Here is a 72,089-nt window from a genome sequence, read left to right as displayed (position 1 = left end):
GTCTCTTGCTAAGACCGAGGTAAAACAAGTTGACGAGCTCGCACTACTACAAAACTGGGCTTTCCCGACACCCAACCACGACAATCAACTCTGTTGACTGTCGTAATTGCTTAGCGAGACTCTATGCCGATAGTTAAAAATTGTAGGCATAGAGACCAACACTGGCAGCTAATAACTGTCACCGTTGCTTTTGACTGTCGCTATTGACCCCAACGCTGACAGTTAATTCGAGACCAATCCCGACAGTTAAAATGTGTCGCCATTGACTCCAACGCCGATAGTTAAAATGTGTCACTATTGACCCCAAAGTCGATAGTTAATTCGAGATCAATGCCAACAGTTCAAAGATGTCGCTATTGACCCTAACGTCGATAGTTAATTAAAGACCAATGCTGATAGTTAAACGTTGTCGCTATTGACTCCAACGCCGACAGTTAATAAAAGTCAAATGCTGACAGTCATAAAATGTCGCCAAAATTCAAATAAAAAATTATAATTAATGAATAGTATAATTTTAAAAATAAACAAAATTATGTAAATATATTTATAAAAATTATGTATTTATTAAAAACTTTTAAAACTAGATTTTTGTTTTTTTATAAATTTTTCATATTATTAACTTTTGTATTTATAATAATTTTTATATCAAAATTTAAATTTATTATTCTTTAACATATTTATAAAATTAACTACATTATATTTTAACATATTTATAAAAAATTTATTAGTTAAAAAAAGAGTTGTTTATTAATTGGAAAAATATTGTAAAAAATTTAATGAATAGTATAATTTTAAAAATTGTTATACCCAGATTTCGAACCATGATAAATGTGACCTCGAAAGCTGGATTCGCAGCGAATGAACTCGTAAAGTCTGAAGTATGTTCCAAGACTAGACATCGAGCCTGCAAAGCTGAGACGACTTCGAATATGGTGGCCTCGAAATCCACACGATCTCGAAGGGTAGCTCCCGAGATGCATCTGTCCTCAGGGATGACCTCGGATCATGGGTTCCGAGCCTGACGCATGTACGATCTCGAAAGCTATGTGACCTCGGGAGATGTTATTAGCTCGAAAGTTGATGTGAGACCTGGGAGAATAAGGTCTTGGTGATATATGATAATAACCTTGAATATCTTAAAGTGTTGCCTATAAGAGACGTGGTCTACATTTATTACTGTAAATCCCCTAAAATCATGGGATATTATTTGATTAGCTTTGCGCCCCCTGGTCTTCAAGGGACATTTCCTTTTATATCAGATTACAGGCATTTAAGGCCATTTGATTTATTTGCACAAAAAGAGTAACTACCCAAAATATGTGGGATAGTATTCTACAATCTTCTCTATAAATAGAGAGGACATGCACCATTGTAATGGACCGAATCTCTGAATCTTGAGAGAAAACTCTGAAGAATTCATACTTGAAGAATTTTCAGAGATCATCTTGAGTTTAATAACAAAGACTCGTGGACTAGGCAGATTTAACTGCTGAACCACGTAAAAATTGTGTTTTGTATTATCATATTTATATTGGCCATCACTGTTTGTTGTTTACGTGCTCTTCTTTTACGATTGACGAAAAACGGCGTCAACAGTTTGGTGCTTTCATTGAGAGCCTTAAGCATTCATCCCTGAGTAAGTCATGGCCACTAATAATCAGAACGTTACTGAAGAAAATTACCCAAGATGTCCTGGGAAACAACCAATGGAAAACCCGGATGTTGAAGAAAGAAGTGGATCTTCCGATTCCCGGGAACCACCTGCTCCACTAAGGGATGAGGATATGTATTACAATTCTGAGCGGTATGTTCCCATTGTGAAACTTGAAAACTGGCAATTGAAGCAGCAGTTGGCAGAGGCCAACAAACGGAATGAGGAGTTGGCAAGGATAGCCGTAGAGGCGCAGGTGGCTCAGCCCCCGCCTCCGCGCGAAAACCAAGTCCCTCCTCCAAGGGACGTACACGTTCCTCCCCGTAGACCCCGTGGGCGCCCACGAAAAGATGCTGCCACAAGGAGGCTGGCTCAACCTCCGGCACCAGCAGAGCCATCCGCTCCCCCTAGGCCTCAGAGAAATACTCGGGCAAGGGCCCCGGCTAACCCGCCTGTGGAAGTACCTGCAGGAACTGAGAACAACCGAACCCCTGCAGAGGCTCGGACTCAAATACCTGGGAGCGCACCAAATGCGACCGACCCATCTCGGGAAAATTCTGGACCGTCTAGGCCGCGACATGGATGGCAGCCACCGTCACCTATACGGTTCCCTCCATCACCTATAAGATATCCTTCACCCCCCCGCAGGAATGCTCAACCAGTTCGAGATCAGGGCGAAAGGCGTGCGGGAGGAAGACAAGGAAACGGGGAGGCTTTCCAGGAGCGGAGAGGCGCCCCATCTGAAAAAAGTCAAACATCTCAGTCTCGCACGGCGGAGACGAGGCGACATGGAAAGAATCCATCACGAAATAACCATGCGACGAGTTTTACCAGTGATGATTCTGGAGATACCAGGTCGGTCGGCAAGCATGACCGAGGTCGTAAGAATACTGGAAACAACAGAAATCGTCCCGACCTGCGAGAGCATCTGAATCAAAGTCGGGGTAATGAAGACCTGAGGGATCGCTTGAATAGGTGTAGAGATCCCTTGCGGAGACGCAAGCCTGGAATTATGATCGATGACAACCGATTCCAGACAGTACCCCTTGCGGACCCAGTCTAAGAAAGAATCGATCAACTTGAAAAGGCCTTTAGGCTTTTGAAAAACGAGCAAGAAAATGATCGATATGAAGACTCTGACGAGGAGCTCAAACCGTTTGCTCCCCATATTTCCAACACTCCATTTCCTCAAGGGTTTTGGATCCCTCACGTCCCAACGTTCGAAGGAAAGACCGACTCGTACAGTCATCTGAGCACGTTCAACACCATAATGAGAGCCAGTAACGTGGTTTACGAGCTCAGATGCATGTTATTTCCAGCATCATTGACAGGACCAACTAAAAGCTGGTTTGAAAAATATAAGAGACATTCAATAACCTCTTGGGAGCAGCTGTCTAAAGACTTTAAAAAGCAGTTCAAAGCCATGATGGGGGTTCGACCTGAGGCGTCAACCCTCACTAATGTTCGGCAACAACCAGTTGAAACATTAAAAAGTTACCTTACAAGGTTTAACTTGGAAGTCGCCCGAGCTCGGAATGTGGATGACAGTGGACACTTAATGGCTGTCCAGGCCGGAGTAATGCCAGGAAGCGCCCTCTGGGACGATATGCAAAGAAAACCGGTGAGGTCCCTAACCAAGTTTAATAGACGAGCGCAGAGGTTTGTCAATGTAGAGGAAGCGAGGTCGACACTTAATGTGACTTCCCTGCCCGAAACTACAACGATAAACGTAAACTCTGCCTCAATCTCGGCGGACCCAATGGCTTCAAAGCCTGTTGTGGAAAACCCTTCCAAGAGAAAAAAGAATGAAGGAAGTAATCCCGAGGCCGAAGGAGGAAAGAAAATGAATGGGGAGAGATATTTCTCCGTGTATAGAGTATACACCGAGCTCAATGAGTCTCGGGAGAACATATACGTGGCTAATGAAAACCTGGTCCCCTTTAGGCGTCCGGACCCGATGAGAAATCAAAAATCCAAGAGGGACTCCAGTAAGTATTGCCGATTTCACAGAGACACCGGGCATACAACCGATGAATGTCAACAACTGAAGGACGAGATCGAAGGATTGATCTCGAGAGGTTACTTCCAGCAATATGTCAAAAACCAGAGTACTAGTCAGGCGGCCGCGAGCCAGAGAGTAGCCGCGCCTCCGATGGCACAAAACAATAATTTTCGAGCTCGGGAAGAAGATAGGCCCCCGCCGATAGATGGAGAGGATGTAATAACCATCTCGGGAGGGCCTCATCCCGCAGGAGTAGGCAGGAATGCCCAAAAGAGATACGTTAACGAGCTTAAAACTGGGGATGGGTCTCCTTATGAACCCGAACCTAGGGCCCCAAAAAGCCAGAGGATTGAAACACAACCAATAACCTTCACTGAGGAAGACGCGTCCCATGTCCAGTTTCCTCACCGTGATCCACTGGTCATCACTCTCCAGCTGGCCAATAAAAGGGTCCACCGAGTTCTCATAGACAATGGGAGCTTAGTCAACATTCTCTATAAAGCGACCCTCGAAAAGATGGGACTCTCCCTTCGCGACCTGAAAGCGTGTGCAACTACTTTATACGGCTTTTCAGGAGAAGGGACCGCCTGCATGGGATCCATTGAGCTCCCTGTGACCTTGGGAGACTACCCAGTCTCGGCAACCAAGATGATGGAGTTCGTGCTAGTAGACTTACCATCAGCCTACAATGTGCTGCTCGGGAGACCCGCCCTGGTCGGGCTGGGGGCAGTTTCATCAGTAAGGCATCTGGCCCTAAAGTTCCCGACCCCCAGCGAAGTCAGAACATTGAAGGGAGATCAATTAGCGGGGAGGGAATGCTACAGCATCTCCTTGAGAGGAAAGAAACAGACGAGCGCACAAGCACTCGCCATCATTCGAAACAAAGACGGAACGGTCTTAGAGATTGACGAAGAGATTGATCCAAGGATTGAGGAGAAAGTTGACCTCGAACCTTTAGAGGAGCTCGAAGAAGCCGATTCCTCGAAAAAGGTGAAGGTTAGAAAACACCTCCAAGATGAGACAAAATAGCAATTAATTTGCTTTTTGAAGAAAAACCAGGATGTCTTCGCGTGGTCGCACTCGGACATGGTGGGAATAAGTCTGAGTATAGCAAGCCACGCACTGAATATAGACAAAAGCTTCCCCCCGAAGCAACAAAAGCGAAGACAGCTGGACGAAGATAGAAAGAAAGCACTAAAGGAGGAGGTTGACAGGTTAAAGGCAAACCAATTCATTAGGGATGCCTTTTACCCTGACTGGGTAGCCAATCCGGTGTTGGTCCCAAAGCCCAATGGGACGTGGAGAACCTGTATTGACTCAAACCACACTCATCTCAAACTCAAATTTACGACCAAGACTCAAACCACACTCATCTCGAAGAAACCCTAGACTTGATTGAAGAAAAGAGAAACGAGGCTCAGCTAAGGAACGCTGCCTACCAGCAACGAGCTACTAGATATTTCAACAAAAGGGTTCGAGATCGAAGATTCGGTGTGGGAGATCTGGTGTTAAGACGCGTATTTTTGGCAACATGAGATCCAACAGCTGGTGTGCTCGGACCGAATTGGGAAGGACCATACCAGATAGAGTCAGTCATCGAACCGGTGTTTACAAGCTGGCGAGATTGGATGGGAGCCTGGTACCGCGAGCATGGAATGGCGAACACCTTAGACCTTACTATCAGTAGTGTAGGAAGTGTGTTGCTTGTAACCATGATTGATTATCTGTAGTAGTTTGTCTGCTTTTGAATTCCATCAAATAAAGATCTATTTCGTTCAATATGTTACCTCTTTTTATTTTTGCAATCTCTCTTAATTTAATAACCTATGGTCACACTCATAGGATATTAAGGGGGCATTATTGGTATATATACCATTGAAATAAAAAAAAAAATAAAAAAAAAAAAAAACATAACAGTATTTGGATATAACCAGATACGCGAGCTTAGATAGTTTGGACAACCGAATTATCAAAAACATAAAAGTATTTGGACATAACCAGATACGCGAGCTTAGATAGTTTGGACAACCGAATTATCAAAAACATAAAAGTATTTGGATGTAACCAGTTACGCGAGCTTAGATAGTTTGGACAACCAAATTATCGAAAGATAATAACGTTTGGATTTAACCAGATGTGCAAACTTAATAGGTTTGGAACAAACCAACTAAAACTAATCGACGAGTTGGAATTTAAACCTACTCCGAAATAAGTCGAGATCGAGGCTGGAATATCTTAAAGAAAAATAGTTTCGAACTCATAACCTCGGGGAGATAACCGAGGATGAGGAAAAGTAACTAAGCAATAAGATATAACTAAACCATTCACATTACATACCGTACAAGTACTTTTGAGTTCATGGTTAAAGTAATATCCGACCTTGATGAATAACGAGATCGGAAGCGGATAATTCGAACAAACAATGCGTGGATGCATCGAGTTTCGAGCCTAAATCCCAACTATGTTTGTATGAAGAAATAAACATAAAAAACTCATTCATATAAAATATGCAAAATATTTCGAGCCAAGAAATGTAAAGCATATGTAAGTTTATAAAAAAAAAAAAATTATTGTATCAGCCCTACGGGCATAAATAAAAATAGTTACAAACAATAGAGGGACGCAGCCCCGAGGTAAGAATCAAGAAGGAGCAGTTCCCTTGGCTTTTCCGGCGTCAACGACACTAGACCCCCCAGGACGAATAGCATGACTATCCTTCTGAGCAGCCTCTCGAGCGGCTTCACTCGCCTCAAGACGGGCACTCCACCGCTCTACATACTTGGCCTCGAGAGGGCCCAAGAAGCTGGTATCGAGGTCGGCATTGTCAACCCAAATTTTGTACATGGCCTGGTCTACCGCCTTCTCCTTCTGCTCTTTGAACTCGTTCAGGAGGCGGGCCTTCTCGCCTTCCATGATGTCAAAAGTAGCAGCTTTCTCCTCTTCGAGCTTAGCGTTAGCCTTCTCCAGCTCGGCAAGACGAGTCTTCACCTGTTCAAGCTCGGCTTTCGTCTTCTCCAGCTCCGCGAGACGGTTCTTCACTTTCTCAAGTTCGGTCTTCAAGTCCTTGAGTTCATCAGCCATCTTAAGATGGAGATCCCTCGACTCTTGGGCCAGAGACATACTCGTGTGCACTTCGTTGGTCAGCTTATAATTAAGTTGTGCTGAAACGACAAGGGCCTGAAATACAAAGAACGAATTAGATCGCGAGCTGAGGCACAAACAGTTAAAGGAGAGTTGCGAAGGCTACCGCGGCAGTGAGTTCAATACTCTTATCATAAAGAGTATTACAGTCCAAGGCCTTGTGCACGAGGTCCCAATGGTCGGCACCGAAGCCAGAAAAACTCTGACCCACTCGAGAGAGGACGTCCGAGCTAAGCACAGCCCCTTGGGTCCCAGTGGCGCCGTCAAGCACGAACTCCTCAATATGAGGCCGGGCCATCGGCAGTTGAACCTTGGAGACGGAAGGTTTCTTCGGGGGCCAGCCGACTGTTATTTGAGTGTCGGTCGGAGGAAGCGAGACGGGTGCGGTTGAACCAGACGCATCAACCTGGACAATCGGCTTCTCGGTTATGCTCGCAGTAGCCTGAGCCGTTGGGGTCTTCTTGAGGCGTCTGGGGACCTTGGATGGTCGGTCGGACCTCTGCGAGGCTCTCAGGCGTTTACTCTTCTGAGGTCCAGCTCCCTCATCACTAAAAAGCACAGCGTCGAGATCGGGATCCATGGCACCTGCACAGTTCCAATCGAAGTTAGACATAATGATAATAAGTTTGGAAAATAAAAAAGAAAAAAAAACCAAGTAAAGAAAGACCTAATTAGAACTCTCCCCCGAACTAGAGCTCGGGGACCATGAAATTCCCCCATCTTCAGAAGAGACGGGGGGAGTACCTTCCCTATAGGTGGATGTCAACCTCGAAAGGTCCCTATAATCGTTGGTCCCATATTGGACAGCTATCCCGTTCCACACCTCGTCTGAAGTATACATGGTGTCATACTTCCCGAGCCAACTATCAAACCTATGAACTCGATCGTCTACCCAAGTCCATATGTAGAAGTGGTATCTATCATACAGGCATGAAACTAACCTATCGGGTTTATGCTTTAGTAAGGTGGGGGACCACATTCTCAAGGTAAGGATGGCTTTACCTTCATCCGAGTCTGAACTCAAGGCTTCGTCATTAGCCTCATTCCCCGATGGCGGACTCCTTCTGCGAACTGGAAGTGGGGGCCTCACCTCACTCCTCGGAGGGAGGATGCCTGTGGGCAAAGGCACCTGCTCCCAATGTTCATACTTTTTATTGGACCAGTCAAAGGTGGACTGGCCCTCTCCCAAAAGTCCGCAATCTCGGAGCTTATCCTCATGTAAAAGGTACAGGAGAGACCTCCTGCCATGAGGGAGTTGGAGCAGGGTCTCTCTATGCCCCTTCATTTCCTCCTAAGGAGTAGGACGCTGAAAATTGGCTGGAAAGCAAGACACATTTCAACTAAGTACGGATCTTACAGCTAAAATCCCAAGCACAGAGATAAAAAAAGGTTGGAATACTTACGAATCTGCCTGAATGAGTAGCATCGAGACGGAGACAAGCCATCTATCCAGAAGAAGGCTTTCTTAAAATCAGGTGGGTGATTGGGAAGGTCCTCAAATACCTTTTTTTCTTTGGGATAGCTCGAAAGGTAATAAAAGCCATCTCCTCCCCGAGCTCGGGAGGGATTGCTTTTCAGACAAAAGAGATATAAAATCTCCTGAGGTGAAGGTCCTTCCCACTTCAGCTCGTGGTATAACGACCTTAGGGCTGACAGGACCCTGTAAGAATTGGTTTTAAGCTGGAACGGAGCCAACCCAACAAAATTCGTGAAGTCCTTGAAAAAAGACTTCAAAGGCAACAGCGCCCCTGCCTTCATGTGTTCCTGGCTCCATGCCGCGTTTCTCAGCCTGTTGTCACGGTCCCCGGGGGCGTAACAGCTTCGTTCGTGAGCGGCCGGAGCTCGACACTTCAAGGAACTTGACATCCTGAGGCCATGGAGGGCCAGAATGTCAGTTATCTGACTTATCGAGGTAACCGAGCTCCAATAGTGCTCGGCCTCGAAGATTTCTTTCCTCGGCTGCAAGGAAGAAGGCTCCCCCATCAATGAAAATTGGAGTTCTCCTGGACTATACGCGACGGTAACCTTTAATGCGGGGTCGAGGGGGATCGGCCTAGGCCCTGAATTGGACTCTGGATAAAGGGCCTCCCAAAGAGTTCTCCTCTTCTTCTCTATGACCTCGTCTATTTGGCGGCGATAATGAGCTCGAATATCCTCCTGCTCGTGCGCAAGCTCGTACTCGCGAATCCGACGTTGATTCCGAGCAAACAGCGACTCCGGGCTCAGGGTTTTTGGCGAGTAAGGGATTGCCAGCAATGACCCCCACCGTCTTTCCAGATTCTGTGACATCTAGCGAGAAAGAAAAAATGGTGAGGGCCATGTATGCAAGAATTACGAGCTTGACAGGACAAGCTCGGAGTTTAGGAACAAAACAAGCTCGATACTAAGACCCTTATTAAAGAGTCAGAACGTGTGTCCCACGAGAAAAGGAGGAGAGTGGACAATTTTTTGAAAATCCCGAAAATCAGGGGAAAAAAGAGTGGCGAATAACCAGAAAAGGTAACCTTGGGTACCGTGCATTTGTCAAGGCCAAGGTTTTATACCCGATATCTTGGTGTACAAGAAATGTCTTTTAAAATTTTAAAACCCAGGAAACAGAGATCTTGCTCAAACATCAAAACTGGGCATGAACCAGTGATGTAAACCCAGTATGGAAACTTAAAACATAAAAGCCTATCGGATAAAAATTCCCTAACGTATTGTGCTAAGAAAATAAACTAGTACATTCACAGAGATAACAACAACAGTATGAACAAAAACTGGGATAAGGGAAAACAAAGATTGGACACTTACACAATAATGGCGATTGCAGAGAAATTGCTGACTGAAGGAGAGGCTGCAAATATGAGCTCACGGACTCGAACAAACCGGAGGTCCTTTGTTTTTTCGGCTGAGAGAACATGCACAAGAAAGAAGTTCTCTGGGATGGCCTCTGGTTTCGTCCCTTCCCTTTTTTGTTTCTGATGTGTGTAAAATAAGAGGAAGAAGAAGACCTTGAATATATAAAGGGAAAAAAGTGATAAAAAGGATTAATCTGGGCCATTGGCCAGAATCCTCATGAAATCCAACGGTCAAGGGTCGATGACATGAGGGTACCGAAAAGGTGGCAGACGAATGATCGTGGGCAGGTTTCCAAGGTACTCAAGTACCATAAATGAGCAATATCCAACTGACGCGTGTCCATTCTCAAGTGTGTGACGGTACGGTTCCCGAAGAAAGTAGTTCAAAAGTTTCCTTCTCTTAGGATTCGAACAAATACTTTTGAGGGGGCAAGATGTTATACCCAGATTTCGAGCCATGATAAATATGACCTCGAAAGCTGGATTCGCAACGAATGAACTCGTAAAGTCTGAAGTATGTTCCAAGACTAGACATCGAGCCTGCAAAGCTGAGATGACTTCGAATATGGTGGCCTCGAAATCCACACGATCTCGAAGGGTAGCTCCCGAGATGCATCTGTCCTCAGGGATGACCTCGGATCATGGGTTCCAAGCCTGACGCGCGTACGATCTCGAAAGCTATGTGACCTCGGGAGATGTTATTAGCTCGAAAGTTGATGTGAGACCTGGGAGAATAAGGTCTTGGTGATATATGATAATAACCTTGAATATCTTAAAAGTGTTGCCTATAAGAGACGTGGTCTACATTTATTACTGTAAATCCCCTAAAATCATGGGATATTATTTGATTAGCTATGCGCCCCCTGGTCTTCAGCGGACGCTTCCTTTTATATCGGATTACAGGCATTTAAGGCCATTTGATTTATTTGCACAAAAAGAGTAACTACCCAAAATATGTGGGATAGTATTCTACAATCTTCTCTATAAATAGAGAGGTCATGCACCATTGTAATGGACCGAATCTCTGAATCTTGAGAGAAAACTCTAAAGAATTCATACTTGAAGAATTTTCAGAGATCATCTTGAGTTTAATAACAACAACTCGTGGACTAGGAAGATTTAACTGCTGAACCACGTAAAAATTGTGTTTTGTATTATCATATTTATATTGGTCATCACTGTTTGTTGTTTACGGGCTCTTCTTTTACGGTTGACGAAAAACGGCGTCAACAAAAATAAACTAAATTATGTAAATATATATTTATAAAAATTATGTATTTATTAAAAACTTTTAAAACTAGATTTTTTTTTTCTAAATTTTTCATATTATTAGCTTTTTTTTATCAAAATTTAAATTTATTATTCTTTAACATATTTATAAAATTAACTATATTATTCTTTAGCACATTTATAAATTTTGAATTAGTTAAAAAAGAGTTGTTTTATTAATTGGAAAAATATTGTAAAAAAAAGTAATGAATAGTATAATTTTAAAAATAAACTAAATTATGTAAATATATATTTATAAAAATTATGTATTTACTAAAAACTTTTAAAACTATATTTTTTTTGTTTCTTAATTTTTCATATTATTAACTTTTGTATTTATAATAATTTTTATATCAAAATTTAAATTTATTATTCTTTAACATATTTATAAAATTAACTATATTATTCTTTAACACATTTATAAATTTTGTATTAGTTAAAAAAGAGTTGTTTTATTAATTGGAAAAATATTATAAAAAAATTAATGAATAGTATAATTTTAAAAATAAACTAAATTATATAAATATATATTTATAAAAATTATGTATTTATTAAAAACTTTTAAAACTATATTTTTTTTTGTTTCTAAATTTTTCATAGTAACTTTTGTATTTATAATCATTTTTATATCAAAATTTAAATTTATTATTCTTTAACATATTTATAAATTAAATTAACTATATTATTCCTTAACACATTTATTGGCTCAACCCCGACAGTTAATAAAATTCCAATACCAACAGCTATAAACTGTCGCCAAAATTCAAATAAAAAATATCTAAAAAATATAATTAATGAATAATATAATTTTAAAAATAAACTAAATTATGTAAATATATTTATAAAAATTATGTATTAATTAAAAACTTTAAATTCTAAATTTTCTTTTTTTTCTAAATTTTTAATATCATTAACTTTTTATTTATAATAATTTTTATATCAAAATTTAAATTAATTATGATATAAAGAATAATATACTTAAATTTTATTTTAAAAAATTATAAATTGTTAGTTTTTAAATATAATTAGAAAATAAAAATTAATAATATATCATTAATATTTTATTGTATTATTTTCATAATATCATTAAATTTTGTATTTAAAATTAAAATAAAAACTAAAAATTCTGCCCAGCTCACGTTTTTTTCCATTTCCCCTAAACCCTGTCTCTCTCTCTTTCTCACTTCTCAGCCGCAAGCTGACCCTCTCAACTTCCTCTCCCACTCAACGACGCGCGAGGGTTTTCGAAACCAGACGAACAACACGAACGGCGAATGATCGTGGGTATTGGGCAAATGGTGGGGGCTTGGGGGCAGGTCATGGGCAAACGGCGCAAACGATAGGGGCTCGGGGGTCTTGGGTGGCTTGGTCTCACGGAGGGGTCATGGGTGGCTCGATCTCATAGAGGGGTTATGGGTGGCGGTGTAGGTAGTGGCGCGAAAATGTGGTTGGGCTCGGCGTCGTGGATGCAGGCGCAAGCGGGGGACTCGACATCATTGGCTCAATCGACGGTAAGGCGTGGGGCGACCATGAGTTCTGGGTAAGTTTTATTTCCTTCTTTTCTATGGGTTAGCTTCTCTCTATTTCACATAGATCACTTATTGCTCTGTGATTAGTGCTCAAAAATATCATTTTATTAGTCTTAAAGTTTAAAATTAATTAATATTTTTATGGATTTATTGTCATATATTTTATATTTGAAAATATTAATTTTAATTTAATTTGTGTTTAATTTTCAGGAAATAAAATATATTTTGACACAAAGAAAAAGAAAGAAGAAAGGAATAATTAAAATTGAAGAAATCAAGAAAAAATGGTATTTTTTAAGTTAACATAGGCCCAAAAAGGAGCCCAGCCAAAGCTTTTAGAAGCTGCCACGTGGCAGAGAGCCATGAGCCGAACCGCCAGCCACGCCTGACACGATCTGCCCCCTGTCCCACTCGTCGCCAGGCTACTCCCCACGCGCCCAACAAAGAAGCCTGCCACGACCTGACGTCCAGCCACGCCGTCCAACCCGAGCCCACCACCTGTCCCGCACGTCAGCTGCTGTCTCCCACGCGCTTGACGTACTCCTTGCTGAGCCAATCGGGGCTTGACACGTGGCTAACGTGTCTGCTGCATTTCTCCCCACTTGTCCCACTTTGCACCTATTTTGCAGCCATTTTTCCCACTCTTTAGTACACTATTTTAACATATTTTGGGTTTTTTTTACTATAAATAGAGGACCAAATGGAGTAAAAAAGCATTAGATTGTGGAAGGAATTGCTGGAGAGAAAAACACTTATTTCTTAATTTTTCTATTTTTCTTTTACATTTCTTTGAGTGAAAACAATGTCTATTTTAGGCTAAATTCTCTTGTGGAAAGGCTAGAGTGAAGTTCATGTTTCACATTATATTTTTAATATATTGATTCTTTATTTTGTTCTTCATTGCTATATCTTTGTTACAATCAAATTTATTTTCTTCTAATTTTTATTCTAAATTTATTAGTGTCTTTTACATAAGTCTAGTCATGCTCTTCTTATGTAATTTAGGCTCTTAATTTAATTTAGGATATTTGTTATATTATATGCTTTTTACTGCATTCCGCCATTGGTATTTTGTTGCTCTAAGGTATATAATATAATAGCTTTTTAAAATTAGAAGTTAGTATAATTTAATTAAAGAACATATTTTAAGGTGAGCTTTATTATATATATTTTCCAACTATAATTAATGGTGTAGAATTATAGTTGAGTAGAATGAATCAATTTTATTAAAATATACATATGTTTGCATGAATGAAACTTATGCCTTCCATATTTTCTTTCTGATTCTAATTCATCGATTTTGTTTATTTAATGTTAAAAATATATATATATATTCTTTTTCAAAGTTATATTATTTCAAAGTTTATTATTTTTAATTTACTAATCTTTCTTTTTACTTGTCTTTTACCTCTCTGTAGATACGATATAGCCCGATTACTACTGCGACCGCTTAGGAGTTATTGGGCGATATCAATTTTTGGCGCCGTTGCCGGGGAGGTAATTCTACAATTAAAGGTTTGCATAGTAAATTAATTTTTTTTTCTATTTAATAAAAAAAAAAGTAGTGTAATTTTTTTAATTTCTCTTTTATTTTATTTTTCCTTAGTAATTTTTATTTTTATTTATTCATTTCTTTTTTTTATTTTATTTTTAGGTTTAGAATTTTATTTTCTAGATTTAGGTTTTTTCCCAAAAAAAAAAGCATAAAATTTTAAATCATAAAAAAAAAAAAACAAAGTATTGAGAACATATGTGTAATTTTGGAAATTAGTAAAATCCAAACTTGTTTTGTCTTAGAAAAATTGGTTTTTAAATAAGGTCTGTGTTAGCGTTACCCTCCAATCTTTTCTAAGAACCTCGGGGAGTTCTAGAAAAGCTCTTGGGCCTAAAGTGGTACCTTGGCAACCTTTCCAATTGGCCTGGGAACATTTTGGTGTATACTTATTACATTATTATACACTTGCGCTTATAATACTTACAAAATAAAAAAATTATGCCATGAAACAGAGACACACTAGGGAGATTTGTGAGACAACAAGTAGAAACTTTAGAAAAACTCTCCTAGTTCGTCGTTTTCTTCCATTCGTTCAAACACTCCCGATTCATCGAGACTTCCTAAACCACCCACGATGGCTCATCAAGATGAAGTTCAACCAAGAACACTATAGGAATATTTACATTCTTCCATTCTTTTCTACAAAATACATTTTATTTCCTGAAAATTAAATACAAATTAATATTTTCATGGATTTATTGTCATATATTTTATATACAACCCCCAACCAGCTTATTGCTAGTCTCTAGCAATTCAAGCGAAATAATAAATGTCAACATGATATATTTCAGATCAAAAATTATAAAAGAACTTAAGTATCAACACAAAATGTTAGTAATAAGTCAACAAGAGTTATCAAAATTACTTCGAATAAATCTAGAGTTGTGAGTGTGTGCACCAAACTTGAACCTTCTTACCGCAAACCATAGCACATAAAGCCTTTGAAATTATGCCAATTAAAAGTCTCAACTCCATTAACCTCTCATGTAATTGAAAATATTTAAAGTTTAAGGGTTTCACTCATGGAGTTGGAAAAGAAGTAAGCACTCATCAAATGGGTATATATTTAGGACAAACTCTTAAATAATTATTGAAACGAAGATAGGAAATAAACTATTTGGACAACCACCATAAAGAGTACCACAAAACCAGTTTTTCGGGATTTTAAGTTAAATAGACAATCTTTACATTTATTCTAAGCGCCATAAAATAAAACATGAAATAAATAAACACACATTTTTTTTTCTTGGACACAAGAGACAACATAATTGAAAATGATAGAAATATTGCTCTTGTGTCTTTCTCCTTTTTTTTCTTCTTTTTTTTTCTTTTCTCTTTTTTTTTCATTTCATTTTTTTTTATGAACAACATAATAAAAGGCTCTCTAATAAGATTTGTCTATAGAAAACATTATCCTTAAAACATCATCCATTCATACCACCATACATTGTCCAAATAATTATAACCATTTCTAAGAATCAATAAAAATTTAAAAGTTCTTTTCTCAAGTCTCACTTCTCACACAAAAGAATGAATTACTTAAACATAGCAAATTTCTAAGCAAATATGTGCTAACAACCATCTTACCACAATGTTTGGCATGTGCATTAGGTAACTCTAGAGAAACTCTTAGTAATACAGATAACAAAAATTGACTCAAAAGTAACATTTTGCAAAAATAAATAAGTAATTTTCAAAAATTTGACCATGAAAATATTAGTATGACAAAAATCAACATGAACGTGCATGAATATGCTCACCACCCCCAACCAAAATCTGACAATGTTCTCAATGTCTAAAAAGATAATAAATGTAAAAGAGCAGGGAAAGAGAACACCTGGATAGCGAGCGTCGAGTGATAAAGCGAATATTGATTCTCTAAAACATGAAAAATTGAAAACACAAAATGATAACAAATAAAATAAAATGACAAAAGGGAAATAAACAGAAAACAAACCTATGTACAAACAATTTGGAACACTACTCAGACTTGGTAAACCGGTTCCACGAGAGTGACTTCTTCAGGCTGGGTCACCCTCTCTATATAGTGTTTCAGTCGCTGGCCATTTACTTTGAATTCTCTCCCATCAGTTGGGTCTATGACCTCAACAGCACCGTTGGGAAAGACGGTTTTCACAACATATGGGCCAGTCCACCTTGATCTCAGCTTGCCAGGGTGGATATGCAAACGAGAGTCATAAAGATGCACTCATTGGTTTGGCTCAAATTCTTTTCTTAGGATCTGCCTATCATGGGCCGCTTTCATTTTAGCCTTGTAGATCCTAGAGTTGTCATAAGCATCATTTCTTAACTCTTCAATTTCTGACAACTGAAGCTTACGATTGAGTCCTGCTGGCTTAAGATCAAAATTTAGGCTTTTAACTGCCCAATAAGATTTGTGTTCTAGCTCAATAGGAAGGTGGCAGGCTTTACCATAGACTAGCCTATAAGGAGACATACTAAGTTGAGTTTTGTAAGCAGTGTGGTATGCCCAGAGAGCATCGAGAAGTCTTGAGGACTAATCTTTGCGGTTAGGATTAACCATTTTTTCTAAGATTTGCTTAATTTCTCGGTTGGCTAACTCAGCTTGGCCATTTTTCTGTGGGTGATAAGGCAATGCAACCTTATGAATTACACCATATTTTAGCATTAAGGTCTCAAAAGAATAGTTGCAAAAATGGGTGCCTTGATCACTTATGATAGCGTGAGGTGTGCCAAACCTAGATAACACATTTTCCTTTAAGAATTTCACAACAGTTGTGTTATCATTATTTCGACAAGGCACAGCTTCCACCCATTTTGAGACATAGTCTATGGCGAGGAGAATGTAAAGGTAGCCAGAAGAAGGTGGAAATGGTCCCATAAAGTTTATCCCCCAACAATCGAATATTTCTATTACAAGAATTGGGTTTAATGGCATCATATGTCGTCCGAACAGGGCACCTAATTTCTGACACCTTTCACATGATCGACAAAAATTGTTAGTGCCTTTGAACAAAGTGGGCCAATAAAGACCACACTGTAAGATTTTTGCAGCAGTCTTTTTCATAGAAAAATGACCACCACAAGCTTCATTATGACAAAAGTTCAGAACACTAAAAATTTCATCATCTGGAATGCAACGTCTCATAATTTGGTCGGGGCAATACTTAAAAAGATATGGATCGTCCCAATAGAAGTTACGAACCTCGACCAAAAATTTACGTTTATCTTGTGCACTCCATGCAGTTGGAAGTTCGCCAGTCACTAAGTAATTAACGATATGAGCGTACCATGGCAACTTAGTGACTGTGAAGAGATGTTCATCAGGGAAGTCATCTTAAATGGCTGGGCCATCAGTGGAATCAGAAAATTCAAGATGAGATAAGTGGTCTGCTACCACGTTTTCAACTCCTTTCTTGTCTTTTATGGTCAGATCAAATTCCTGTAACAGAAGGATCCACCTAATTAAACACGCCTTAGCATCCTTTTTGGAAAGGAGGTATTTTAAGGCGGAATGGTCTGTAAAGACTGTGATAGGTGAACCAATCAGGTAGGAACGAAACTTGTCAAGTGCGAATACTACAGCAAGTAACTATTTCTCAGTAGTAGAATAGTTCATCTGAGCACTGTTAAGAGTTCTACTTGCATAATAAACAACAAAGGGCTTCCCTTCCCTTCATTGACCTAAGACGGCCCCTATAGCATAATTGCTAGCATCACACATGACTTCGAACGGTAAGGTCCAATCTGGTGGCTGAATGATAGGGGCAGAAGTAAGTTTTGCAACGAGCGTTCAGAAAGATTCTTCACACTCAGGTGTCCAACTGAACACAACATATTTTGCTAGGAGGTTTGACAAAGGGCGAGCAATTGTCGAAAAAAATTGTATGAACCTCCTATAGAATCCTGCATGCCCAAGAAAAGATTGAATGTCTTTAACAGTCTTGGGGGTGGGCAGCTTTGATATGAGTTCAATCTTTGATTGATCAACCTCAATTCCTCGTTCCGACACGACATGCCCCAAGACTATGCCTGATGGCACCATGAAATGACACTTTTCCCAGTTGAGTACCAAGCCATTCTCTTTGCAACGTTTAAGCACAGATTCTAAATTGAGAAGGCTTGACTCAAAGGAATCTCCAAAGACTATCAAATCATCCATGAATACTTCCATACATTTCTCGATCATATCACTAGATATGCTCATCATGCATCGTTGGAAAGTGGCTGGAGCATTGCACAGGCCAAATGGCATGCGCCGAAAGGCAAAAGTACCAAAAGGATAAGTGAATGTGGTCTTATCCTGAACTTCTAGGGCAATCTTGATTTGGTAATACCCTGAATAATCATCGAGAAAACTATAGAAAGGATGACCTGCCACACGTTCCAATATTTGATCATTGAATGGAAGTGGAAAATGGTCTTTGCGGGTGGCTGCATTTAATTTTCTATAATCAATGCACCTGCGCCACCCAGTTGTGACCTTGGTAGGAACAAGTTCCCCTTTTTCATTTTGTATCACTGTTACCCCAGATTTCTTGGGAACAACCTGAGTTGGACTGACCCATTTACTGTCAGCAACAGGATAGATTATGCCAGAATCAAGAAGTTTCAAGACTTCAGTCTTTACTACTTCCTTCATCGTTGGGTTCAATCTTCTTTGAGGGTCACGACGTGGTATAGCCCCGTCTTCCAATTGAATGTGATGGGAGCAAATTAAAGGACTAATACCTTTGATGTCAGCTATCGTCCATCCTAATGCATCTCTTTGTTCTTGCAACACATTGATGAGTTTGCACTCTTGTGTGGCATTGATCTTGGAGGATATTATTACAGGAAAAGTGTTGTCAGCTCCCAGGAAAACATGCTTAAGACTATCGGGAAGTTGGGCCAACTTTGGTCGAGGAGCTTGTTCAATGGATGGTTTTGGTGCTTCTCGGTCTTGAGGGAGTTCCTCAAAGATTGAATTCCAAAACATGGTTCTTCTAGCCTGTGAGTGTTTGACGATTTCAGGTTTGATTTTAGACTCATCGGGCTCAAAACTTTCTGAAATTTGGAAGAGGTGATTAAAATGATTAGACGTGTATTTCGCTTCGACCTCTTCCGAAATAAGTGTATCGATCAGATATGATTGGAAACACTCATCGTTATCAGGTGGTTGTTTGCCGATATGGAAAACATTCACTTCTAGAGTCATGTTCCCGAAAGAGATTTTCATGAGACCATTCCTATATTTAATGAGTGCATTTTCTGTTGCGAGGATAGGTCTACCGAGAATGATGGGAATTTTGGACTCTATACTCACTTCAGATTGAGTTTCCAAGATGAGAAAATCAATAGGGTAATAGAATTTTTCAATTTGAATCAAAACGTCTTCTACTACTCCCCGAGGTTTTTTAACTGATCGATCAGCCAATTGTAGCACCACGAATGTGGGCTTGAGTTCTCCTAGACCTAATTGCAAGTATATTGAATATGGCATGAGATTTACACTTGCTCCTAAGTCTAGAAGGGCTTGACCAAATTCCTACTCCCCAATCTGGCATGAGATGGTGGGACAACCAGGATCTTTGTACTTAGGCGGTGTCTTGCAGTCAATTACCGCGCTAGCTTGTTCCGCCAATAATGCAGTTTTCTTGACATGGTGCTTTCTTTTAACGGTGCACAAATCCTTGATAACCTTGGCATAAGCCGGCACTTGTTTGATCACATTCAACAATGGCAAGTTGATCTTCACTTGTGTTAAAAGGTCTAGGATTTCACCATGATTTTCCAGTACCTTTCCAGTGGATTTCAAAGCTTGAGGAAAGGGTACCTTTACTGGAATGCTTATTGGCACATCATCATCTGGAGCGGGCATTGACGTACTCGTTGTCTTAGTTAATGGTGAAACCGTACTTTGACCACTTCGAGTAGAGATGGCATTAAACTCTTTGAAATTTGTATCTGCAAAGGAGGAGTTTTGTGCCATGTGTTGCCCTTTTTGATGGATTAGAGGTTGAGCGGGAAGTCTGCCATGCTCTTGAATCACCAAAGTAGTGTTTAGCTTTGTCATTTGTATTTTCATGTCTTTCATTTCCTCTACCATTTGTGTGAAACAAGATTTGAGCTCTTGAGTTGAGGCTATTTGAGTTTTTGCAAGCATCTGCAAAGTATTCTCTAGATAATTACTTGACTGCATGTGATTTTAAGGAGCAACGTATGCTTTTGGCGGTTGTTGCTGCTCAGGCCTCCATTGGCTTCCAGATGCTTGGTTTGAATCCTTCTAGCTGAAATTTGGATGGTTGCGCCAACCAGGATTGTATGTGTTTGAGAAAGGGTTATAAGGCTTCTTGTAATCCCCTAAAGCATTGCATTGTTCCTCATTTCCTCCTGTTAACTCACCAAGAGTTGGGCACTCTTGCGGTTGATGTTCCACCCCTCCACAGATGAAGCATGGATCTCGTGTCTCTACCTTTGCAGCCATGTGGATTCCTCTGCCTTATTGAGATTTGAAAGCCTCGAATTTTTGTCTCAATGATTCAATTTGGATTTTGACGTTGTCATCTTCCTTTAATTGGTAGATTCCAGTTGATCGTGTCTTGTCCATAGGACTCGGTCCATTCCATGTGTAGGACTTTTCAGCAAGATTGTCGAGGTACTCGAAAGCTTCATCAGGATCTTTTTGAAGGAATTCACCATTGCACATCATTTGTACGAATTGTCTTTGTCCGGTTGTGAGACTGTCATAGAAATAGCTTATCAGACGCCAGCTTTCGTATCCATGATGTGGGCATTGATTTATCAAATCTCTAAACCTCTCCCAGACCTAATGGAAAGTTTCATGGTCTTTTTGGATGAAGGTAGAGATTTTCCTCTTAAGGCTACTAGTCTTATGGGGCGGGAAATATTTGGCAAAGAATGCTTTTGTCATTTCATCCCATGTTCCGATAGATCTAGGCCTTAAGGAATACAACCAGCCTTTTTCTTTGTCTTTGAACGAGAAAGGAAAGAATTTCAATCTCACAATGTTGGTGACATCATGCTCGGTTGTTGAATGTAGCCACCACTTCTTTGAATTCCCGTATATGCACGTACGGACTCTCATTTTCCAACCCATGGAAGGTTGGTAAGAGGTTAATCATGTCGGGTTTGAAATCGAAATTTGGCATATTGTTGGGATACATTATGCATGAAGGTGTGGCTATACGCGTAGGATGTAAATATTCCTGTAGCGTTCTTGGTTGGACTTCATCTTGATGAGCCATCGTGGGTGGTTCAGGAAGTCTCGGTGAATCGAGAGTGTTTGAACGAATGGAAGAAAATGACGAACTAGGAGAGTTTTCTAAAGTTTCTACTTGTTGTCTCACAAATCTCCCTAGTGCGTCTCTGTTTCGTGGCATAAATATTTTTTTTTATTTTGTAAGTATTATAAGCGCAAGTGTGTAATAATGTAATAAGTATACCCCAAAATGTTCCCAGGCCAATTAGAAAGGCTGCCAAGGTACCACTTTAGGCCCAAGAGCTTTTCTAGAACTCCCTGAGGTTCTTAGAAAAGATTGGAGGGTAACGCTAACACGGACCTTATTTAAGAACTAATTTTTCTAAGACAGAACAAGTTTGGTTTTTACTAATTTCAAAAATTACACAAATGTTCTCAATACTTTGTTTTTTTTTTCATGATTTAAAATTTTATGCTTTTTTTCGGAAAAAACCTAAATCTAGAAAATAAAATTCTAAACCTAAAAATAAAATAAAAGAAATGAATAAATAAATATAAAAATTACTAAGGAAAAATAAAATAAAAGAGAAATTAAAAAAAATTATACTACTTTTTTTTATTAAATAGAAAAAAAATTAATTTACTATGCAAACCTTTAATTGTAGAATTACCTCCCCAGCAACGGCGCCAAAAATTGATATCGCCCAATAACTCCTAAGCGGTCGCAGTAGTAATCGGGGTATGTCGTATCCACAGAGAGGTAAAATACAAGTAAAAAGAAAGATTAGTAAATTAAAAATAATAAACTTTGAAATAATATAACTTTGAAAACGAATATATTTTTTTTTAACATTAAATAAACAAAATCGATGAATTAGAATCAGAAAGAAAATATGGAATGCATAAGTTTCATTCATGCAAACGTATATATATTTTAATAAAATTGATTCATTATACTCAACTATAATTCTACACCATTAATTATAATTTGAAAATATATATAATAAAGCTCACCTTAAAATATGTTCTTTAATTAAATTATACTAACTTCTGATTTTAAAAACCTATCATATTATATACCTTAGAGCGACAAAATACCAATGGTAGAACGCAGTAAAAAGCATATAATATAACAAATATCATAAATTAAATTAAGAGCCTAAATTACATAAGAAGAGCATGAGTAGACTTATGTAAAAGACATTAATAAATTTAGAATAAAAATTAGAAAAAAATAAATTTGATTGTAACAAAGATATAGCAATGAAGAATAAAATAAAGAATCAATATATTAAAAATATAATGTGAAACATGAACTTCACTCTAGCATTTCCACAAGAGAATTTAGCCTAAAATAGGTATTGTTTTCACTCAAAGAAATGTAAAAGAAAAATAGGAAAATTAAGAAATAAGTGTTTTTCTCTCCAACAATTCCTTCCACAATCTGATGCTTTTTTACTCCATTTGATCATCTATTTATAGTAAAAAAAAACCCCAAAATATGTTAAAATCGTGTACTAAAGAGTGGGAAAAATGGATGCAAAATAGGTGCAAGGTGAGACAAGTGGGGACAAATGCAGCAGACACGTTGGCCACGTGTCAAGCACCGATTGCCTCAGCAAGGAGTATGTCAGGTGCGTGGGAGACAGCAGCTGACGTGCGGGACAGGTGGCGGGCTCAGGTTGGACGTCGCAGCTGGACGTCAGGTCGTGGCAGGCTTCTTTGTTGGGCGCGTGGGGAGCAGCCTGGCGACGAGTGGGACAGGTGGCAAATCGTGTCAGGCGCGGCTGGTGGCTCTCTGCCACATGGCAGCTTCTAAAAGCTTGGGCTGGGCTCCTTTTTGGGCCTAAGTTAACTTCAAAAATACAATTTTTTCATGATTACTTCAATTTTAACTATTCCTTTCTTCTTTCTTTTTCTTTGTGTCACTCTGTCTCTCTCAAATGCTTTCTAGCTCAGTTAGTCTTTAAATCTGACTTGTTTTTGCTTTAAAAAATAATAGGATTCTGTGTTGATTACATTAGTGAGAGGTATGTTTAAATTTGTTAATGTTGCCATGAGTACTCTTAATCACTAGTACCTAACAATTTAGCTAGTGTGGGGATGAAAGTAACGTTTGTCACTGGGAATTTTGTATAGTTTAATAATGTGTTACCACATGATATGAGTTATGTTAATTTCATATGCTAGTGGATGAAATTATGCATCTTTAATAAACATATAATATATCATTGGACATGGTAGATGGTTGGAAGACTAAAACATTGGGCTGCCTGTTGTGTTCAATATAAATATGTATTGAGAAATCTGAAATTAATGTATTGAGAGTGCAGTTTATTGTTTTACTCTTCATCGTATATTGAGAAACTTTAAATTTATGAATTGAGACATCTAAAATATGCCCTTTGGCATTCTCATAAGTTTATTTTTTACTGTGAAATCTGAAATTTGTGTGCAATTTGTTGATGTATTGAGAGTTTTGATATTTATCTGAGTGAATATTGATTGACTCAGTTAGGAACACTTGACAACAAACATACAAGGGAGAAAATGCCACTATATAGTAGTTTTCGCACTCTTCATTTATCACACTTTGAGTAGTTGAATATACTGTTTATATATATGTGGGTTTTATCTTTTTTTTTCGGTGTTGAATATACTGTTTATATATATGGGTAGTTTACACACAGTATATTTGGTTTATAATATATTGTTTAAATCATAAAAATCATATTTCAGTTTCTTGTTTGAATATTGCTTGCTAAGTGTTTGATAAATTGTCTCTTTCAATATTCAGTTTTTATAAGAGGTTTCTTATAATGGGTTTATGAATCCGAAGTAATTAAGTGTCAAATATTAATTGTATTTATTTGTAACTATTCTTATAATCCTCTCTCCTCATGGTTTCTTCAATATTTTTGTGGTGTTGTTGATGTTTCTGTGTATCTCTTACTTGTTGCTTTTTGGTGATTGATTTTGATGTTTCATATGGTAACTTCTTTTATTTTTTTTAATCTGAGTTTGGGTTGGGAAAGACTTGTTTTTTTTTGTATCCATAGTGTTTGGTCTTGCTGGTAAGGATAGTGTGAGTTTTTTTTATTCTTGAGTGGCTTATTGAAGAAATCGTGAATAGCTTGATCTTATTGATATATTTTAGTAGTATATATATACAAAAGAATAGAAAACTGGAAACTAGAAAAAAGGAAACATAGAAAACAGGAAACTAGAAAAAAGGAAACTAGAGCTGTAATTCTAATCTAATTCCTAAACTTACGGTTATCCATATATACAAAACATTAAGAGAATATCTCAATAATATCTCAATACCCCCCCCCCCCCCCAACTTGGAAAGCAAAAACTGAAATTGACGGGTCCCCAAAGGCTTGGTAAAGATGTCCGCAAGTTGAACAGTTGTAGGAACATAAGAAGGAAGAATAGTGCCGTCTTGGATAGCATCACGAACAAAGTGACAGTCTGCTTCAATGTGCTTTGTTCGTTCATGGAAGACTGGATTCCGAGCAATATGTAAAGCCGACTGGCTATCACAATATAGCCCAATAGCATCAGTATGTTGAATCCCCAAGCTAAGGAGAAGACCCTTCAACCATTTCAATTCACAAGTAAGAGAAGCCATAGAGCGATATTCAGCCTCTGCCGAAGAACGTGCCACAGTAGGTTGTTTCTTGGTTTTCCAGGAAATCGGGGAATGACCAAGAAACACAAGCCAACCCATGAGAGAGCGACGAGTAAAAGGACAAGCTGCCCAATCAGAATCACACCAACCAGTCAAGGAAAGAGAGCTATCAGCACGAAGTAAGATTCCTTGTCCAGGAGAGCCTTTCAAATAGCAAACAACACGCAAGGCGGCTTCCCAATGTTCATGTCTTGGTTCTTGTAGGAACTGTGATAAAACGTGAACAGAGTATGCCAAATCAGGACGAGTGACCGTTAAGTAAATCAAACGACCAACCAAACGACGATAAGGTTCCGGATTGGACAAAGAATCTCCTGAAGCATGAGCAAGCCGATGGTTTTGCTCAATGGGAAAAGATGCTGGCTTAGCACCCAGAACACCAGTCTCAGAAATGATGTCAAGAGAATACTTTCGTTGACAAAGAAATATACCATCAGGACTTCGAGCTACCTCAATCCCGAGGAAATATTTAAGAACCCCGAGATCCTTCATGTGAAAACACGTGCTTAAATAGTTCTTAAAGATCTTCAAAGGAGTGGAATTATTCCCAGATATAATTAAATCATCAACATACACCAAAACATTGATTTGAGTATCACCCTTAGTATAAGTAAAGAGAGAATAATCAACATAGGATTGTAGAAAGCCATACTCTCTTAAAGCAGTGACAAGTTTGGAAAACCAACACCTCAGTGCCTGTTTCAAGCCATATAAGGACTTTCGAAGATGACACACCATATCAGGTTGAGAAGACCCAAAACCAGGAGGAAGCTTCATATAGACTTCTTCATTGAGATCCTCGTGCAAAAAAGCATTATGCACATCCTTCTGATGTAGCTCCCAATTTTTAGATGCTGCAATGGCTAAGAAAGCACGAATGGTGACCATTTTTGCAACAGGTGCAAAAGTCTCTTTATAATCGATCCCGACAATTTGAGGATTACCAAAAACAACCAAACTAGCTTTAAGTTGTTCAACACTGCCATCAAAGTTGTACTTTATTTTATAGACCCATTGACTACCAAGAGCACGTTTACCAGGAGGTAATTTTTCCATAGTCCAAGTACCATTATCCTCTAAAGCACGAATTTCTGTGTGCATAGCATGACGCCATCCTTCATCTATCATAGCTTCTTTAAATGAGTTCACAACCTGCAGTAACAGCGGCAAGAAATTGCCGATGGCTAGTAGAAAATTTTGCACAGTTAATATAATGTGTTATAGGAAAGGGCGTACCAGAGGGATCTGACGGCGCGAGTGAACTTAGAGAGATAGCAGATGGACTTTGTGTGATAACAGTATTAGTAGCATAGTCACGAAGCCGAGTGGATGGAACCTTTTCACGGAGTCCACGTCCCATGTGATGTCATTGATAGAATTCGGAGCAACCCCTGCTACCCCCTTGTAGATGGATGTTGGAGTGGAGATGTGGACTGAACAGGACTCTGTGCAGCAGTCGGGCTAGACTGTGCTACAGGAAAAGGGAGAGTAGGCTCTAAAGTGGTAGTTGTTGGAATTTCGGTGGTGACATGTAGTGGGGAGGATTCATTTGTGCGTTCAGGTTCATTAGACAATGGTTCAGAATCACCAAAAAGATTAAAATCAAAGTCATCATCACCTAAACTCACGCTGCCAGAATTATATGTAGAGCTAATAGTAGAAGGATCATTTTCAGCAAAAGGAAATTGATTTTCAAAGAACTTAACATCCCTAGAAACAAAAAAACTTTTATTTTCTAGATCAAAAAGTCTCCACCCTTTCTTACCAAAAGGATACCCAACAAAGATACATTTTCGACTGCGACTTGCAAATTTATCATTCTTAGCACGTTGATTATGGGCATAACACAAGGAACCAAACACTCGCAATTCATCAAAAATTGGAAAAGTATGAAATAAAATTTCATAAGGTGTTTTATTCTGAAGAACACTTGAGGGTGTTCGATTGATCAAATGAGAAGCTGCTAAGACACATTCACCCAAAAAATAAAGAGGAAGATGACTTTGAAAACGTAAGGCCCTTGCCACTGTTAAAATATGATGATGCTTACGTTCAACTCTACCATTTTGTTGTGGAGTCCCCACACAAGAGGTTTGAAAGAAAATCCCATTTGAAAGAAAATAATCTTGCAAACAATTAAATTCTGTCCCATTATCACTCTGAACAATCTTAACCTTTTGACCAAATTGTTGATCAACCATAACAAAAAACGACATAAACATTTTAAACACCTCCAATTTATCAATCAACAAATAAACCCATATAGCTCGGGAAAAATCATCCACAATAGTCAAAAAATAACGAGCCCCACATGAAGAAACAGTATTGTGAGGACCCCATAAGTCACAATGTACTAATTCAAAAATTCGGGAGGCCTTATGGTCACTAAGAGAAAAAGAATCACAAGTTTGTTTGGCACGAGGTCACACATCACATGCCTTATTTAATTTATCACTAGAATTACGTAGGAAAGGTAATGACTTTACTACTTTCTCTGAAGGATGTCCAAGACGTTGATGCCAAAGTTCCAACGAAGATGAAGAACCATCCACTGAGATAGCTTGCATTGTAGACGGTGGCCGGAAGTAGTAAAGTCCATCTCTTCGTTCACCCGTTCCAATCAGCTTCCTCGAATGACAGTCCTGTATAACACACATATTAGAAGCAAATTGTACAAAACAGTGCATGTCATCAATGAGTTGTGCAACCGAAATTAAGTTGCAGTGCAATTTAGGGACATAAAGAACATTTTTAAGAAATAATCCTTCCAAGAGTCTCACACTTCCCTCTTTAGTAGCAATTAATTTTTGGCCATCACGGAGTCCGACGGGACATGCGGCAATATCATGAACATTAAACAAACAAGATTCATCCCCCGTCACATGATTAGAAGCACCAGTATCAATAATCCAAGAAATCCTGGAAAACTCACCATGTAAACGATCGGTAGAGGAATGAGTATTACCAAACATAGTAGCGATAGTTTGCCATTGTGTTGCACTTAGGTGAGGAAGAGAGGCAGCAGTGTTTGACGTGGTGGCTGCATCATTGGAAGAGTTTCTTTGCCCATTGACCGAAGATCCAACCATAGTGGTATCATTACCATCAGCCATTGCCGATCGTGTATCTTAGCCGTGTGGCTCTGGTACCATGAAGAAATCGTGAATAGCTTGATCTTATTGATATATTTTAGTCGTATATATATACAAAAGAATAGAAAAAAGGAAACTAGAGCTGTAATTCTAATCTAATTCATAAACTCACGGTTATCCATATATACAAAACATTAAGAGAATATCTCAATAATATCTCAATACTTATGGTTGTTTGGGAGTGAGAGATTGTAGCAAAAGACTGTTTTGGTTTGTCTCTGTTTTTCACTACCAAGATCATTATTTATATCTTTGGTGTAAGGTTAGAGTTTTCTTCTTGTTGTTTTCCTGGCGTTTTCTAAATTATGTTTGACCAAAAGTTTTGATATCTTTCTTTTTTATTTAGCTTTCTTATTTATTTGTATGTGATGATTTATTTGCAATAAGGTGTTTGATTTAATTCTGAAAGTTAGCTTTCTTAGCATTAATTTATTGAGTTTGATTCCTCCTGTCTCACCAATCTTTTTGAATGACTTTCCCACTACCCCTTAAAATACACTAAAATGACTTTCCCACTAAAATACACTGAGTTCGAAATTGTTAATTCTTTTATTTCTATAATAGTTTCTTTTTAAGGCAATAATAGTTTATTCATACCTCTCTTTTTTTTCTTTTTTTTTTTTTTTGTATTGATCCATACATCTTTATTTAGTTTTCATGTACTATGCTTATATTTACACTTGTTACGGGGATCTAGAATATTATTATTAGTTATCTGACTTTTCTTATGGTGGTTTTTACATAAAGAAATGATCACATAATTTAGACCTTTACATCATTATTTGCACAACGTTAATGCAAATGATTTATTTTCTTTTATAGTTCTTTTATTATACTTTTACTTCAACAAAATTTCTCTTATTTTTAACACTATATTGATAAAGATGACTTCAAGAAACTCCTAATTGCTTCATGGGCTATACGGGTCTGAAAGTATCAAGGTACTCCAATAGTGTCTTGTAAACATGATAGAATTTCCTAATGATAACTTTTAATGTGTCTATAGATCGTGTGAGTTATATGGAGTATTCTGATATGATGTCTGTCTCATGTTGTTACAGAGCTTAATATAAAAGAAATAGGAGATGGATACAAGGGCCAATATGATGATGCTTATGGGCAGTGATATCATCAAGGTAATTTGCATATAGTTCAATTTCAATTCAAAAGTACTAGTATGATATTCATTTCTTAGTAGCAAATTAATCTGATTTATATTTCATAATTTCCCGTCTAGCTGCTTAAGTATTATGTAGGAAAACTCTTATGTTTTCTATGATCAAGACTCTTAGAATTTAATCAGCAATGACATAAACAATTGCAATAACTAATATATCAGATTAGTTATAAGGAAATGCTAGTAATCAAAAGTTAAATGCAGAAAAATAAAGGAACAACACCCATAATTTTTATACAGGTTCGAACCAGATCAATCTGGCCTACATCTTGTTTGATCCACTATCATCATCATCAATATCTCTTAATACAATTACAGTTGAGAACAATCACTTCAGGACTCCCAAGAACCTTTCTCTCTCTAAGGTTCTAATCTCAAACACTTTCTAACAGTTGTGTTTCTCTCTCAGTCCTCACAATACACAAGCTCAAATTCTCTTTCTCTGTATTCTCTCTTTATCTCAATACAACTTCTCTCCTCTTTCTTTCACACTCTCTTTTTCACACCCCTCTGAAATGAAAGACTACAACACATATATATAGGCTGCCAAGATTAGTTGACAGCTAATACAGTTGGGTTAGTTAGGATTTGTAGGAAAGATCTCCACAAATTCCACCTCTTTTCTTCAAATCCTAGCTTCAGCAAAGTTGTCTTTGACTCCAATAGTGGACCATAAAATCCTTGCTTAGTTACTAAGGTTAAGCAAATCCAAGAAATGCCTAAATTTTCCTACAGATAACACCTTAGTACCAATGTCAGCAGGATTTTCTTCTGTCTTCACCTTTTCCAGCTCAACTACTTCCTCTTCAATCTTCTCTCTAATCCAAAATAGTCTAATATCGATGTGCTTGGTTTTCTCATGGTAAACCGGGTTCTTGCATAGATGAATCGATGATTGACTATCTGAGTACACAGTAGCTTTGCCTTTGAGAAGTTTCAGCTCCTTTAAGATTCCTTGTAACCATATTGCCTCTTTGAATGCTTCGGTGGTGGCCATGAACTCAGCTTCAGTTGTTGATAGTGACACCACTGATTGTAGTTGGGACTTCCAACATATGCAATCTCCATTTGTTGTGAATACATATGAAGTAGTTGACCTCCTTGTATCCTTACTTGCTGCATAGTCTGCATCTACAAAACCTTCAAGTGTAACTTTCTGATCCATCTGTCTGTATCTCAGTCCTATCTCAGTAGTTCCCTTGAGATATCTAAGTAGCCACTTAAGAGCATTCCAATGCTCTAATCCGAGGTTGGACATAAACTTGCTAAGAATGCTTAGAGTATGTGCTATGCCTGGTCTAGTGCTGACCATAATGTACATTAAACACCCTAGTGCCATAGCATAAGGGACTTTTGCCATTTCCTTTGTCTCCTCGATTGTCTTTGGACTTTGATCTTTTGAAAGTACAAATTGTCCTCCTAGAGTACTGAAACACTCTTTGAATCATGAATGTTGAATCTTTGAAGTACCCTCTGAATATAACTTGCTTGTTTAAGATTCAGAATCCCATCTTTTCTGTTCCTTGTCACTTCTATCCCAAGTATCTTTTGAACTTAACCGAGCTCCTTCATTTCAAATTCCTCTTTAAGCTTGTCTTTGATTCCCTTTAACACTGTTTTGTCTTTGCCCATGATGAGCATATCATCTACATACAGCAGTAAATATACTCTTGTTGATTCCTCAAGATGCTTATAGTACAAGCAGTGATCAAACTTTGATCTTGTGAAACCAATTTCCTGGACATAATTGTTGAATCTCTTGTTCCATTGCCGTGGAGATTGTTTAAGGCCATACAAGGACCTTTTCAGTTTGCATACAAGCTCCTTTCCCTCTTGTTCCACCTGAAATCCAGGTGGTTGATGCATGTCGACCTCTTCTTCCAAATAACCATTTAGAAATGCTGTTTTTACATCTAGCTGCTCTACCTCCAGATCTTGTTGAGTAGCCATAGATAACATCAGTCTTATGGTTTTATACTTTACTACAGGTGACAACACATCAGTGTAATCAATTCCTTCCACCTGAGTAAAGCCTTTAGCCACTAACCTGACCTTAAATCTCACTGGTTCTTCCTGTGTTACTCCTTCCTTTACTTTAAAAATCCACTTGCAAGCTATCACCTTCTTGTTATCTGGTTTTTCCACCAATTCCCATGTGTCATTTCTGTTCAGAGAGTCCATCTCTTCTTTTATAGCTTGATTCCACTCCTTCTTATATTTTCCTGAAGTAGCTTCTTCTATGCTTAATGGTTCTGGTATATCACATGTTTGAACTATAGCCAAAGCATAGGCTATCAGGTCTGCCTCAGCATATCTTGCAGGTGGATGAATTTCTCTTCTCACACGATCCCTTGCTATCTGTGGACTGGTCTGATTGATCTTCAGTATAATCTTCACCTGGTGCGTTGCTTTGCTCATTTTCTGGTTCATATCCTTTCAGATTTATCTCAAACTCAGTCAAGTCATCATTCTTTTTCAATGCACCTGCACCATAAACATCACAACCTTTCTCGGCTTTCAAGTGAGGAAAATCATATTCATTAAACACTACATTTCTTGAAATTATGACCTTAGGTCTACCATTTTGATTCAAACAAATTCTATATCCTTTTGTGCCTAAAGGGTATCCAAGAAAAATTCCCTTAATGGATCTAGCATCTAGTTTGTCCTCTGTTTGGTGTGCATATGCTGCACAACCAAAAACTCTCAAGCGTTTAAGACTAGGAGGCTTGCCATACCACATTTCATATGGGGTCTTAAGTTGTATAACACGATTTGGGCTTCTATTTATAAGATAACTAGCAGTTGCTAAAGCCTCTCCCCAATATGACTTCCCTAGACCAGAACTAATAAGCAAACATCTCACTTTATTCAATAAGGTCCTATTCATGCGTTCAGCCACTCCATTCTGTTGTGGGGTTCTAACTACAGTTCTGTGCCTTGTGATTCCATACTCATTACATAGATCATCAAACTCATTATTTATAAATTATAATCCATTGTCAGTTCTAAGTGTCTTAAGTTTAAGATTTGTTTGATTTTCTACTTGGTTTTTCCAAATTTCAAACTTCTCTAGACACTCATCTTTAGTCTTAAGCAAATATGTCCAAACACATCTACTAAAATCATCTATAATGGATAAGAAATAAAACTTACCAGAATGAGTCGGAACTCTACTTGGCCCCCACAAATCCGCATGAACATACTCCAAAACCTTCTTTGTATTGTGTGTAGCAGTTGTGAATTTAATCTTGTGTTGCTTTCCAAATACACATGCATCATAGAAAGGTAATGCACAAGTCTTCAACTTGTCTATGCTCCCTTGCTTGTGAAGCTCTCTCAGCCCCTGCTCACTAATATGCCCCATTCGTTGGTGCCACAGATGCATCTCACTTTCTTGAGTCTTAACAACAGATGTTTCAGCAATGGCTACTGTTTCTCCTTCTAGTACATACAGTCCATTGACTCTCTTTCCTTTCATGACCAGTAAAGATCCTTTTGTGATCTTTAGGTTCCCATTCAAAGACTTGTAGCCATATCCTTCTTCTTCAAGAGCTCCCAAGGATATCAAATTCCTTCTCAATTCGGGTATGTGTCTCACATTGTTGATCACTTTCACCTCTCCATTGAACTGTCGAATTGCCACCTTTCCTAGACCAATTACCCTGCAAGAAACATCATTCCCCATTAATACTCTACCACCATCAGTTTCTTTATAATCAAAAAATGAATCTAAGTTAGGACACATATGGTAAGTGCATCCTGAATCAAGGATCCACTCTTTGATATCTGATTTCTCAGATATTGAGAAAAGTTCTCCTCCTGATGAGCAGTCATCTTTGGTTTCTGCCACAGCTGCAGAATCATTATGAGACTTCATTCCTTGCTGGTGTTTGTTTTCATTATGAAATTGATTGTAGATTGGTCTTCTCTGGTCCTGGTTTGATTTGGACCCTTGTTGATTTCTTAACAGATTGCAAAATCTCCTAATATGTTCAGTTTTCCCACAGTGATAACACTGTCTTGAGTCTTTCCCTCTTGACTTCGACCTTGAATGGTGTGATTGATTTCCTCTGGATGAGCCTCTTTTTAGATTTCTTCCTCGAACAAAGTAAGCCTCATCTTTCCTGGTTTCTTTCTCAAGTTGTAACTCGAATTCCTTTGACTTTAAAGCTCCAAGAACATCCTCCAAAGCAATCACATCTCTGCCATACTTTATTGCTGCTTTGACTTCTTGATAGGAAATTGATAATGATCTGAGCAAGATAATTGCTTGACTTTCTTCATCTACCTTATGTTCAATATTAGCCAAACCAACAATAATCTCATTAAATTTATCAATATTTTCATCTAAAGAGATAGAGGAGTTCATTCTAAAACCATATAATCTTTCAAGAAGATTTATTTTGTTCGAAATGGATGGCTTCAGGTACAATTGTTCCAGCTTGTCCCAAAGACCCTTTGCAGTCTTTTCCAAAGTTAATTTCCTTCTTACTCCATTGGAAAGATACATGATGATCGTGTAATAAGCCATCTCCTCCATTTCAGCGATTTCTTCTGGTTTCTTCTCTGCCAAAAGCTTTTGATCTCCGAGCACTTTAGCCACTTTTTGATGCACTAAGATACCTTTTAAACTCTCTCTCCATAAGGCAAAATCATTGGTGCCATCGAATTTCTCCAGTTCAAACTTTGCCATTGTTGACATACTTTCTTGATTCTGTTCTTGAACAATTCTTTATGCGGAAGCTTTGAATCTTGATCTCTCCTCTTGATCGTAGAACCTGGCTCTGATTTTGTAGGAAAACTCTTATGTTTTCTATGATCAAGACTCTTAGAATTTAATCAGCAATGACATAAACAATTGCAATAACTAATATATCAGATTAGTTATAAGGAAATGCTAGTAATCAAAAGTTAAATGCAGAAAAATAAAGGAAGAACACCCATAATTTTTATACAGGTTTGAACCAGATCAATCTAGCCTACATTCTGTTTGATCCACTATCATCATCATCAATATCTCTTAATACAATTATAGTTGAGAACAAGCACTTCAGGACTCCCAAGAACCTTTCTCTCTCTAAGGTTCTAATCTCAAACACTTTCTAACAGTTGTGTTTCTCTCTTAGTCTTCACAATACACAAGCTCAAATTCTCTTTCTCTGTATTCTCTCTTTCTCTCAATACAACTTCTCTCCTCTTTCTTTCACACTCTCTTTTTCACACCCCTCTGAAATGAAAGACTACAACACATATATATATAGGCTGCTAAGATTAGTTGACAGCTAATACAGTTGGGTTAGTTAGGATTTGTAGGAAAGATCTCCACATATTATGTTTTGGTTAATTGAGATGAACACACTTAAATATAAAGCTCACCACAGGATGAAATGCATTTTTTATGTACATATAACCTACATTTTAACTCTTTTTGTGATTTAATATGCTAGACTTATCTGATTTTGGCAAATCTGAACTGATAGTAAGATTATTTTGAATCTTCTTTTTTGGTTTAAATCACTCAGTGCTCATGGGGATGGTCAATATATCAGAAAGTCTCTTGGCCATTTTCTTTATATTTTTTTATTTGTTTGTCTCGATAGAAAGATTGCATCTCATATATACTACCACGATGAAATATTAAAAGTAGTATTTCCTTCTTGAATGTCATGGTTATTATGTTGGTGATTATAGGACTTATTGTGCTCTTATATTTTTAAAGGCATACAAAGTGTCATAAATGTCCATAATAAGTCATTCTTTTTTTTTTTTTGAAATCTTTATGATGATTAAATTGGGGATATTCTATTATTAAATTGGGAATTTTGTTATACTGTAATTCACAACATCATTGGTCTCCCAACCATCTCAAACCTTGTCGGCATTCTTACAAGGTCAGTTTTTGTTTAATAATCTCTAAGAGGGATTAATCAACTAATTTTATATATTTTTATTGTTGGTTCTCTCATTCATTCGTTGATATATTATGGTAATATATACTATTTAATTATAATTTTAATTATTTAATTCATTGGTGAAGGGAATATCATAGGACTGTCTTTTAAGGTGAATGCCTAGATTTATTAGGAAAAATATTGAGAAAAGAAACATGATTGAGTTTGCAATGATTTGGAGAAGCAAATTATGTTGTCTTGTTGAGATTTGTTGTATTATATATTTTGAAGTTTATGGATTTATAATATTATAATGAATTTTTATTGAGAATTATTTAGTCTTATGGGGATTTGATGTATTATTTACATTTCAATTGTATGAATAAATGTTGTATGTATATGAATTTTTATTATGATAAATATATATATTTTTTTACAAGTTACGGTAATAATAATTAATTATGTGATTAATTTTTTTATTTAAATTTATATCAAACTTCAATTGTTAAAAATATAATTAAAAGTTTTAAAAAATATATATCGAAAAAATATTATTTATATATATAAATTTAATGTTACAGCGACACCTCATAACTGTCGGCGTTTCTAGTAACGACGACACCTAATAATTGTCGGCGTTTCTAGTAACGGCGACACCTATTAACTGTCGGCGTTGCTAGTAACGGCGACACCTATTAACTGTCGGCAACACCTATTAACTGTCAGCGTAGCTAGCAATGACGACAATTATTAACTGTCGACGTAGTTACCCCTACGTCGGCATAGGCAAATACGACAGTTAGTCGACAGTCGTCATTACTCAATAGCGACAGTTAAAAACTGTCGGGAAAGCCGGTTTTTTAGTAGTGTCGTGGTGGATGACCGATCTCGGATGCAGTTATTTGAGGTCAATAGACACATGTGAACGTAGTTACTGTTTGAATATCCTTATATATAAGGGATTGGTTGTAATCTGTTAATAAATCCTGAATATCGTGGGATTTATGCATTTAATTATATTTAATTTGCAATTTGGATAATAACTCCCCCAGAATGTGAGGGGAGATATTCTGTAAACCACGCTATAAATAGCGTGGAACAATTCATATGTGGGGATGGAGAAATGGGTATGGGGAAGACTCTGTAAAATTTCTTCTAGAAAAGCTTTGAGAGAATTCCAAAAATTGAATAACACCGACTCATGGACTAGGCAGATTTTAACCGCTGAACCACGTAAAAATCGTGTCTCTTATTGTTTTTCTCCTTTGATATTTTGTTTAATTGCTCTTCATTTCTAAGTTGACGAAAAACGACGTCAACATTTATCATAGACATGAAATCTATAGCTTCTGTTTAAGAAGTGAAACGATGATTTCCTTATAGCTTGGTTCAAGTATTAAATGATAGATTACTCATTTCTATAATTAAGTTTACGAAAATATCATTTACAAGGAACTTAGTGGGAGTTAAGGATAAAATACCAATGATGGGTAAAACAGTAATTTGCACCTGTCTCATTAGTAGATCATCCATAGATGATTGAATAACAGTTATGGTTATAACAATGAATAACGTATTTACATTTGGTATAAAGTGTTCTATGAATTCAGTAGTACAATTCTGAGTCTATAGTGGAGTCATGAGGAATTAATATGGTAGTGAGATTATTTGTTATAAATAAACTCACAGTAACTTATTGGAGCTTGAGTTCATGGATCTATGGTCCCCATGTCATCTCTTATCAAAAGAAACCTAGTAATCTTGAATAATTAATTTAATTATTAATTATAAAATATATAATATCATATTGACTAAGTCAATGAAAATAAATAATGTTAAATTATGTATTGATATTTTTTGAAAAAATAAATAGAAGAAATTTTGAGGATTTTATTGCAAAGTCTCAAAAAGAGATTATTATAGCCCAATGGGATAATTTTGTTAATATTGATAAATTAGTATTAATATTAATAAAATGAATTAAATAAAGGTCAAAAGTATAATTGGTTAATTTTGACGAGTATTTAATTAATTATAATTATTAATTAATTAAAATAAAATGGGTAACTAAAACCTATTTTATGTCCTAGCTAATTGTCTATATATACTAGTATTATAGACTACATTAAAAAAAGATAAATTTGACAAGGTAAAAATTCACTACTAATATTATATACCTAGTTGTCCACCCTCTCTTAGTTTTCTCTCTAGGAATTCTCTTCTCATGTGTTGAGATTTGCCCACACAAACATTATGTTGTTTTAGAGAAAGACTTGGAAGAATGTGGTCTTGTTTCAAAGTGGTTTGGATTCATTGCAATACCTAGCATTACCAAGGATAAAAGGTTAGGGAATCCAAATGGTGTAGTCATTGTTCCACTACGCATCTCATAAGTACTCTAATGGTTTTTGTACGCCCTTATTCCCCATGGGCTATTAGCGAGCTGAGATATGGCATAATTATTTATCAGCCACGTGGATGGAACATACCCGGAGCTACTGTTACCAGCTCCCACCTCTTTAGCTCGAGGTAACAAAAGGCTTACTAAGGTTACTAAGGGATCAGGTCAGAAGTATGGACACCACGGGCTAAGAAGACCTCCAGTTCAAGGTACGAGTTTGAGTTGGCAGCTGTGACCCCTTATAAAGTCAACCATGCAATATAAACGTGCATATATCAGACATCACGTGTCTGATATATCCCTGAATTCTCGGACACGCAGCCTAAACGTGCGTGTTCAGGCACCCACGACTGGGTTGGGCCGTGCGGCCCATTATCCCCCTTACCTATTGATTAGACCACACTTCATTTGTCAGGTTTTAGGAATTAATCATGAATGTCACAGAAGTGACATGATGGGTAAGAAGGTCACGGGATGGCCCCCCTTTGCCAAACCCCAGGTGCCCTCTCCTATAAATATGGAGACCCTGGGAGTTGAAAATGGTTGGATTCTATGGTGTAAAGAAATACCCTGTAAAGAATACCATAAAACTAGCAATAATATTGGCTGGTGGAGTAGAAGGATTTTAACCTTTGAACTACCTAAAAAAGTATTCGTATCACCATTTTATTTCAAGATCATTCATCTGTTACGGTTCATTACTTAGCACTAATCCCATTCTCTTATTCTATTAATTACCTGTTGGCGAAGAACTGCGTCAACAGTTTTATTGTTGTATTTACGAATCTCTGTATAAAAATCAATCCTATGCATGTATTTATGTTTTTTTTATTGTATGTTATTTTGTGCAATAGGAAACATGCATATAGACTTATATAAATGAGATCCTATGTAAATTCTCTTCTCAAACAAAGCTATTATGGTGCAAGATTTTCTAAAATAAAAAGGAATATGTTTGTTGAAAACTTATTTATCTGCGTTTGATTATACATGATGAAGACTATGATTGATTATGATGTATACATATTGTTGTTTCACATCCTAATTTCTGTGTCGTCATACTGTTAGTTTAGTGTAGTTGTCATGACCTAGATCCTATGCAGGATATTATCCGATCTCAATTATTGTAGTGGTAATCAAACCGACTACCTGATTCAAGACCTTGGTTGCTATGGTGGGTTTGGGAGCTACGGGTGTAGTGGATAGTGTGATATGCACATGTAGGCTAGTTTGCTCTTGTAGTTATTGTGTTTCTTTGTTGTGTTTTATTCATGATAATATATTATTTAGTTTTCAAGCTAACCATGCATACAGGGGTTTTATAAAATTTAAAGGTCCCTTAATATAGTTGCTCCTACTGGGCATTATGAGTTCATCTAGTATCTCTTCCTCTTCGAAAAATGATCGGTTTGAGACTAGTGATTTCTCGAGTGATTTATGAATTGGAGACTGGATATCGTTTAATTTAGTCTTACATTATATCCTTTGTTTTATTTTATATGTTACCTCATTAACGTCCTACACAGGCTATCCATGATTTCTGTAACCGATCGATGGATCGGAAAACATGTCTCCAAGAGCAAATTTTTTTTATCTCAACACTTTTGATTTGTGGTATGTCTGTAAAACGAGCACGTGCATTTCAGTTGGGGAATTTAGTTATTTACAATATAAAATGTTATTGTTTTTCATTTTTTCTATGGGTTCCTAGACATGTAATACATTTTGTGCTGACTTACTGGATTTGCTGGTTATTGGAGAACACACACATTACATGCCTTAGGCTAATGAATGTTTTGCAACCCTCTCTCCAATGCTAAATTCTCAATATTTTGGATATTCAATTTTTTACATTAAACTTTTTCTTATATTAATTTTTTTTTATCAAGAAGAAAATGAACTTCATTGAACAAACCAGTCAATACAAATGAAGGGCCAATTCACCCAAGAAACTAACAGTCAAACTGTACAAACAACTGAGAAGGAACAACTGAACAAAGCACGTAATTACATTGGAGTTTCCTAATAAAAGGCTGATCTTGGAGAGAAATCTTCCTATTATTAACAATGTATAATCGATACTTAACTATGTTTATAACATCCTTAGCTATGCTATCAGTTGTCAAAGAATAACCATAAAAAATACATCTATTTCTGTTCCTCCAAATGCTGTAGATAACAGCAGCCACAACCAAGTTCAATATAGAAGAAGTAGTACCATGTCGACCACTAGCTAGCCAAACAACCCAGCCATTGAAATCAATAGGCCAAGCTTTAAACCCTATCCAAGTAAAGATGAGTTTAAGAATCATCTTAGAAAGGCAGCATTCAAAAAAGAGATGAGTGTGACTCTCATTGTGACCACCACAGACAGGACATAACAGGCTGTTCACCTGTAAGTTAAACTGGATCAAGTTGTCTCTAGTGAGAAGGTGAGCATTAACCACCTGCCAAAGAAGAAATCGCTGCTTAGGAAGAGTAAGCTTACACCAAACTGCTTGATAATAGCCCACCAGCTGCTGATTTAAAGTGTTGTTGTACAGCTTGAAGGCTTAAATCTCCCTGGAACCACAGTAGCAAGGATCTCTGTCTGACTGAATTTGCCCCTTAAATGGCATAGCTTTCTCCAATACCAACTGCAATCTGGTTTCAGAGTGTAATTCCAGAAATTGAAGCCTTTCAGATAGATAGCATTGATCCATTTGACCCACAGAATATCAGGTTTTTCAGAAATGGCCCAGATATATTTAGCTAAGATGGCTCTATTCCAACTGGCCCCATCCCTGAAACCGAGACCCCCATAAGCTTTAGGGAGACAAACCTGCTGCCATGAAGCAATATGAAGCTTGCTCCTGTTCCCAGAAATACCCCACAGAAAACCACAGCAAAGTTTCTCAACTTCCTTAATAATACTTTGAGGTAACACAAAGATACTCATCCAGTAATTACGAAGCCCAAACAGAACTGAGTGAATGAGAAGCATTCGGCCTGCAAATGACAGATGCCTGCTAGTCCAAGACAGAAGCTTCAATCTGATTTTTTGAAGAATTATATCACAATCTTCATGTCTCCACTTAGTTGGCCGCATAGGCACCCCAAGATACTTAAGAGGAAAGGATCCTTCAGGTAACTGAATCTCTTGGGTAATAATCCTTCTCTCAGTGGCACTGACTCCTCCAAAGAAAATATGAGACTTATTAGCATTTATAGAGAGACCAGTTGCAGCACTATACTTCACTAAAACCTCTTTGAAAATGCTAACAACAGATCGAGTTCCTTTACAAAATAAAATCAAATCATCAGCAAAGCACAAATTGAGAAGCTTACACATGGGGTGAAATCTGAATTTAGAATTCTGAGATGCTAGTTGAAGGCTCCTAGTCAAATACTCCATGATAAGCACAAACAAAAGGAGAGACATAGGATCACCCTGACACAACCCCTTCTTACCCTTAAAACTTCCTTGAACTCTACCATTCATAAGCAAAGAGTAAGAAGTATTTTTCAAGCAGACCATAATCCAACCTATAAATTTCATAGGAAAACAAAGGGCCCTTAAAATATCCTCAAGAAACTGCCAATCAACTGTATCATAAACTTTGCTTAAATATATCTTAATAGCACATCTAGGCGAAGTAGAGGTCCTCCCATAGTTCTTGATAAGATCCTGAAATATCATGATGTTATGAGCAATTGAACGACCCCTAATAAAGGCTCCCTGGTTCGGCTAAATGAGATCAGGAAGGACTAAAGCCATACGAGAACATAACAGTTTGGCTATACACTTGTATAATGTAGAACAACAAGCTATAGGTTTGTAGTCTATTGCCCGAGATGGATTAGTGACTTTAGGGACCAACGATAGAGTAGTTTCATGAAGCTCAGAAGGAAAATGCCCTGTGTCAAAACACTGACCAATCGCTGAACAAACTTCATCCCCAATTTCCTGCCATAAGACCTTGAAAAAACCATAACCAAAGCCATCAGGTCCCGGGGACTTGGTGATGGGAATACCAAATAATGCAGCTCGGATTTCCTTACGAGAAAAGGGTTTTAAAAGCAGCAGTTGTTGATCTATAGAGAGCTTGGCACCCATCTCAATACAGTGTAAATCAATCCTGCCTGTAGCTGAACTCGGACTACCCAAATAGCTTCTAAAATGCTCTACAAAGTGAGACACTACATCATGAAAATTATCTATCAATCTACCTTGCTCCATAATATAGGTTGCAATACCATTTTCAGCTCTGCGCTTTTTCAAACAAGCATGGAAAAAAGATGTATTCATATCTCCCTTCCTAAGCCAAGTAATTTTACTTCTTTGGGCTAGGAAACTATAATACATATGCTCCTGAACAGTGAAAGCTTCAGCAGCTACTTTCACTACCTCTTGCAAGCTGTAGTCTCAGGGATGAGATTGAGCTTGAAATTGAGCTTCCTGATAAGCCTCCTTAGCTAAGTGATAGTTCAAACCTATGTCACCAATGTTATCTCTATTAAATTTTTTTAATCTATGCTTCAGCCTCATTGTCTTTAAGTATATAGCCCTTAAACCAGTCGCCTTAATAGGGACCCTCCAACTACTCATAACCACTTCTTTGAACCCAGGATGGTCTGTCCAAAAATTGTAAAATCTAAACAGCTTAATACCCACCTTCTCCATAGGCAAGATAGTAACAACACACGAGCAATGATCTGAAACTACTTCCCATCTAAACACAGCCATAGAATGAGGAAAGATATCAAGCCAATCCTCATTCATTAACACATGGTCAATTTTTGAATAGATTCTAGCTGGACCTTCTTGGTTATTTGTCCAAGTGAAATAGGAACCAATACTCTTAAGAGACTCAACATGAGTATCAGCAAGCCATTGGAGAGAATCAGCCAATTCCAAACCTGAAACCGGTTTCCCACCAGATCTATCCATACCAGTGAAAGGGGCATTGAAATCCCCTAAAATAATCCAAGCTTTATCAGAGAGTGATATCCTGTGTAACCCTTGCCATAAACTCCTCCTTCCCTCTATCGTATTGAAACCATAGACAAATGTAACATAAAAAGCTTGACTCTGACAAGCCATTTTGACCAAACAATGAACATACTGATTAGATTCTTCTAGAATCGTAACCCTCGCAAAAACCTTCCTCCAAACTATCATAAGTCTACCCTCAGTAACCGGACTAAAGTAAAACTCCCAGTTAGGAAGTTTATGCTCCATGAACTCCATAATTTTTTTCCCCCTCATTTAGTTTCTAAAAAACTACCAACTCCAATTTTATTCCTGCTACATAAATCTAAGACTGAAGTATGTTTATTGGAACTATTCAGCCCTCTCAAGTTCCAGCTCAAAATATTGCAATTATCCATAGGAAGAAGTAGAGACAGTGTAACCTTCTTTTCCACCCTTCATCTGCTCTTGAAGCACCTCAAATTTATTCATCTGCTTTTGCCCTTGCCCAGAAGGAAGAGAACTAATACCTGCCACTAATCCTTGTTTAGATTGAGTAACCACACACTTTGGTGTGTGCCATTGTTTACTTTCATTTGCACCGTTAGCTTTATCAACATTAGCCGAGGCTAGAAGCTGTATTCCCTCAGAGTTCTTGACCTGAACACCCTCTGTACCAATTGCACAAAGCAAAACCTCAGGAATCTCACCTTTAGGTTCATCTGAATCTTTATCTCTCATTTCCTTTGCCTCTGTTTTAGCCACAGTATCCTTTTTAACCCAGTGGGTTTTCAGCTCCTTACGACAATCCACCATAGAATGACCAAACCCAGAGCAAACCTTGCACTTAATAGGCAACCACTCATATTCCACCCCCTATTCCATAATCTGTCCATGCTCATTAAGAAACTGAATATTTCTAGGAGGATTATCAGTTATTTCCATTTCCACAAGAACTCTAGTAAATTGAACTCTTGAACGCTCCCTAGTAAACTTGTCAACCATAATCGATTTACCAATCGTGCTCACAAGTGCACTAAGACACTTACTTCCCCAATACTGAAGCCCTAAGTCATGTAATCGAATCCATAGTGGAACTAAACGAATTAGACGAACTGCACTAAGATCAGCAGTCCATGGCCGGATAATAACAGGTTTCCTATCAAATTGAAGTATACCATTCTCCAACACATGATCTCTCGTAGCATCATCATTAAATTTGACCATGGTCAGCCCCATTGTCATTCTAACAATTTGAGCAATCCCTAGATGACCCCAAACTCTTTTGATGAATCCTTGAAAAACAGCCATTGGAGGATTAGCACCAAGAACCATACAAATTACTGCCAAACTCCAATTCGCAGATTGAACTTTGACCTCTTCAACATCAACCTTAGCATACAAGTCCATCTCTAAGCAATGGTTCAGTAAATTCAAGTTTCTGGTCAAAAAAGGAGAGCTTACTTGTCGTGAACTGCTGGCATTGACGATGAGCCGAAGTCTGAAAATCCCCTCCATCCACCTTATCTGCCCAGGAAGCAGCAGTCGAAGCCGAAGTAGCCATTCCATCTCCCCTAGTGTCGATTTCCTGGGTTCTGTTAGTTGCATTCAGTCGATCCTCTTCAATAATGAGATTCAGACCCTCAAATCTAACCTCCTCCATAGTATTCAGAACATCAGCCGCAAGGCCATCAGTTGCCAAACCCTCAGGAACTGAACCAATCAGAGCCTACTCATTGTGATTCAACAGATTATCTTGTTCTCCAACATGAATCTCAGGCTAACGAATCAATTTCTTCTTCTTCGCCATGGAAGAGAACAAACCGAGTCTCAGCCCCCTTCTTATATTAATTTTGCTTGCCTTTTAATGTTTGTTATTTTTTTTTCTTATTTTGCTCATAAGAAATAGTTAGCAAAACATAAAGGACGAGCACTTGAACTTAATATGCACCTCCACTAACTTTTCTACAAGAACAAAACCAATCAAGTGGTAGCCAAAATGAATGAGATATTGCCATACACTCAGTCTCAATTGTTTTTAATATTGGAGCTTTAATTCAAGCTAGAGTTGATTTTTATCTAATTTGTTAGTTTCAATAGCAAGTGTAGTGAAGTTTAGGAACTTTTTCTCTGTCCCTCTTAGGTATTGTATGGACCTTGAATTTTAGTAAGAAAAAAATCTAGGAGAGAAAATAGAAAAGAAAAAATAGAGACAAATTTGATAAGAGATTTTTTTATATATATTTTTTTAGATATTTACAATTGTTGTAAATTTTAAGAAATTATACTATATTCAAGTATGAATTTTCTAGAAATTATTGATTCAATCCAAACATAAATGGAATTCTTTGATTTCATTTTTTTTTTCCACCTTAATGTATCTCTTGTACATGTTACTTGTCTATAACTATGATTGCTTGGTATGTATTTTTATGTGTTTTTGGTTGAAAATATTCCGTCCATATATTATAACTACTGTACTTCAACATGCCATATAACAAAGGATTGGTTTTCGTAAAAAAAAAAATAAAGAATAAAAAAGAAAGACGGGTACCACCAAAGCATCTCGTTAATAACTAATTTTGGAGAATGACAAATCCAACAAGGACACGTATGAATTAAATATTATTAAGATTGTGAATTACCAAATTCAATGCGCAACAGCTCCAAGTCCTCAGAGCCAAAGTAACTAGATGTACCTATGTCATCCATTTCTATATGGATTTGGGCTGTGTCAATAACCACTCTACATGGTATTAGTTTCTCACCAACAATCAGATAACAATTCTCATATAAACCCTCCTTCGGTGCTAGATTTAACAAACAGGATTTGGGAGTAGACAGTTTATGTTTATTGCAAGTAAATACCTCCCGATTGTTTGCCTTCAATATGAGTCGATGTCGGCGGCCCAAAAGCTCCGACACATATTTCATGTCGCCAACAGCAAGGGCACGGCGGACACGAGTAGACGATACTTGTCCTCTGTCATTTGGATTGCCGGAGTTTATGTTGACGAAGAGTTGATTATTGTCCATAACTGGATTTATAATGTAAGCCCCCATACCATATTCTTCACAAAGCTTTACTAGCTCTGCTGCATCACCGGCAGCTTTATATCCAAACCGGTAATTTTCACCTGTTACAATTAGCTGTCTGTTTTAATGTCTATCAAGACTCTTGATACACACAAAATGGAATGTGAAAGAATCTGCAATAACTCCTCATAAAATTTACCTGCCACAACCCCACGCACACCAAGATCTTTGGCTAACTTCTCAACAAATGCTTTAGGGGAGAGATGTCGAACACTTGAAAATTCAATCCCAAACTCCATAGGGGCCACATTCCCACAATAAGGGGACCAAGAGGAAAACACCCGCTTCCTATCACACTTCGCAACTACGGGAGGCCTGTCCATTTAAATTGGGAAAGAAAAAAAAAGTGAATCAACGAAATCTATTTTTCTTAAAACTTGGAATGTGAATTTTTTATTTTTAATAACGCCACATAATTTGCAATTCAGCAGTATATAGATGATGGTTAAGCATAGTAAAATAAGCCAACTCAACTAAAATTATAATTTCCATTGTGACGCAAAGTGTTGGTGTCTCGACGATAAAAATATAATTCTACTAGACAAAAATATATATAAATATGTATATATATATAAAAAAAATTTTGAAAAAGAGACAGAGGCCATTGTATTAAACTGACCTCCACTCGAATATATTGAGAGCCCTCACTTTTGGCGAAGGAATACCGTGATAACAAAAATAAACACAAACAACAAGCCACCAAACCACCAACAACAGAGCCCCCTTCCCCCCAACACTAAAGCCATAAATTACCTCAATCTCTACAAAGATCCAAAAAAGAAACCCCCTCAAAACACTTGGATCCATACATCCAAGTTGCAATCCAAAATTTGATCTTATCCCAAATAGACTCAACTGAGCTAGAGACACCTTCGAAAATTCTACTATTCTTTCGAGCCATAAGGCCCAAAAAGCCGCAAGCAAGGTACTCTGCCACAAGCGAGACACCTTCTTGCCTCCTTCTAAACGACCAAGAAACAACTGAGAACAAGAAGAGGGCATACACCAAAAGACGCAAAACTCAGCCAACATCTTACCCCAAACCTCCCTAGCAAAATGACACTCCAGGAATAAGTGTCTAGTTGACTCCCCTGCACTCTTACAACAAACAAACCAATTAGGGGATAAGCAATGAAAGTCCTCCTTTGCAAGTTTTCATGAACATTTAATATATTATTGAAGACCGGCCAACCAAACATTTTAACTTTTGAGAAAGAAACACTCTTCCACAAATTCTTGCACTCTTACAGCAAACAAACCAATTAGGGGATAAACAATGAAAGGGTCTCCTCCTTTGTAAGTTTTTATGAACATTTAATATATTATTGAAGACCGGCCAACTAAACATTTTAACTTTTGAGAGAGAAACACTCTTCCACAAATTCTTTGCCCACCTCTCTTTCGGACCCAGATGAGCATAATTTAACCTCCAAAAGGCTGACTTGCAAGAGAACATCTCACTAGTGTGATGAATCCACGCCCTTCTGTCCTCTAAAATTGTCGGCAGAGCAACATTCTCTAACATTTGAAACAGCTAAGCCAAACTAGAGACCTCATTATCAAACAAATTCCTCCTGAAACGCAAATCCCACCCCAGGCCTCCTAAACCTTCCTCACCCCCAGAAACCACCAAATCCTTAATTAGACAGTTATCGACCTTGGATAGCATAAATAGGTCAGGAAATTGATACTTTAAAGGAGCATCGTTAATCCAACCATCCTCCCAAAAACGAATTTGATCCTCCCTCCCAGCCTTGAACCTGACCAGCTGGTTATAATCCTCATGCAGAGACGAAATGTCTTTCCAATGGCCACGAACAGACAGCCTCCCCCCTCTACCAGTATCCCGAAGACCTCCATCGCCCCATACATACTCTTCACCACCCTGTGCCACAAAGCCTTGCTTTCCAAAGGAAACCGCCACAACCATTTCATGAGAAACACCTTGTTCCTCAAATCCAAATTACCAATACCAAGGCCCCCATGACCACGCAATTTACAAACTTCCCTCCAAGAGACAAGGTGGTCGAAACCAGACTCATACGCACCTTCCCAAAGAAAATCTCGCATTAATTTCTCCAAAACCCCCAACTACACCCTTAGGAATACGAAAAAACGACAAATAATAAACCAGAATAGAAGATAAAATCGACTAAATAAGGGTCAACCTGCCACCCCTAGACAGGAAAGCACACTTCCACCCATCCAGGTGTTTGGCACATCTCGAAACAACGGGCTCCCAAAAACCTTTGCAACGACAGGAAGCATCCAAAGGTAACCCCAAATACTTCATAGGCCACTGGCCTGCCTCACACCCGATTTCCTTAGCTCGAAGGTCCACTGTCTCCTCATCTAGATTAATCCCTAACAACTAACCTTTCTGCAAATTAATAGAAAACTCGGAGACAACACTAAAAGCCTTAAGAATATCAAGAAGAACTGACAAAGACTCCTCATCATTAACAAAGAAAATTGTATCATTAGCGAACTGGAGATGACTGACCTCCACTTTATCCTTGCCCACTGTGAAACCTCTAAAAGTTGAAACACTCTTAGCCTTATCCACCACTAAGCCCAAGACATCCACAACCAAAGTAAACAAGAATGGTGAAAGGGAATCCCTTGGCGAAGGCCTCTAGATCCCTTAAATTTCCCCCTTGGTCTCTTATTTGAAAACATAGAGGAGGTAGAAGACAAACACCCCAACATCCATCTCCTCCAAACTTCACCAAATCCTTTCACCCAAGACAAAGTCCAAAAAATCACAATCCACACAATCGTAAGCTTTCGCAAAATCAATTATGAACACCCACCCCGTTATTCCTTTACTCTGATCATCCTCCACTACCTCATTAGCCACCAACATTGTGTCCAAAATCTGCCTACCCTCCACAAATGCTCCTCGAGTCTCTGCTATCGTGTCAGAAAGAACTCCTCGAAGACTACAAGCCAACACTTTCAAGATGATTTTGTACAGACTAGTGACCAAACTAATAGGCCTATAGTCCTGAACCCGAAAACTATCCAACTTCTTAGGAATAAGGCATATATAGGTCTCATTGGCCTTCTGGTGAATAACTCCATCTTTAAAGAAACAATCAAAGACAACCAAAATATCACTTTTGGCAGTGTCCCAATTATCTAGATAAAATGTCATAGAAAACTCATCCGGACCCGGAGCCTTAGACTCATCACAATCAAACACTGACACCTAATTTCCTCAGTGAAAGGCCTCTCAGCGAGAGAAGCCAAAAAAGAAGGAATAGGCTCTCAAGAAATGTCATCCACTCCTTTCCACTTCCTATAGACGGAAGAATATGGCGAAGAATGAAAACCCACAATAGCCTCTTCAATATCAACATCTTTTCCAAGGATAGTTCCATCCTCTTGCTCAATTCTTGATATAAAATTCCTTGCTTTTCGAGTACTAAGAATACTATGAAAAAGCTTGGAATTAGAGTCCCCTTCTTCAGTCCATTGACATTTCAACTTGAGCCAAACACCTCTTTCCTCTTAAAAAACTATGTGCTACCACTCTTTCTTGATCTTACTCCATTCCAAATGGAGTTGACCGTTCCACTGGCCCCCTTCCTCAATTTTGTCAAACTCGAACATCCATCTTTACAAGAATTGTTTAAGCAATGTTCTTGACCCAAAAACCTCCCAACTCCACCCCTTGACTTTTCCTCTAACCAAGGACAACATGTTCATGAAGCCATACCCTGGCCAAACCACCAACTTAGATGAATTGCACCACTTCTGACATAGGACAGGAAAATCCTTATGCTCAAGCCAATAATTGTCAAATTAGAACGGACTTGGACCCCACAAAGGAGGGTTAGAGTCTGGCACAATGGGGCTATGATTTGACACAATACGAACCACCACCTCTTGACGAACAAAGGGATAAAAATATGTCCATAAGGAAGTGAACAAAAATTTATCAAGCCTACAACAAATAAGCCCCTGTCTGAAATTCGACCACGTAAATCGACTAATATGGAGTTTGGGATCTATTAGACTCAGTTCTCTGATCAACGCATCAAATTTCTTCATGCTCATAGTGTTAGACACACTATTAAGTTTCTCATTTCCTCTCCTAACCACATTAAAGTCTCCCCCCACACAGCAGTGATTGCCACAAATGATGCTCAAACCACCTAACTCATCCCAAAAACTATCTTGTTTTCCATAAGCCACAGGAACATATATGCCAGAAAACCACCAAGGATCCTTACCTTCGGCCTCAATACGGACAGAAACCGAAAAATCCCCCTACAGGGAATCTGTAACAGTGACACTCCGAGTATCCCAATCCACTAAGGTACCTCCTGATCTCCCTAAAGCCTGCTAATAAATCCAGGCTCTAAATCTGGACCGTCAAATACTTCCCACAAAATTCCTATCTACTTTAACCTTTTTTACTTCTAGAAGAACGATCAAGTTTGGATTAACCTTACAAATGGTTTCTTGAATTGCCTTCCGCTTTTCTTTGTTACCACTATCCCTCACATTCCACGATAAAATCTCCATGAGCAATTACAACACCACTCACCCTTCTTCTCTCCTTTTTCATAATTGACATTAAACTTCACTTTCCTTAATTCACGGTGGCTATTCTTAGACAGAAAAGAGGAGCTGCCTACCTCTTTCTCCCCTTAATCATTAACCAATAGTGTAATACCCAAAGAGTCCATGACCTTACATAGCCTGGATGAGTCATCTGGCTTGCCTACCTCTTTATTAATATCTTCCCGCCTTGTCCCAGGCTCGCCGCGAGCCTCGGCCCGTTCCACCTCATTTTCTTCATCCCACAACCTTCTAGCATGCACCACAATATCTCCCACTTCCTCCCTATCGGCTTCAAAATCTATGTCCATATCCTCATTTTCAGAACTGCAAGGTTCAAATTGACCATCTACCAAAGGAAAGATAAAATAATCATCTTCCAATTCTTGCTCAATAAACTTAAAACCCTCTCCATGTTCCTCCAATAGAAATGTACTTTCTGCATATGGACTTTTTGGCTTTCGATAATACACTTTCAGACTTGTAGCCGCCTCCTCTGGGTTCGACTCCTCCTCTCCCGAATTTTGGAGTAAAATGCAACATATTCTAAGAGAATTAACCCTCAAATCATTCCAGAAATAAATTTTACCTTTGCAAAAGGCCTCACGATCTTTGGGGCAAACAGCCTAAAGAGAGTTCTGAATTGGGCCCTTAGATACTCGATCATTCCCATTCCACCGAAGGCCCAACTCCATTCCCAAGTGAATTGGATTGAAGAGAGCCCTAAAATAGTGAAAGTCCACTTTAAATGAACAAAGTCCATTCTTCCACTTCAAGGCCCTGCCCAATCTCTACTCTTCAGAATTAAGACCAATCTTGTATTTCAAATTAGGGCACGTGGATTTTTTAAAATCTTCAAAACCGATACATGTGCCTTCCTTATTCCTCTCTTTAGTCGACAATTCTGCTAGTAACTGCTTAAAAATACCCTTTAATGGAGAGCAAAAATCACGGGATCTTATCCCTTTCGATCCGTGACAAATTTCTTGAGGATCCGAACTCAGATTTTGCATAGATTGCGACCGAAACCTTCCCTCGCCATCCGCCGACGTCACCTTAGCCACTGCAAAACTAGTCGCCAACCCTGGCCTCACCTGACAGCCCCACTACCTCTCCACCAATTGTCGGCCCCGCCGCCCCTGAATCACCTTTCGGTCCCTGCAAAATCTTCTTGACCCAAGCACTCCAACCACGGCTACTAGGTTGATTATTCGACTCTCTTAAATTGAATAATCTTATGGAAATAAAGTTACCATCTTCAATGGAAGCAAGAATGAAGCCTCTAGGTTTTCCAACCAATCTCAATCTGGCGACAGACACATCTTTCATCTCTAAGGTCTATTTGTCCACAGCCATCAACCCACCACACAAGTCTCCTATAACCTTAAACACATGAATATTCCATATGTTCAACGATATACCATCCACCCCTATCCAGTTGTGATAGCATCTGATTTTCTTCTCATTCAATTGTTTGCTCCAACTCCAAGGAACAGCAGAAACCTTTGTGTCGTTCGAAATAGTCATCTCCCCTCTAGAAATTAAATTTTGTTTCATGGTTTCAGTAGGACAGCATAGGATAGCTCTATCATCAGACATAAAAGACAATTTAACATGTACTCCTAAGTACTTTTTTATGCCTCCCAGAATAAAATCCTAGGAAGAATGACTTTCAGTTCGAATCAACATCACAGCATGGCCCTTTTTGCACGAAAATCCTTGATTGGCATGTTTCGTTTGGCTATCAACGCATTCGCCCTCACCCTTCTCCAATACCACAGAAGCCCAAGACTTCTTGGAGACCCTGGGCCTATACAGGTTCTCCTCAGTGGGTCCCTTTCCTGTCTTCCAACAATCCCAATGATGGAATTGTTCAACTCCTTCCAACTTGACTCTCATCCCTCATCTAGTATATTAACGCTTCTGACAACATTATTCTTTAGTGTGGAGACTTTGTGGAATATACCTTTGATATTCCTAAAACAATCAATGAACACATCCAGATTGTTGTTTCTGAAAGAACGCTTAAAGCCCTTCTTATTCTCAGTCTTCAAAGACAAAAGCCTCCGAATCTCTACAATCAACTACCTTGCACCATCTAAGGTCAACGAAATCTCAGTTCTTGACAACCTAGTTCTTTCGCATAAACGGACAGCCTCACCATCATTAGAAAGAGTTGAGATAAAAACTGTGTTCTGTTCTGAAACTCCAATAACGTTTGAAAACATTGCTGGAATTGTCAAAATACAAGCCACTATTTCGTCCAATTCCAGGAGGGAAAAGGAGATTTTTATTCCCTTAGAAGCTCTCTTACTTGCCCTCTCGTGACTGTGAGGGCCATGGGAATCCATCTCTCCCCACAGAAAATCATACCTAAGTTTCTGGTTCTTACAATAGCAATTTGGAGATTAAACCGTAATTAAATAATTAAGGGATCAAATGAGCCAAAATTGAAAATTAAGGATCCAACTCAATTCTTTTTCTCAGATAGCCAGACGTCTTGCATCAGTCTTCGTTTGACTCTTCTCTCACAATTTACAACAAATCAGTTGTCCATATCTACAAGATATTGTCTATTTTGGTGTGCAAGATTATATACATATATAATTTATATCAATGGTCTACAAATTAAAATCAAAGGATGCTTTGAATGAATAAAAACCAAGTAGATGTGGCAACATTACCTAGATTCCCATCCCAGAACTTCTGCCATCCCAACAAATGACAAAAGAAATGGTGTTCCAACTTTTGAAGCCTGAACTGCGAGTTCACGCTGGCCAATATGAAGGGCATCAAACTTTCCGAGAGCAACAACTCCACCTGATTTCAGAGAAGTCATAAGTTACAATCCCAAGAAAAAGAATATACCTGCTTAAACATAGTAATAAAACAGACAAACAAAATACATAGATATGCTAATAGACAGGCAACAAAAATGAGCTCCGAACACTTCGGAATGTTGAATGCAAGGAGAAGTTTCCATGCACAGCTTGCTAGAAATAACCACAAGGAGCAACAAACATACAAAGTTATTCAAATTTTCTTACAGCCAAAGCTGAGAAAGGTTAAAAGGGAGCATTTCAAGGGCCACAAGGAGCAACAAACATACAAAGTTATTCAAATTTTCTTACAGCCAAAGCTGAGAAAGGTTAAAAGGGAGCATTTCAAGGGCTGCAAGTAAGAAATTGAGTAATTTTCTGATATTTTATTTCTTCACATTTAACATATATTTATACAAGGCTAGGTTACCCTAATTGTGAAAAAAAGAAACCCTAAAATTAATACAAATAAATCTGTATAATAATTATTTTCCTATCATAGACAATTGCTAGAATATTCTACACTTTACGGAAATAAACTAAAAACAGAAACTTCCTAAAACAATTTGATTTTTTCCAACACTCCCCCTCAAGTTGGCTTGTAGATATTCTCCATAGCCAGCTTGCTACTCAACAAATTAAACTATTTCTTGAACAATCCTTTGTGAAGATATCAGCCACTTGCTCTCCGGTAGGGATATAAGTCATACAAACTGATCCATCTTCCACCTTTTTCATAATGAAGTGTTTATCCACTTCCACATGTTTTGTGCGATCATGAAGAACTGGATTATGAGCAACCAAAATAGCAGCCTTGTTATCACAAACAACCTCATAGGTGATGATGGTGATGTCATCAATTCTCCCAACAATCTTCTTATCCACAGAATCTCACACATACCATGTGCTACAACTCTAAACTATTTTTCGGCACTACTTCTAGCTACCACATTCTGCGCTTTTTACTTCGCCATATTACTAAGTTGCCTCCAATGAATGTGAAATAGCCCAAGGTAGACCTTCTGTCAACTACACTTCCAGCCAATCTACATCTATATAAGCTTCAACTTGTAGATGTCCCCGAGGTCTAAACATAAGGCCTTTCCTAGGTGTTCCTTTTAGGTACCTTAGAATTCTGTAGATTGCCTCGAAATGAAGTGGTCCAGGTGATTGCATAAACTGACTCACCATACTCACTGCGAATGCTATGTCTGGTCGTGTGTGAGATAAATAGATCAGTCTCCCAACTAATCTCTAATAACACTCTCGGTCGTTTACATCTACCAATGGCGCAGGCTGCAACTTCACATTTGGTTTTACTAGAGTTTCAATAGGCTTACACCCTGTAGAAATAATTTGAATTATTACTTAGTATTTTAAAACTAAGGTGTAATTAATGTAAATTAGTTTATACCTAGAACATTCATTTATACTCAACCTATTTAAAGGCTATTCCTTTAAAAGTAAAAATAACAATCAAGAGTTTATTTTTCCACATAGTATCAGAGCTTTAAGAGCTTAAAAATTGAGAATTTTTTCCAAATTTAAGCTTATTTTTCTGCCCTTTCTTCAAAAATTAGGGTTTGGTACTCTTGAGATTCAACCTTAGAAAACTATTTTGGAGTTGTTTTCTCTTCTCACCTCCACCACAGAGAGATTGCTTAGCCTCTGATCAACAAAACCTCGGCGTCCACCTTCCAGATCACCAGCGAATACTGTTCACGCGCAGTACTGTTCACGGAATTTTTTTTTTCTTCCCAGCCAGCACCTTTCCTCTGATTTTCAACAGTTCTGGGCTCTATCAGCTGATTTCTCTGCTGCACCACTTCCCAATCCTCTCCTCATCGTCTCATCATCTTCTTGCAGTTGCTGTTTTTTTGGGTTTGTTCAGTTGTTTTTTTTTCCTTTCTAACCATTGAAAATCGACCATGGTCACTTCCCAACTGATCTCAACACCACTATAATTCCACCATCATTGAAATCTCAAAAACGCTCTCTGAGGTTGTTACCCATCACTTTGAACAGCCTAATCTTCACCACTCAGCTACTAAAAACAATTTTAAAGGGCGCACTATGACTGCTGCTCAGCCTGATACATTCCCTTTCACCACAAATCAGATTGTTCCACTCCATAGGTTGCTCAAGTCAACTTCCGCACCAGATCTGAACTCTCCGGGATTTTTCTCCACTCCAAACACTTCTGCTGCTTTTAATGCTCAAACTTCGCCTTGGATCGTTGACTCTGGCACATCTGACCACATGACTGGTCAATCTCATCAGTTCATTACTTATGGTCCTTGTCCAGTACTAGTAAAATAAAAATTGTTGATGGCTCTCTATCAACTGTTGCTGGTAAAGGTTCTGTTTATCTATCTCCTCTCCTTACTCTTAAAGATGTCCTCCATGTGCCAAATCTATCTTGTAATCTCCTCTCAATTAGCAAACTTACCCTTGATCAAGGTTGTATTTTAAAATTCTCACCCTTACATTGTGATTTCTAGGAATTGTCCTCGAGGAAGACGATTGGAAGTGTGAGAGAATGTAACAGGCTGTACTACTTTGATGTTGACCCTTCATCTGCTCAAGGTAATAAAAGGCTGCATTCTGGTTAAACTGCTTCTAATATTGATATTTTGAGATGGCATTATCGATTAGGACATCCTAGTTTTCCCTATCTGAAACATCTGTTTCCTAGTCTATTTAAAAACAAACACTTGAACATGTTCCAATGTGAAGTGTGTCAATTTGCAAAACATACTCGAAGTGTTTTTCGTTCTCGCCCCTATTAGGCATCTCATCCTTTCACTCTCATTCATAGTGACATGCAGGGGCCATCCAAGGTTACAAATATCTCTAATACTCACTGGTTTATATCCTTTATAGATGATCATACTCGTTTAACTTGGGTGTTTCTTTTAAAAGACAAATCTGATGTCGCTGCCACCTTCAAAAAATTTCATTCAATGATTAAAAATCAATTTCAAGCTAATCTCCAAGTTCTGCACACTAATAATGGTACAGAATATTTTAATTCCATCTTAGGTGATTATCTTATCTCTAATAGCATTGTCCATCAAAGTTCATGTGTTCATACTCCCCAACAAAATGGGATTGCTGAAAGAAAAAATCGACATTTGTTAGAAATTGCTAGGGCTCTCATGTTTACTACTACTATTCCTAAGATTTTTTTGGGAAAAGCTATTTTGATAGCAGCTTATTTAATCAATAGAATGACTTCTCGTGTCTTACACTATCAAACTCCAATATCTTCTCTTCTTAAGATTTATCCTCAGATTCACCTACTCTCAGATATTCCACTAAAAATGTTTAGTTGTACAGCCTATGTTCATGTTTTAGGACCTAATCATACCAAACTTGATCCTCATTTTCAAAAGTGTATTTTCCTTGAGTATTCTTCCACCAAAAAGGGCTACAAACATTACAACCCTCTCACTCGTCACCTTAGTGTCTCATCAGATGTCACATTCAATGAAGAGCAACCTTTTTATACCAACACTTCGCTTCAGGGAGGGTTTGTTACGAATACTCACTGCTGGGATACCTGTTTACCAATGATAGGACCTGAATTCAGTCCACCCATTGAATCTAATCCACCAACTAAGTCTAGTCCACCAATTGAGTCTAACTCTGTGCTAAATTCTGAACAAAACATTTTTGACATGGAAAAGACAGACCAAATAAATTCAGAAAAAGAGTTGTTGGTTTATACTAGACGACGGGACAAACATCAAGTAATACCGCCAGCTACGGATCTCGTCTCCCATGAGTCTGAACCAGTGACAAATCCCAATGTAAGTGATTCTTTGAGTCCAATTTCATTTGATTCTAATCCTAGTTCGAGTGTGATAGAATCAGATCTGCCCATTGCAAAAAGGAAGGGAGTGAGGAATTGTACTTTACATCCTATATCTAAGTATGTGTGCTACAACAGACTCACCAAAATTCAGAGCCTTTGCTGCCAAAATTGAGACAATTATTCCAAAGAATATTGATGAAGCCTTGTCCATTCCTGAGTGGAAGAAAGCGGTTGAAGAAGAAATAGGGGTGTTGCAAAAAAATGCTACTTGGAAAATAGTAGCTAAGCCAAAAGACAAACATGTTGCAGGATGCAAGTGGATATTCACATTGAAATACAAAGCTGATGGTACTATAGAAAGATACAAGGCGGGACTGGTTGCAAAGGGGTTCACTCAAACTTATGGGATGGACTACACAGAAACATTTGCACCAGTGGAAAAACTAAACACAATAAGAATTTTCCTATCAATAGCTGCTAATCTTGATTGGCCATTGCAGCAACTTGATATTAAGAACGCCTTTCTAAACAGAAATTTAGAAGAAGAGGTCTATATGAAGATTCCTCCTGGTCTCGAAAGAAAATATGGAAAAGAAACAGCATGTCACTTAAAGAAATCTCTCAATGACTTGAAACAATCACCACGAGCATGGTTTGAGAGGTTCAATCAAGTGATCAAGAAACATGGGTACAAACAAGGTCAAAGAGATCTAGCCCAAGCAAAAAACCAAGAACCAAGCAAGCAAGGGATACTTTCTGGGGTAAAAGATCTTGGTCAGATGAGATACTTTCTGGGTATGGAGTTTGCAAGAACCAAGCAAGGGATTTCAGGCTCTCAACGTAAGTATGTTATTGATCTATTCAAAGAGACTGATATGCTCAGATGTAAACCAGCAACAACCCCAGTGGAACCCAAAGGGAAGTCCAAGAAAAAAGAAAAGGAGAAACCTGTAAACAAAGGGATGTATCAACGACTAGTGGGAAAATTGATCTATTTATCTCACACTAGACCTAACATTGCCTTTGTAGTTAGCTTGGTCAGTCAGTATATGCACAGCCCTTTTGAAGAACACTTGGAGGCAATTTACATGATATTACGGTATCTAAAGAAGACACCTGGAAAAGGTCTACTGTTCAGAAAAAAGGAGAAAGACGCATAGAAGCTTTCACTGATGCAGACTGGACAGATTCAATTGAGGACAGAAGATCAACATCTGGATATTGTACCAAGGTATGGGGAAACCTTGTTACTTGGAGAAGCAAGAAACAACCTGTTGTTGCAAGAAGCAGTGTTGAAGTTGAGCTTAGAGCTCTTGCTCAAGGAGTATGTGAATTGATCTGGATCAAACGAGTTCTTGAAGAACTACAACTTCAAAGAGTGAATCCTTTGAAACTATACAGTGACAATAAATCAGCTATTAATATAGCACACAATCCGGTTCATCATGATAGAACCAAACATGTGGAGGTGGACCGTCATTTCATAAAAGAAAAAATTGAAGAAAAAGAACTGTGTCGTTTATGTGCCAAGCAAACAACAAGCTGTTGATTTGATAACAAAAGGATTATCAAAAGAAAGCTTTGATGAGCAAGTGTGCAAGCTGGGCATGTGGGACTTGTACGCACCAGCTTGAGGGAGGGTGTAGAAATAATTTGAATTATTACTCAGTATTTTACAGCTAAGGTGTAATTAATGTAAATTAGTTTATACCTAGAATATTCCTTTGTACTCGACCTATTTAAAGGCTATTCCTTTAGAAGTAAAAATAACAATCAAGTGTTTATTTTTCTACCTAACATACCTGTCTCCTTGAGTAAATCAAGAACATACTTACATTGACTTACGAAAACACCTTCCTTGGATCTAGCAAACTCCATTCCGAGGAAGTACTTCAGCGTTCCCAAGTCTTTTATCTCAAATTCTTCAGCAAGTCTTCTTTTTAACTTTTCTAGCTCGCCATGATCACTCCCAGTTAACACAATATCATCCACATACACAATTAAAATGGCTAGTTTACCTTCTTCTAAGTGTTTATAAAACATCGTGTGATCAGCTTGACCTTGAGTGTATCCATGGCGTTTTATCACCCTACCAAAGCGCTCAAACCACGCTCTAAGAGATTGTTTGAATCCATATAAAGACTTCTTTAGTTTACTCACTTTCCCAACTCCAAAACTCTTCTCAAATCCAAGTGAAGGACTCATGAATACTTCCTCTTCTAGGTCTCCATTAAAGAAGGCATTTTTCACATCTAACTAGTATAAAGGCCATCCTGAATTAAAAGCAAGAGATAGTAGCACTCTGATGGAATTTATTTTTGCTACAGGTGCAAATGTCTCTTAGTAGTCAATCCCATAGGTTTGAGTAAAACCTTTTGCAACCAGTCTAGCTTTATATCTTTCAACACTTCCATCAGCTTTACTCTTTATTGTAAAGACCCATTTACATCCTACAACCTTCTTTCCTTGTGGTAACTCTACAATCTCCCAAGTATCATTCTTCTTCAAGGCATTTATCTCTTCAAACACTGCTAACTTCCAACTCGGATCCACCAATGCTTCTTGTATATTTCTAGGCACAACAAGATATGAAATATTAGTGGTAAATGCTCTATAATTTTTGGGCAGACGGTTGTAAGAAATGTATTTGGCTATAGGGTATTTGGAGCAGGTCCAAATTCCTTTTCTTAGGGCAATTGGAAGGTTAAGATCTAATTCAGGGGTTGTTTCTAAGACGGGTTCAAGTCCAGATCTTTCAGTGTTGGAATTAACTAGTAACGGCAGATTTGGTTCAGACAAATTTGGAGACAAGGTAGGAGAATTACCTGGTATTGTTGGAGGACCATCGCTCAGGGCTTCAGTTGGAACATGTGCTTGAATGATTTGGTGGTCTTTACTTCTTTTAGTAGCATTTTTTCTAGAATAAACCACAGGCTCAAGATTTGTACGATTTTTAATTAATCGTAGTATTTCTTTTTCTGATAGAGCAATTTCAAATTCATGCTCAGTAGGCTGAGTCTCTTTAGAAGGAATAGGAATATCAAGAATAACATTGGGTAAAGGGTCAATTTCCCAAAAATTTGATTCCACTGATTTCTCCCCCTGAGTTGAATTTTTGGTAAAATACTGAGTATCTTCTAAGTAACATCCATAGATGTATAAAACTGTTTGGTAACAGGGTTAAAACATTTATAACCCCATTTATTAGAAGGATATCCTAGGAAGACGCAACTTTCGGCTCTAGGTTCAAGCTTAGACCTAGATATTTTAGGGATGTGCACATAAGCGGTGTAACCAAAGATTTTCAGAGGTAAGTCTAAATAAATTCTTGAACCTGGAAAATTTGTTTTCAAGCATTCTAAGGGAGTAATGTACTGCAAAACACGAGTAGGCATCCTATTAATAAGATAAGAAGCAGTGAGAACAGCGTCTCCCCACAGATATTTAGCAATGTTCATATAAAATATCATAGCCCTATCTACTTCTAGCAAATGTTTATTTTTACGTTCAGCCAAACCATTTTGTTTAGGAGTATCGAGACAAGTGGATTGATGTAAAATCCATTTTTCTATTAAAAAAACTGCCTAAGATTTTATTAAAATATTCAGTCCCATTATTAGATCTTAGAATACTCATTTTGGTTTGAAATTGGGTTTCAATCAAAGTAAAAGTCATGAAAAATTTGTGCTACTTCGGATTTATCTTTCAGTAAATAAACCCAAAAAAGACGAGTATAGTCGTCAATAAAAGTAACCAACCATTTTTTACCAGAAAGAGTAGTAACCTTAGAAAGTCCCCAAACATCACTATGAAAAAGATAAAATGGTTGTGTAAGATGATAAAATTTGGGAATATAAGAGTTACGGTGGCTCTTGGCCAATAAACAACTACTAACACAATGAAAAGATAAAGGATTCGATTTTTTGAATAATCCAGGAAACAAATGTTTTAAGTAAGAGAAACTAGGATGGCTTAATCTATAGTGTCAAATCATTATTTGATCATAAACAGAAAAAGAACTAATACCACTAAGTCCTTGAAATTTTTTATTACTAGATAAAATATTCCCAAAATAATAGAAGCCATTAATCATCCTAGCACTGCCAATCATCTTCCTCAAGTCCAGGTCTTGAAAAATGCAATGAGATTCATAGAAAACTCAGAACAATTAGAATTTCTACATAATTTGCTAACAAATAAAAAATTACAATGAAGTTGAGGAACATGGAGAACAGATTTAAGATCTATTCCCTCAGATAATGTAACTAAGCATTTTCCTGAAACAGGTGAGAAACTACCAATAGCAATCCTAACTTTTCAGTACCAGGACATGGATGATAGGATTTAAATAATTTAGGTGAATTGGTCATATCGTCAGAAGCTCTAGAATCAATGATCCCAGAGTGGCTGGTGTAAAATAACAGTTGAGAGCATAAATTTCAGTACCTGTATGTGCCACAGCAGCAACAGAAATACCAGAAGATTGTGGGTTGGACTTTAGCAGCGCCTGAAGATGCTCCATCTGCTATTTGGTGAAGGGGCTTGTCTCGGTCTCATTGGTTGTAGGAGTTCCACGTCCTGCCTTGTCAGCCTTGCTCTTCCAATTGGCTGGTTTCCCATGAATCTTCCATCAAGTCTCACGGATATGGCATGGCTTATTACAGAAATCACACCTGACCCTTGGCTTCTCATCAGATCTTTGTGAACCAGTCCTACTATAACCTCCTGAAGATGCCAAGGACGATCCTTCAATAGTAGTTCCAGCAACCCTTTTTCCTAGCGTAACATTCCTTCTGCTCTCTTCTCGTCTAACCTCCGAAAAAACTTCACTAATGGAAGGCAGAGGTTGCCTACCAATAATCCTCCCCCTTACTTCATCAAACTCAACAGCCAAGAACTTTTAAATCCTATTATCCTCAACAGTCTTCTTATGGTGACGACCATCCTCAGCAGATTTCCACTCATAAGTGTCAAACAAATCTAGATCCTGCCATATTCTTTTCAACAAAGTAAAGTATTTAGTAATATTATCCTCACCTTGTTTTACATTACCGAGTTTGAGATTCAACTCAAAGATTTGAGATTGATTCCCTAAATCAGAGTACATCTCGGTCACATTATCCCATAGTTCTTTGGCAGTTGGGTAACACATGTAATTCGAGCTAATCTCTTCCATAGAATTGACCGGCCAAGTCATAACCATAGAATTCTCTGCATCCCATGTAGCAAACTCTGGATCATCCTCCTTAGGAGCCACCTTCTCGCCAGGTAAGTACCCATCTTTCCACGTCCTCTCATATACATCTGAATCGATTAAGACCATCTCAAAAAATTATCACCATTAAGTCTAATGGTGGTAATTTGAACAGGGTGAGATTCAGAGGTGATTTTAGGGTTTTCGAAAGTGTTAGGAGTGACAGTGGCATTGGCTGGGGTGGTGTCGGATTCAATGGAGATTTCAGCCATTGTGAAGGTAAGGGGAGAGAGGGTTAGCTCTGATACCAAGTCAGAAACTGGGTAATTTTCTAATATTTTATTTCTTCACATTTAACATATATTTATACAAGGCTAGGTTAACCTAATTGTGAAAGAAAGAAACCCTAAAATTAATACAAAGAAATTTGTATAATAACTATTTTCCTATCATAGACAATTGCTAGAATATTCTACACTTTACAGCAAATAAACTAAAAACAGAAACTTCCTAAAATAGTTTGATTTTTTCCAACATAGTCCAATAAAGCTAACATACAGAATATAAGAAGCCATTCATTATAACAATCTACACTCCATCAAATACAGATCGTATGAAGTGCTCAATATAATATATATATATATATATATTGTCAGTTCAACAAACATTAATATCAACAAATTCTTTTCCAAAAAAATTTGTAATAACATTTGCATTTCTTCATGTAAAGAAAGACTGAAGAAAAGAAGGCTTGCATTAAAGAATTTATCATTATACTCACATCTTTCAGGAAATATAACAAAATGTGCAGAATTCAAATTTTCCATGTCCCATGGATAAACAAAAGGTGAGACTTATTGAAAATCATTCTAATTACATGGGCACATAAACTTAAAAGTATGACAAAAAATTTATTAAACTTGCCAGTGATTTTTTTTCCTTCTGGGGGAGGGAGTAGTAGTTTCTTTAGACTTGTTTAGCAGTTCTAACTTTTAATCGCCTACAATTTTAAATGATCTTGATTGCCAGTCAGTTGTTTTTGCTACTAACATGTTTGACTTGGACTTTACTAAAAGGCATCACAAAATTCTTAATTTACTAACTCAATGATGCCAAAAATAAAACAGAATACATAAGCATTTGGTCTTTACTCTCTTGTTGAATATTCTAGGCTGTTCTGAACTAGAAGAGCTTTGTTCACATATAATGAGTGCCTAATTATTATGCGGACAATGCTTAAGTTAAGACAATGGCATAGCATCAAAATTCCATTGCAGAGTTCATCCTTCTGTTAGACCACCATTGACTTATGTCTATGCTAGGAGGGGTAAGGGCAGAAAGAATGACAGGTCAGCAGATAGTAGGAGAGAGGAGAGTTAGTTAGAAGGGATTTTGTATTGTGTAAGGGGAACACGGTAGAATTGATAAGCCTTAGTATAAATAGAGGAGAGAAGTAGAGCAGAGTGTGCATTCTTTTACTGAGAAATCAGATTGTATTTGGAGAGAACCCAGCTCTCGAATTCTGGGAATTTTCAATGAAAAGGCTGTTGAGTTCATTTTGAGCTCAGTTACTAATTCCTTACTGTTAATTACTAGCAATATCTTACCAAGTGGTATCAGAGTCCAGATCCACTATGGGACCTAAGCCGAATTTTCAAATAGAATTGGTGGAGGAGAAGATCGAGGAAGTTCACTCGGAGCTTCGGCAGGAGGTGTCAGAAATTCGAGCACAGATGCAACACTTTCCGCAAGAATTGGAAGCATTACGCGCTGATACACAGAGGATCCCAGAATTGGAAAAGAAGGTAGAGTACTTGATTACCCATATCACTCAGCTGTTGCAATCTTCAAATCGTATGGGAGATGTTGGTCCGAGTGCGGCGGAGGATCGACATGGGAAGGCAGTTGAAGGAGATAGTTTGTCATCGCATCAACCGATGGGTCCTCCGTCGGCGACGCATCCACCACAAGCACCTTCATCGAGCTATCCGACACCGCCATTGGAGCCACACACAGCTCGGGATTTCAGGCCGCCGCGGATGGAGCTACCCTTGTTCTCGGGTGAGAACCCAGATGGCTGGGTATTTCGCGTGGAGCGTTACTTCTTGCTAAATCATCTCACAGAAGCTCACATGTTGGAGCCAGCGATTATCGGGTTGGAAGGGGATGCACTCACGTGGTTCCCGTGGGAACATTCAAGGCGCCCAATCACTTCATGGGCTCTGCTGAAACATTTGCTGATGGTGCGATTCCGATCGGTTCCGGTGGGGTCGACGACGGAGGAGGTCTTATCCGCCAAGCAGGAGACGACGGTGAGAGCTTACCGAATTCAGTGGGAAGCACTGGCGTCGAGGGTGGTCGGAGTTCCAGAGCACGTTCTGGAGGGCAGTTTCATCAAGGGAGTGAAAGAGGAGATCAAGGGCCCTTTACACGTGCTGCAGCCAGCGGGCCTGGCCCAAATCATGGACACGGCCCAAAGGATTGAAGAGGGTCATCACTTGACTGGATTGGGCTTTCACCACAAAGGGGGCATGGCTAGGGCTGCCCCAAGCCCAATCGTGATACCAAGGTTCACACCCTAGCCCTCTTCGACGAGGAGTTCGCACACCATCTTCTCCGCGGCTCAAACCAACCAACAGCAAGGACAGGACATACGACGGGAACCCAAACAAACCCCTCGATAATGCGACGATTGACGGAAGCCGAATATCTAGACAAGAAGAATCGTGGAGTTTGTTTTCGTTGTGATAAGAAGTTTCACAGAGGGCATGTGTGCGAACAGAAGGCACTCCATGTCATGTTGGTTGCCGATGACTTAGAAGGGTTCGAAAGCCAAGAATCAGCCGCGTCCAGCCCAGAATCCGGTGAAGAAACATTGCAAGAGGAGCAACTAGCGATGCTGTCCCTGAATTCTTTAGTTGGAATATCATCAGCCCATACAATGAAAATATCAGGCACCATAGCCAAGCATCCAGTCACGGTGCTCATTGATAGCGGAGCCACACATAATTTTGTGTCGAAGGAGTTGGCTCAGGCGGTTCATCTACCGATTACAGCAACAAACGCTTATGGAGTATTGCTAGGAACAGGAGGCCGAGTGCGTACAGAGGGCATTTGTACGAACGTGGAGCTGGATTTAGCTTCGTTACTGGTAGTTACAGATTTCTTGCCTTTGGACTTGGGGGGTGCTGATGCAATTTTGGGCATTCAATGGCTGAGTACGCTGGGCAATATGCAGGTAAACTGGCGAACAATGGTGATGAAATTCGAAGTAGGGGGGTCGTGGGTAACATTACAGGGGGACCCCAGTTTGTGCAAATCACAAATCTCCCTGAAAGCCTTGATTCACTCGGTTCAACAAGAAGGACAAGGATACTGGATTCAGTTTGGGGCATTGGCAGCCAATACCGAGAATATGTCTACAACTACGTTGTCCGAAGTTGAGGATATATTACAGAAACATGATTCAGTTTTCCACATGCCAAGAGGGTTGCCTCCTCCGCGTTCTCATGCGCACCATATCACGATGAAGGAGGGGTCGGGTCCTATATCGGTTAGACCGTACCGATATGCACAGATACAAAAGGATGAAATAGAAAAGTTGTTGACTGAAATGTTACAGGCAGGATTAGAACGGCCCAGCACGAGCCCTTTTTCGAGCCCGGTCCTCCTCGTCAAAAAGAAAGACGGCAGCTGGAGATTTTGTGTTGATTATAGAGCCTTGAACCGCGAGACGGTCGCTGACAAATTCCCTATTCCAGTGATAGACGAGTTATTAGATGAACTCTATGGGGCGAAGGTCTTTTCGAAATTGGACCTTAAATCCGGATATCACCAAATAAGAGTGGCAGCAAAAGATATAGAAAAGACGGCTTTTCGGACACACGAGGGGCACTACGAATTTTTGGTAATGCCGTTCGGCCTAACCAATGCTCCAGCCACGTTTCAAGCCTTGATGAACGACGTCTTTCGTGAGTTTTTGAGAAAATTCGTGTTAGTTTTTTTTACGATATACTCATTTATAGCACATCACTGGAGCTTCACTTACAGCACCTAGATTTAGTCTTAAGTCGCCTCAGCTAGCATCGACTTTATGCAAACAAAAAGAAGTGTTTGTTTGCGCAGTCAAAATTGGAATATTTGGGCCATATTGTCTTGGCGGAAGGAGTTTCAGCAGACCCGCTGAAACTGGCAGCAATGTCACGGTGGCCAGCGCCGAAAAATCTGAAGGAATTAAGGGGTTTTCTCGGCCTTACCGGCTATTATAGGAAGTTTGTAAGGGGCTATGGGCAGTTGGCAAGACCATTAACGGACCAGTTAAAGAAAGATGCATTTGGCTGGAGTAAGGAAGCACAAGACGCGTTCCTCGCATTGAAGAGATCCATGTGTGAAGTCCTTGTTTTGGCTCTGCCAAATTTCGCAGCCCCGTTTGTGGTGGAAACGGACGCCTCAGGTACAGGTATTGGGGCTATATTGATGCAACAGTAGCGCCCTATAGCATATTTCAGCAAAGCACTTTCTCCTCGGGCTCGCTGTAAATCAGTATATGAGCGGGAGCTCATGGCAATTGTGTTAGCTATACAAAAATGGCGCCCTTACTTGTTGGGTCGCCAATTTATTGTTCGGACAGATCAACGGAGTTTACGTTACTTACTTGAGCAGCGAATGGTAGCAACGGAGCACCAAAAGTGGCTGACGAAATTACTGGGTTATGATTTTCAGGTACAATACAGACCGGGCCTTGAAAACAAGGCTGCCGATGCGTTATCAAGGGTACCTCAGGTGGTGGAGTGCCAAGCATTGTCGTTCCCCAACATGATTTCAATTTTGGATTTGAAGCACCATGTAGCCACTGATCCTAATCTGTCCAAGATTATTCAGAAACTTCAGGCAGGAGAAACTTGCGCCAGGTACTCTTTTACTAAGGATTGTCTGAAGTTTAAAGGGCGGCTGGTTATTCCTTCTTCGTCACCATTTATACCATTATTACTACAGGAGTATCATTGCAGTAATGTGGGAGGTCACGCAGGGGCATTTCGTACATTTCAGCGAGTAGCCGCTGATTTATATTGGCACGGGATGAGGGGAGATATACAGAAATTCGTCGCTGAATGTCACATATGCCAGCAGTGTAAGTATTTGGCCCAATCGCCTGCCGGATTGCTACAGCCACTCCCAATACCGAACCAAGTATGGGATGATATGTCAATGGATTTTATAGAGGGTCTTCCACTATCTAATGGGTTTGACTCAATTCTTGTGGTGGTGGATCGCTTATCAAAGTATGGGCATTTTGTTCCTCTTCGGCACCCTTACACAACCGCTACGGTCGCTGCAGTTTTCGTCAAGGAGGTGGTCAAGTTACACGGTATTCCACGGTCCATTGTCTCGGATAGGGATAAAAAATTTCTTAGCCTTTTTTGGAAGGAACTATTCAAGTTACAAGGGACAATGCTCAAGCATAGCTCAGCCTACCATCCACAAACGGATGGCCAGACCAAGGTACTTAATAGGTGCTTGGAGACATACTTACGCTGCTTTGTAAGCTCTAAGCCGTCGCAGTGGGTCAAATGGTTAGCTTGGGCAGAGTACTGGTACAATACGTCTTATCATTCGGCAGCAGGAATGACACCATTCAAAGCGTTGTACCACCGAGATCCACCACCATTAATTTGGTTAGAAGGTAACCAAACTATGGTGTCCACTGTAGAAAAAAATCTGCAAGCGCGTGATGAAGTTTTGGACCTGCTGAAGATGAACTTGCACCGTGCCCAGCAAAAGATGAAGTTTCAGGCTGACAAGAAGAGACGGGACATCGAATATGCAGTTGGTAATAAGGTCTATGTGAAGCTTAAACCATATAGACAGCAGACATTGGCAAAGCGTAAGAACCAGAAGTTGGGACCTTTGTTTTTTGGCCCGTACCAGATTCTGTCCAAGATAGTCATGACAGCTTACAAGCTGCAACTACCAGCTGAGGCGAAGATACACCCTGTTTTTCATGTGTCTATGCTCAGACCAGCTTTGGGGCCGCACCAATCAACTACCACCTTGCCCAAGAAACTGACAGCAGAACTGGAGTGGCTCCTCGAACCAGAAGCGCTGCTGGATATGAGACCAGGAACACATAATGAACAGCCGCAAGTGTTGATCAAATGGCTGCATCTACCTGAGTTTGAATCTACTTGGGAGGATTTAGCAACGGTTCAGGAGCAGTTTCCAGACTTCCACCTTGAGGACAAGGTGCGTCTTTGGGCCGGGGTAATGTTAGACCACCATTGACTTATGTCTATGCTAGGAGGGGTAAGGGCAGAAAGAATGACAGGTCAGCAGATAGTAGGAGTGAGGAGAGTTAGTTAGAAGGGATTTTGTATTGTGTAAGGGGAACACGGTAGAATTGATAAGCCTTAGTATAAATAGAAGAGAGAAGTAGAGCAGAGTGTGCATTCTTTTACTGAGAAATCAGATTGTATTTGGAGAGAACCCAGCTGTCGAATTCTGGGTATTTTCAATGAAATGGCTGTTGAGGAGTTCATTTTGAGCTCAGTTACTAATTCCTTACTGTTAATTACTAGCAATATCTTACCACCTTCTCATACACAGGAAATTTCATGGCATGAGGCACATCCCAGCCGAATTCATAGAGAGATTCTAGCATCTTAGCACAATACAAGTTATCAATAACTTAAATCTTATGCTATGTTGCTTACAACTGCCTGTATATCAACTAATATCATTTTATGCAATTAATCTGCATCTAATACACAGATTAAATTCTTTTTCCTGTATAGTTTTTAGGCTTGTAGCACAGTTTATAAAACAACCAATCAAAATATAAAATTCTTATTGACATCACCAAAAAAAAAGTTCTAAAACAGCATTTTCTAATGCATTTAAGAGAGAAAAAAAATAAACATTCCTACATGACAATGGTAATTATTTTAATGATTATAAACACAAATTAAATTATTGCAATTCATCAATCATCATAAATGAAAATCTAACAAAGAAGGCACGCCAAAACATAGTTTTAGAAATAGGAATAATGAATTTTTGTACCCATAAAAGTATTACATTCGGCATACCAAGAGAAATCTAAACAAACTTTGTAATCGTCATCCCACAGACACTGAATTTTCTAAGGCTTTCTTTTTGTAGCAAAATCAATATTGAAAAATAAGGTAATACACTTACTGAACTATAGAAAGAGATATAACCATGTAAAAGGATATATGAACGAGAATAAAACTATATGACAGGGGCCCTTGCATGATTACCATTAGGAACAGAAATAAGCATGTTATACTTCTACAGTAATGATTCACCATATACTTTACATCAAAAGGTAATGCAAAATGCATATGAAAATGAAAAGAGGAAAAAAAGAACCTGCCACTGAGGACAATCCTTCAGAAGGAACCTCACCACGATCAACTTCTTGTTGGCTTCTGTGGAGAAAAGAAAAAGAATCAGATGTTTAACAAAATACAACACAAATGCCCTCAAAAAAAAGTGTGGGTACATATAAACACACAGATACCAGTAATTTATAGATATGCAAGACACTTCCACAGAAAATCAGTTGGGCATTCATCTTAAATCAATGCCAAGCATCTAATTCAATAAATTCTCGAGCTTTTCATGTTTTATCAGCAAGCAAAAATTTGAATACTGTCAAGTTACTCCAATATCAACTTTTCATTACTTTCTCACAGAATCCCAATAATCTAACCGAACAAATTAGTGCAACATTTATAAGTCCGTGTAGTGCTCTCCACAATTCTCATAGAAACCAAAAGAGGGCAATTTAGAATACTCAAAATAAAGGGCTTAACAACAATAATTTTGAAACTCTCATCATTATTCTTTTGCCTTAACAATATTTCCCGGCATCCAAACGAATTGAAACCGAAAAAGAAATAAAGGTACGAAGTAAAACCTGAAACAGGTTGAGAGAAGAGGAACCTCACTGGGAGATTTAGAGTAGATGAGTGAAGAAGAAATCATCCTCTGCTGAATTCGTTTCCGAAAAGTGTTAAGGGGAGAAGAGCGGGACAGGCGGTGGGCTATTGTGGAACTGTAAAACCCAAAGCTAAGGTCACACTCGCGTAGGTGCAGAGAGACACGAGAGCAGCCGCCGCCGCCGCCGCTAGCCAACATTGCGGTGGAACAACTCGGCAGAGGTTGAATTGAACCAAAAATGGGTTTAGCCAAAAACCCACTTTGGCGTACTTGGTTGTTAGGCATATGTGTGGTACTTTCGGCCACATCATATTCAAATTGCATGCACTCAAATATATTTACTAGGGGTCCGTTTGAACCATTGGACTAGACCAAGGAATTCATGTTTGCACAATTTATAAGGTATCCTACACTTTCACTAGTCTCTTATGTAAGGGACTATATTAACCGATGGTGGGTTATTTTAGTCCCAAACCATACAAGTTGTTTTTTTATAATTAATTTTTTAATATATATATATATAAAAAATAAATGATAAAAAAATTAATTTTAAAAATAATAATTTTTGTTTTAAAAAAAATTAATAATAATAAATTTTGTCTGCCATCAAATTATATTGAGATACTTTTATGAAAAAAAATTCTTGTCTATTGTAATTGCTTTTTATAACATTTAAATTAAAAATGTGAAAATTAAATTATATATACCATTAACATTTTTCTTAAATATTATTTAATTTTAAGAATTATTATTTTTTATTGAAAATTATTTAATTTATTTAATTTATTAAATATTTTATACTATTTCTTTTAATAAAATTATAAATTTATCAAAAAAATTATTTTATTTTTTATTTAGTCCTACACTGCACCAAACACAGTATAGTACTAAGATAATTTAGTCCAGTCCAGTACAGTCCACTCCTAACTAATAATCAAGTCCAGTCCTGCATTCCAAACGAGCCCTTAAGATTAGTCATCTCACTTATTTTGCCCCTATTAACAAAGGGCGTCCCAAAATTTGTTTGCCACCGAAAAAATTATAATGCAATTTTTTTTAGATAGCAATATACATAGTAGTTATAACATATATCTCGCTCATTTTTTTTTAATTTTGAATAATTTATGATACCAAAAATGAGGGTTTAAAAAGATTTTTTACACATATAAAAAAAACACCAATGTAGCTCATTGTTTAAATGCTAATTTTAGTACATTTGATATCATGTGTTAACACTATAAATGAGTACCTTAGAATTTATTATTTGATAGTGTTTTGGAGTTTATTTTACTTAATTTAAGTGTGTTTTGTAGTTTTAAGAGTAATTGGAGCAAGCAAAGGGATGCAAGAAGAATTGAAGAAGAAAGAAGAAATATAATGCAAAAGCAGTAGTCAGTGTCGCAACGGCCAGAATCAGTGTCACGATGCTGAGCGAAAATTCAGAAACAAGAAACTACCTTTTATGCTTATTCTTCTTGCAAACTTTGACCTAGGCTATAAAGGGTTGTGAGGAGCACGAACTTTAGCAGACTTGGAGAGAGAAAAACTAATTCAAAAAGCCTAAGGTGGGAAGGAGAAAGAGGAGAATAAAAGCTTTTAATATTGGAGGAGTTTCTATCAAGAGTTTTCATCTCTTATATTCTTTTTCTTTGGCTTTTCCTTGGAAATTCCATGATGATGAATTTGTTTATGATATTTTGCACGGTTTACACTAGTCGTATCATGAGCTAATTTCTTATTCTAGGGTTGCAATTGGAACTCAATATGTAGTTTGAACTAATTATTTTATCTTAATTCACACATCAATGCTGAATTATTCATTATATTGTATGCTTAATGCTTCTACTTACATGATCACTAATTAGATTGATTAGGGAACGTTAATGAACTTGGGAAATGGAATTTTGTGTTGGCCTTGGATAGAATGATGTATGATCACTAAGCAAACTTTGAGTTTCACATAGGATAGGAATATACCTATGTGGCATGCATAACTATTTTGACAACTTGTTCTTAATGAGTTTTATTCTAATTTGATCATCATAGGAATATAGATAGTTTATTAAATAAAATATTTTGCATGACCATCAGAAGAGGCTTGTAAATAATTATGGTTTGTTGGTTGATAATTTGCATTGATAGATGAAATTAAGTGAGAATAATTGTGTTTAAATGAAATATTGAAGGAAACTT

General features: G+C 38.2%; 2 protein-coding genes, 1 long non-coding RNA gene and 1 other non-coding gene across 5 annotated transcripts; 1 reads left to right on the top strand and 3 right to left on the bottom strand.

Moving 5' to 3' along the window:
• The first annotated feature begins 20,727 nt into the window (after window positions 1-20,727).
• On the top strand, window positions 20,728-20,834 carry LOC133820515 (small nucleolar RNA R71). The gene has a single exon (XR_009886923.1). It is a non-coding gene; the product is annotated as a small nucleolar RNA R71 (small nucleolar RNA).
• Window positions 20,835-27,101: 6,267 nt separating this feature from the next.
• LOC133818878 (uncharacterized) lies at window positions 27,102-28,080 on the bottom strand. The gene is made up of 2 exons (XR_009886145.1): window positions 27,797-28,080; window positions 27,102-27,506 (listed from the first exon to the last, which is right to left on the bottom strand). It is a non-coding gene; the product is annotated as an uncharacterized LOC133818878 (long non-coding RNA).
• Window positions 28,081-39,440: 11,360 nt separating this feature from the next.
• LOC133815076 (uncharacterized) lies at window positions 39,441-41,776 on the bottom strand. Its single transcript, XM_062247962.1, has 3 exons — window positions 41,345-41,776; window positions 40,058-41,155; window positions 39,441-39,935 (listed from the first exon to the last, which is right to left on the bottom strand). The coding sequence occupies exons 1-3, from the start codon at window positions 41,774-41,776 to the stop codon at window positions 39,441-39,443; spliced, it is 2,025 nt and encodes a 674-aa protein (XP_062103946.1).
• Window positions 41,777-45,051: 3,275 nt separating this feature from the next.
• Window positions 45,052-70,215, bottom strand: LOC133818877 (FAD synthetase 2, chloroplastic-like). 2 transcript variants are annotated; one of them, XM_062251981.1, is made up of 5 exons: window positions 69,874-70,215; window positions 69,324-69,379; window positions 52,789-52,924; window positions 45,675-45,850; window positions 45,052-45,576 (listed from the first exon to the last, which is right to left on the bottom strand). In XM_062251981.1, the coding sequence occupies exons 1-5, from the start codon at window positions 70,179-70,181 to the stop codon at window positions 45,068-45,070; spliced, it is 1,185 nt and encodes a 394-aa protein (XP_062107965.1). In that variant the 5' UTR covers window positions 70,182-70,215; the 3' UTR covers window positions 45,052-45,067. The 2 variants fall into 2 exon arrangements, with proteins under 2 accessions (XP_062107965.1, XP_062107964.1); XM_062251980.1 differs by having other exon boundaries at window positions 69,324-69,382; window positions 69,874-70,213.
• Window positions 70,216-72,089: the final 1,874 nt, after the last annotated feature.

This window comes from Humulus lupulus, chromosome 2, assembly GCF_963169125.1.
Source record: "Humulus lupulus chromosome 2, drHumLupu1.1, whole genome shotgun sequence".
Taxonomy (NCBI): domain Eukaryota; kingdom Viridiplantae; phylum Streptophyta; class Magnoliopsida; order Rosales; family Cannabaceae; genus Humulus; species Humulus lupulus.
The sequence above is the reverse complement of the archived record's forward strand: the minus strand, read 5'-3'. Positions and strand labels throughout refer to the sequence as shown.

Coding starts and splice junctions, on each gene's coding strand:
- LOC133818877 (XM_062251980.1), bottom strand. CDS start 70,181: ATGCCTAACAACCAAGTACGCCAAAGTGGGTTTTTGGCTAAACCCATT. Junction 52,925..69,323: donor AGGATTGTCCTCAGTGGCAG/GTTCTTTTTTTC, acceptor CTCTGAAATCAG/GTGGAGTTGTTGCTCTCGGA. Junction 45,851..52,788: donor GTTCTGGGATGGGAATCTAG/GTAATGTTGCCA, acceptor TTAAATGGACAG/GCCTCCCGTAGTTGCGAAGT.
- LOC133815076 (XM_062247962.1), bottom strand. CDS start 41,776: ATGAATACATCTTTTTTCCATGCTTGTTTGAAAAAGCGCAGAGCTGAA. Junction 41,156..41,344: donor ATGAAACTACTCTATCGTTG/GTCCCTAAAGTC, acceptor ATGATATTTCAG/GATCTTATCAAGAACTATGG. Junction 39,936..40,057: donor CAGAGATCCTTGCTACTGTG/GTTCCAGGGAGA, acceptor CTTCTTTGGCAG/GTGGTTAATGCTCACCTTCT.